This window comes from Crocodylus porosus, unplaced genomic scaffold (genome assembly GCF_001723895.1).
Source record: "Crocodylus porosus isolate Cpor-Errol unplaced genomic scaffold, CroPor_comp1, whole genome shotgun sequence".
NCBI classification, from domain to species: domain Eukaryota; kingdom Metazoa; phylum Chordata; order Crocodylia; family Crocodylidae; genus Crocodylus; species Crocodylus porosus.
The window spans coordinates 55,603,999-55,676,087 of NW_017728907.1; the positions used below are offsets into that span (position 1 = coordinate 55,603,999).

At 46.0% G+C, this 72,089-nt stretch overlaps 2 long non-coding RNA genes across 2 annotated transcripts in view; both read left to right on the forward strand.

Moving 5' to 3' along the window:
- Positions 1-28,039: 28,039 nt before the first annotated feature.
- On the forward strand, positions 28,040-51,595 carry LOC109307640. Its single transcript, XR_002100329.1, has 3 exons — positions 28,040-28,549; positions 40,911-41,010; positions 51,076-51,595. It is a non-coding gene; the product is annotated as an uncharacterized LOC109307640 (long non-coding RNA).
- An 18,472-nt stretch (positions 51,596-70,067) lies between these two features.
- LOC109307641 overlaps positions 70,068-72,089 on the forward strand; it is a 4,629-nt gene continuing 2,607 nt past the window's right edge. Inside the window, exon 1 of the long non-coding RNA XR_002100330.1 lies at positions 70,068-70,239. This is a non-coding gene — a long non-coding RNA (uncharacterized LOC109307641). The remainder of the gene's footprint in view (positions 70,240-72,089) is intronic.

A 72,089-nucleotide genomic window follows, 5' to 3' on the forward strand; every position in this document is an offset into this window, starting at 1 on the left:
ACCCCCAGGCCATTTCTACCACTTTTACAAGACAGTTTTTTGGTACTCTTCAACAGCAGGCAGTGCACACAAGCACAGGGTGGTGGTGAATGTTACATAATGGGGATGGCAACTATACAAACACATATCGCAGACAACGAGCAAGGAACACAGATCCACACAGGAGACTATATTTTGATGCATGTCACCCCACCATGCACCACACAAAGCAGTGGACTGCAGGCTTCCACCACACCGATTGTGTAAGAGTGAATTGACCTTGCATAGAATAAATTTTTGGTATAAAAAGGGTTATCGCATAAGAGTGAATTTGCACATACAGAGCCCGCATAAAGTGAAAGAAACTTGTAAGACATGCAAGAGAAGGGGTTTCCCAACAATGTATGCAGCACTGGTTGACTCCTTCCAAACATCCTTAAAAAAAGGGAGCCTATTGCCCTGCATGGAAACGAGGCAGTTTCAAAATGAATAAAGAAAGCCACAAGTTGAGCTAGATGAACTTCACAGTTTCCCATTCTACCTTTTACTACACATAGTATTCTAATAAAAGGCCAGAGTGGCTTTAAATGAAACAGGAGCAGAAGGGACACAAAGTCCTTGAATTAGAGAAGTGGTTCTCAACCTTTTTTTTTTTTTTTGGCGGACCACTGGAAAATTGTTGAGGGTCTCGGCGGCCCACTTAATAAACTTTTTTTTGGTTCTACAAATCAAAGCACACAGCTTGTATTTTAATATAGGTAGTCTTACCTTACAAGTGGAGATGTTCTGCAACCTTTCTGTGGATCACCTGAATGGAGCTGGTAGACCAGTGGTGGTCCATGGGCCACAGTTGCAGAACCTCTGCATTAGAAGATTGTGCGCTGCAATTTTTAGGGCGCAGTAGAGAAGGTGAAATCCAAGGCTGGAGGAAGTGCGAGGAGAGATGGTAAGGTGGTAAGAGCTACCTTTGTGTCTAGTCTATTCTAGTCACAATGGTGTTTGAGCGCCTTCCAGAATTAGGCTGCAAAATATAACCAGGTTTTGCAAAGGTGCTTTCTTCCTCTCTTCTGTACTTCCCTGGTAAATGCTGTCCCTGCATGTGTGTCCTTTGTTTGCTTGTTCTGAGTAACTTAACGTGCTTTGTATTTTTAGAGGAGGTGAAGGTGAAATGTACCCTGCTTTTAGAGAGGACCGTGGCAAGGGGTGGTGGCCATTGTTAGAGTACCTCAAGACACACTGGACCCGTCTGCTTTGCTGTGTTCATCACTGTGGCATTTGAGCTGATGGAAGAGAGCAGAAAGCAAGAGGGATGGTGTGAAGATTTGCTTCTGATTTTGAATGTATCCTGGTGGTGAAGTCTGTGGCAAAGGACACATGCAAAAAGCAAATTATACTAAGCCATAAATAACCCCCAAACCAAAATATAGGAACGTATCACACACGGCAATCAGGATTGCTTTGGTGAATCGACCACTGGCCTGTTGTGGAACAGCAGCAATAAAAGCAGGGAGACAACTGTTTTCAAAATAGGTTGGTTAAATGCCCTGTTATGTAAAGTCATCACGGGTCAGACTGTTGCAGTCAATTCGAGTCTGTGCACTGACTTCAGTGGGTTTTGGATCAGGTGCATAAAATGGGCAGGGATTGTCTTGTGCCGGTGTTTGTTGACTGCCTAACCCAAGAGGGGTCTGTCTAATAGTGGCTAGGTCTTCTGGACAGTATCATAGTGAGGGAAAAAAGGAGCCACTGAAGAATGAAGAGGAGGCAACCAGGCAGTGTCTGGTTACATTGCCTTTTCAACAAACAGTAGGCTGCAGTATGGGAAACCACAAAATCATACAGCCTGTTCACTCTATGGCACCCTTGCACCACTCTGGCAATGTAAAGAAGCCTTAAAACTGGCACAAAAGTAATTTAAGTGTCACTTTAATGGTCCTTTATACTGCCATGAAATGTTGTAAAGTGCAAATGAAAATCAGGCTGAAGTTGATCATGAGAAAAGGAAGAAACAGGACTACTAGCTCTGCTTCCTGGATAATACTGAAGCTGGTGCTTTTTCAGTACTTCTGTCTCTTCCAGTGCCTGCCCCAGAGTTAGACAGGCTCTTCGGCGCGCAGAGAATGGGAGTGGTGCAGGGTGGGAGGTATCACAAAAGGGCGATACCCAACACAACTGCTGGAATTAATGGGAAATCTCCCGCTACCGATGCCGGGTCTGCGACTTTCGTTCTGAAATACGTAATGCAACACTAACTTGCTTCAACAACTCTACTAATTGTGGAAAGCACATCTCTGCAGCTGCACAAACTTGCTTAAAAGCACTGCACAGGAACGGCATGTGGATGGAGGCTGACATAGCATGTGGTTTTCTTTTAGCCCAACTCATCATCTTTACAGCAGCAGCAGATCTTGGTTTCTGTGTCGGTCAGTCTATGCGAAACCTGTGTTTGATCAGGCAGTGCCTGTTCCAGGAAGGGATACTGCATGTCGCTCAGTTGCAATATGGTTTGGGGATTAATTGGTTCAGAGGGGCTCTTCTCATGTTACTTGTGCTTTGTTGTAAAAAAACAAAAACAACCCCCCCCCCCAACACACCCTGTCTACACTTTTTGTGAGCACCTGCTTCCCAGATGGGCCAAACATTTGCAGTGGCTGGAGATTCAACCTGCAACACTGCAGCCATTTAATTTCTTTAGTGAAAGCGGCTGAGGACAGTTTTTCAGTTTTGACTGCTCTGGGCTTGCCAAGATCTACGGCAGGTATCAACAAGAAATAGGCTGCTTTGGGCTTTCACAGCTTTATGAAAGAACATGCTATTATTGTCTATTTAACTGTAGGAGTGGCTTGGAAGAACGCTGGAGCATGGCTCATGCCCAGGTCCCTGGAACTTGTACATGATGGATCAGACAGTGGTGCTAAAATGCGGGCTATGCCAGGACATTGCGGTGCTTTGTTCTTTGTTGAAGAGTTCTTATCAGTGAATTTCTGCCTTGTAATCGCCGAGTGAAAAATCAGTTCTGGAATGAAAACCCCGTGGACGCTTTGTCCGCTCTATATCAAGGTTACAGCGGTCCTGACCGAATGCCTGGCTGTACCTTCTTTGGAAGTCCCCATCTATTGCATGATTTAAGGGCTTCTGGAACAACAAAATCTGTTCAGGGCTGTGCTGGACTGTACGAGAGGCAGGACATATAAGACTCTTTATTTCAGCCATTGGCATCATGTCAATTTAATCAACATTTTCTGCTCATAAAGTAGTCTCTGCCACAAAGGATGCTACGTGCTGATCTTTTTTTCGCTGGTGCAAACTGGCACAGCTCCACGCGGACTTCATAGTTTATTACAATATTACAGATATCTGGAGTCGGCGTCTGCACCTTTTGCTAAAGGACCCACGGGTAATGTCTCCTCTATCTGAGGTGATGGGCCTGATGCACCTCTCACATCTGCATAATTTGGAAAGACTTCCACTGATTTTATTGGAATGACAGCCTTTTAAAACAAGATGATGTGCCTGGATCAGTTGTCTCTTACCAGAATAGAATCAGAGAAAATGAGATTTGGAAAGGACCTCGGAAGGTCATGCAGTCCAAACCCCTGCTCAAAGCTATATCCCCAGTTATATCATCCCAGCCAGGGCTTTGTTTAGCCAGGTCTTAAAAACCTCCAAGGATGGAGAGTCCCCCATCTACCTCTCTGGGTAGCCAGTTCCAGTGCTTCACCATCCTTCTAGTGAGAGTTTTTCCTAATATCTAACCTAAACGTCCCTTGCTGCAACTTGTTAGGGCCTACACATGCTTGAATGGTGTTTTGCTATGTGTTGGGTCTTGTTGTCAGTGCCTAAGCATTGGGCTTGTTCCATAGTTTCATAGTTTCTAGGGTTGGAAGGGACCTGAGTAGATCATCTAGTCTGACCCCCTGCCATGGCAGGAAAGAGTACTGGGGTCAAACGACCCCAGCAAAGGTTCTTAACTGTCTGATTTCTGTGCAAACACACTGCAGTAGAGCAACATAATAAGATCAATTTTGGCACGTCAGTGAGTCAGGCCTCTTGCCATATCCAAATCTTTAGAAACCAACTGATTATTGGGCCTAAACATACCAGCATCCACTGTGGGAACAAGAGTCACATACAAGAAGTTCAGTTAAGGTAGTTTTTAATAGCCCATAAGCACTTGTTATACAAAATTGCTAGTATTCTGGTTTTAGATGGAAGAGGAAACCTAAGAAAGCAACGTTTTTGGGATTCTGTATTTTTTCTGTCTCACTGATACACTTGCAGATCAGATTTCCTCAACTTGCTACTCCAGTGGTTGGTTTCTTACAATTCCTGGTTCTGTACATCTCTTAAATACTCTTCAGAGATGGCATCCTAGATGTGAACCTGTAGCATAGATGGTGTCAAACATTTGGGGTTTGAGCCTCAATTCTGCCTGTAATATGCTCTGATTCGCAACCTGCTTAAGTTTTGGGTCTGGTCCTTTGACTCTGAGCCCATCTCTGACCACGACCTCTATTAGTGGAGAATCTGCAGGTAGCGCGTGGTGGGAGTGTTGTCTGGGGAGGGTTGATTTGGGGTCAGGTTGAGAATGTAGCTTGTTTTCTCCTGAGAGCTTGGTCAAATCCTATCTTCCTGACCCCTTTTCTGCCCATAACATCCATCTAATAAAATAATCACTCTGGATCGTTTGATTGGGAATGTAACTGGATTGAGGCTATTTGCAAATATTGTTTCGGTAAAACTCAAAATGACAAATTGCTGCAGTTAAAACACTGCATATGCGGAGTCCCCAGGTCTGTGGAAGTTTGGCCTCCAATCTTGATCTGAATTTTGTGCCTTACCCAAACTGAACTTCCTGGTCTCCGAATATTTTCAAGCTTTGCGCCTCCGGCCTTTCCTAACAAATGATGCATGCTATTGACCATCCTGTGGTTCGACGTTTTAATCTAACTTTTCCCAATGAAAGTAACTAGCACTGACTGAACAGGCTGCCAAAGGGATTAATAGGTGTTTATCAAATCAATCTCAGTCAGTGCTTGTGAAAGGATGTTTTTCTAACCTTCTGGTAGTTAGGACTGGATTTCCACAAGGGTCAATGACGGGGCATCTGCCAGCCACAGCGTTTATCATCAATGGTTTTTCAAAACAGTGAGAAAATCCCTATTCTCATGAAGTTACAATGAGAGTTTTGTTATTCCCATCTGGTGACAGTCTATGGCACTTGTAGGAGAGGACATTACATGTATGATTTGTTCTCTCCGCTTATTTTGCTGGCTTTCTCTTGTGTGGTCTTTGCTTATGTTTTCTTTATATATAGAGAGAGATATAGAGATCTTTCTATATCTCTCTCCCTCTATCTATCTCTATTTACCTCTATCTCTATCTATCTATCTATCTATATATCTACCTCTATCTATTTATCTCTATGTCTATATCTCTATATCCCTTTTGTGCTTTACTGAATAAAGTATCTGAATGTCAAGCAAACAGTCCTCTGAATACTTGCATAGGAGCCCATGGAAAAGAAAGGAAAGGAAAGGAAGTGAAGATACAGATACATTTGAATAAATAATAATAATAATTTTGCTCCTTGCTTGGAGACTGGACAGGCACCTGGTTGGGATCTTATGACCCCTGCCACCCCCAGTGCTCCTTCCTGCCCATGACAGGGGGTCGGACTCGATGATCTGTCTAGGTCTCTTCCGACTCATTGATTCTTTGATTCTTGACCGCGTCCCCACACTGTCGTCCCATATTCATCTTGGCATCAAAGGAAAGGAAATAACCATCAATTTCATCTTCCACCTCCCTGATTCCCCTCAGCCTGCTAACCTCCTCCTGGAGCTCCCTCACCTGCACCTCCAGGGCCCTAAGATTGAGGACAGGTGTGGGCGGCCCCCAATCTCGGCATCCCCCACAGGCCGAGGGTCAGAGGGACACCAGCTCCCCCATGGGCTCTGTCTGGGTGGAGGCCTCAGTCGAGCCCCAGGTAGGCAGCGCCTCCCAGGCAGAAACCCTAGCAGCACTCTGCGTCGACACCATTGTATGAGTTGCTGTTTGTTTATTGAGAGAGGCCATCTTATTGAAACTAACATATTCTAACTGGAGGACCATGATATTTTTTTAAATCCTGATTCCTAGACACATCACGATCTGAACTGAAACCAGTGAGAATACTGATAGGCTTCTGCAAAATTCAGATTGGGGCCTGAGCACTGCTTGAGGGGCCCATCTCATCATGACCTATCTATATGTAGCCTTTAAGTACAATTATGATCAGAAGAGCAATTGCTCTGTAGCAGCTTAGTATTAACCTCCCACAGCAACTGGTGAGTGCTTAAAGCATCTCGCTAGCCCTACAGAGGTGTGAGGGAGGTCCAGCCTTATCCAGGACTTCTTTTAGGGCTGCCGCCAGCTGACCCAGATGTAAATGGGACCCATACAGGTCATTCAGGCGGGTAAGCCAAAGGCAGCTGGGTATGGTGCTGGTTATGGAAAGTGGCGTGCATTAACTATGCTGGCCCAATGGCCATTATGGTTGGGAGAACCTTTGACTTGAGTTTCACTGCCTCCCAGGTGTGTTTTCCTGTCCTGACTGACATCTTTCTGCTAGAGACAGATGGACTGAAATGGGCACTTTGTGGTATTGCTTCTCTCTGCTGTGAAATGACTTCAAGGTGCTGCACCGTTACTCAGAATGCCCTTATGTCCTTGGGGTGTTACGCTGCCTGAGTCATAGTTCACAACAGGGATACGGCTTGGGAATATGTGGGGCTTGGGTAAAGAAGGAGGTTGAAATGGTACCCATGACTGTTTGTTCTGTCCTTGTGGCACTCTTGCTGGTAAGGGACTTGAGTGAAAAGGGGAGCCATACACCAGCAATTGGCTTTGATAATCTGTTATTTGAACTCCGTTGTTGAGTAGGGGAAAAAACTCAGTAAGATATTTATTTAGAAAGTGCATCTTGTTCCTATTTATGCCTGAGCAAATTATGAAGATTCAGCTTTGAGGGGGTAGTTGTAAATGGAAAAAAGGCCTGTAATCATGAAAGTCACTGAAATGAAATAAAAAAAAATAGTCAGCTAAACAAGTTTAAAGTACTAGCTGCAGTGCTCAGCAGTGATGGTCTTTTGGCTTCTGGCCCTTTAGGCTTCTTTTTCACCCATTCTAGCTGAACTTTCTTAATCAGTTTCCTTTCTCTATCTGTCTCCATCCTTCCTGCTTCCAATGAAAGAGCCGCCTTCTTTCCCTTCTAAACCTCTTCCGAATATTGTGCCATTGGGGGGATTTGGAGAATGAGACAACATCACGTTGTTTAGAAACTCAGCAAACTTCTAATGCCGACAGAGCCCCTCGCACAGCAGCACCCGCCCTCCCGCAACACTGACCCAGGCGGCACCATCCACCTTAAGACCACTTTGTTGCTCTCCTGTTCTCCCAGCCTCTTTCAGATCACACTCACCTTGAACCCTGCTGGTGCAGAAAGGGCAGGATAGTATATGATGATACTTGAGCACTGGGGTCAGCAACCTACAGCCCTTGGACCTATTGGATCCAGCCCATAGATCACTGGCATGGGTCTCATCTCCATTGTGGCCAAGAGGCAGGTAGAAGCAATGTCTATGATGATGGCAGAAGTGTCTGGGTCCTAAACTGGCTGACCACAGACCTGAGCTGGGCAAATCTAGTTGCTTACCAGATATTGTTGCTGACCACTGCCATAGTATGTTCCTACAGAGCCAGTTAAAGGGGCAGTAGAACTAAGAAGTCCCCTCATCGGGCAGCAGAAGTGCACGGTGTTTTCAGTGCCAATGGAAGGCAAGTAAGGGGAGCGATGTCCCGGGGAACAGCTCTATTAATATGATATCAAAGACCTTAAGGAGGCATTGTAAGAGAGATATATACTGTAGATGAAGCAAAGTATCTGCATGCTGTTGGACATACAGGACTTGGCTAGTTTGGCTATTGATAAAGGGTCTTTAAATCAAATTGAATATGCATGTGGAAGATATGTTCTAGCTCAGTAATTTTCAAACTTTTGGAGCCAAATGGGCTGTTGTAAATCTTAACTGTTTGTGGACTCCCAGGAACCTCCTCAATCTTTTAACTGAAAGTCCAATAATAATAAATCAGATGTTGGACCACTTTGCATGGCCTTGCAGACCTCTGTTGGACCACAGATCACATTTTGGAGCTACTGGCAAGGTCACACAGAAGTCTTAGACTTGAGGCAGAAACCTCTAGCTGAAATTTCCCAGCTTGTATTATAGAGGAAGTCAGACCAGATGGATAGAGTGGTTCCTCTGGCTTTTAAATATATGAAACACTTTACCTCCAGGGCAGTGGGTTTCAATTAGATTAAAAATGTGACCTCGGAGATTTTCAAAGAAGCCTGTGGGTATCAATTGCTCAGCTGCCTTTTTCCTTTGAAAAGCTCCCGTTAACCTCTGTTGTGATGTAGGTTGTTGGGCAACTTAAAGTTTTCTTTTCTGTGCGCTTCAGTTTTATGCTTCTAGAGTCAGTTTGGTTTACGCTATTCTAGAAGAAGTAACATGGTTCTTGTTCTTGGACACTTGACTCTTTCCTTCCTACCAATCCCGACAGACCCAGTTGCATCAGTTTCTAGACTTTTTGGCCAAATGATCCACTATCAGCCTGCAATTTTTTTTGCAGATCCAGGTACTCTCATAATCAAATTTGCAATGAAAACAGTACTAAAGGCACATAGAGGCCTGTGTGACCAGCTGGGGACCAACCACCAGTGGTCTGCAGGCCACCATTTGAGTACCGCTGACTTGAACTGAAAACGTCTGGATGCTCTGTGTCTCGGGAGATATGATACCTCTGAAATATTAAAGGAATCATAGGACTTCAAGGAGAAGTACGTGCCACAGGCTATTAACATTCAAACAGAGCTTTCTATCTGAAATCAGTAGAGAAAAATTGCTAGTGCATTAGCCTGATGGGAAAAAGTGGTCCCCTGATGGGACTCGAAAGAGAGAAGTACCAAGAGATAATGACACACATGAGAGAGGATGGACTTCCAAGAGAGGTGGGCCCTGCTCCCTCCCATCATGACTGTCTGGCTGCCTCCCAGTAAAGGGGCCTAGTTTCTCCTCTGGTATTCACACAAGCATGACTTCACGAGAGAGACTGGCAACGCACACCAAGTTCCTTGCAATGGGCCCAGAAATCCAGCCCAGATGTTTACAAAGTAACCACAAAAGACAAAGATAAAAACAAACACATGCATACTTTACATGCAGAGGTAATCGCAACAAATAGCTGAGAAATACAGAAATACTCCTCGGCCCCTCGTTCAGATGGAGCGCTCCAAGCCGACTGCATGGTATTTAAACAGAAAGAAACCAGCATGGGCAAAATTGCCTGCCTCGCCGGTCTGTGCAATAGGTTCAGAGCTGCTGTCACGTTTCTGTCCTGTGCTGAGGGTCAAGGACTTCACCCCTTACCACAGTGTGGACTTCCTCCTCCCCACAGGCACTAGGGCCTTAACCCTTTCCTGCTTTGTCCCATCTCTTTTCTATTGGGCAAGTATAAGTAGAACAGCAAGGCTGGAGGCTGAACAGGCTGCGGCTGAGACCTGCCTTTGGTTTTATTGTTGGCCTGACAGCTTTCTACATACCATTCCTCCCTTTTGTTTTACCTGGTGCAGGCTTTCTGTTCCTAATCCTGTCGGGGCTGTTTGAGGGAGTATACTGCACCTAGGGACACCTTGCATCATCTTCTCATTAACACAGAAGTTGTTAAGTTACCTCTGTTTAACATCTGGTTACACATCCCAGTGGATGTCCTAACCAATGATTGCAAAAAGGGTGGGTATAGCTAATTATTTAATCACAGCGACATCTTCCAACTATGGCCATGCTGAATCAAAGCCTTCAAACCACCATGCTATTTTAGTAATAGTAGAAACTCTAAAATGCTGCCAGCCTCCACTGTACTCTTTTACATCCTATTCAGGCCACCTAATCCTGGAGAGATCCTTTCTGTTCTCTCTTGAAGGGCAAGTTTGCTTCCTGCCCTCGTGAAGACTCGAGTTGGATCAAATGGGGGCTGGACTCGATGATCTTCTGAGGTCCCTTCCAGCCCTAATGTCTATGAAATCTATGAAAAAAAAGTGTGCCTGAAGGAATCTCTTCGTGGTCTCTATTGTTAGTGTCACTACTTGGTTGTACCAAGTAGCCCTTGACTTTCCTGTTTTGGTAGTTGATCTGACCAAGTTGCCATCCTCCCTTTCATATTCCAGAGTCTGGCTATCCCTTTGCAAATTCCCCAAATCATTTCCATAAATCATCACAGCCCACTGCACTTTTAATTTCTCTGTGGCTATATCATCCTTTGGTAGACTTCAAGGTGAAGATCTCTTGCTCCACATTGCTGCTGCTGCTACAAGTGGGCCTTAGAGTTTCTTTGGCTTTTTTGAATGTCTCTTCTCTCTTTCCTTGAACATGTCTGGACCATTTCCAGAAGTATTCTCACATCTCTATATTCCTCTGCTCCCATTAGGCTTTTCCATGAAGGATACGGTGTCAGGGCATCTTTACTACCTGCAGATTCTGACAGACAGACAAGAGCTTGAAGCTTGGGATTGTCCCGTTATGTTTGGCTTAACGTCCACATGGATTCTCAAGGGCAACCCAATCTGCTCCTTGTCTTGGACTCAAAAGGTAGCATCTGCTAAACAAAAACATTTACAAAGCCCGTAGTCAGTGAAAATGTTTCCATTTGCTGGTGGGATTTTCTTTTTATTTCAATTGCGAAGATTAATGGTACCCTACCATGCCTGCTGCCCAAACGTTGGACCTTCATCTACAATAAGAAATCCAGAAAATACAAATATATTTACTAATGGACTGCAAATAAAAGCTGGGCCTGGTGACATGAATGCACAGGTGCATGAAGCCAAGGCCAGGCATTGCCAGTGAATCCTATCCAATTCTTTAATTGGCTCAAGCTCTTGATCTGTAACATTTGTTGTCATCATTACATTGCGTAGGGTCCCTCTGGATTGACCTCTCCTCCTCTGCCTTGAGGTCGCCCAAAGGTAATGGAGGCATCCAAGTGCCTTGAAATATGGATCAGAAAATGATCGGAGCCCTCGGTGGAATAGCCTGTTTACTGGATACTCCTCTCTTACATACATTCAGTCATTTCAGGATATTTGGGGCTAACTCCTGTTTCACTTGGTGAGCCCGATTTCTTGCTCCCCAGCAAAGTGCTGTAACCACCAGACCACAGGATGGGCACTGTCCAGGCCTCTCTTCAGCCCCAACTTGAAGCTTACCTTCTGGATAGCTAAGAGAGAGACAGATTTGGGGTTAGGAGAAAGAGAACAAGTCAGAAGTTTTGTGACTTGGGGATACAGATACTGGCCTGCATGGGTGGAGGGGATCAAGGAGGGGGGATGTGAGAGATGTAGTCATGCCCCCTTCAGCTTGTATAAAATGGATGGCGAACACTAAGGAAGTGTCAGCTTCATCGGGAACAAGGGACCAGACTGGAATCCCCCAAGGGTGGATCGAAAGGGTGTAGTTGTATCCCGTTTTAGCCATGCTGTGCATGTGCGATGAGCTCTCTGAGTCTGTCTGTGCAACTTCTGATGGAGCTGCTGCTTCACCTTGGCTCTGGAACTTCAGGAGTGAATCATGCCCCCCCCGGCCCCTTGCCTGATGCCAGGTTTGGTGGCAGGGGAAAAAGACTGCGGGGGAAGGGGGGTCATACAGTGACAGCCTTCACCCCTGGAGGTTTGGAGCTATACCAAAGTGGCAGGAGCCACAGTGACAAGGTACAGGAAATCAACTTCAAGAGGATTACTGGAGAAGGGCCTAGGCAAAGCCTAAATGGTGGCCTAGTGGTTAGAGCTCTGTGCTGGGAAGCAAGAAATGCAGGTGCAAATTTCTTCTCAGTGAGGGTGGCCCAGAATCGGTCATAGAATCATAGAAGTCGGGTCGGAAGGGACCTCGTACATCTTCAAGTCTGACCCCCTGCCTGGGCAGGAGAAAAAACTGGGCTCAAATGACTCCAGCCAGGTAGGTATCAAGCCTCCTCTTAAAGACCCCCAGGGTAGGAGCCACTTCCTTTGGGAGTTGGTTCCAGATCCTAGCTGCTTAACCGTGAAGTAGTTCTTATCTAACCTAAACCTCCACTCCAACAATTTGTGGCTGTTATTCCTTGTTATGCCAGGGGGTGCTTGGGAAACAAGGTCTCTCCCAAACCCTTCTGGTTCCCCCTAGTGAGTTTATAGACGGTCACCAGGTCCCCCCTCAGCCTTCTCTTGTGAAGCCTGAACAGGTTCAGGTCCCACAGTCTCTCATTGAAGGGTCTGCCCTGTTGTCCCCAGATCATGCGAGTGGCCTCCTCTGGACCCTTTCCATGTTGTCCACATCCCTCCTGAAGTGCGGCGCCCAGACCTGGACACAGTACTTCAACTGTGGCCTGACCAGTGTTGCATAAAGAGGGAGGATCACCTCCTTGGACCTGCTTGAGATGCACCTGTGGATGCACAACAAGTTCCGGTTAGCCCTGCCAACTGTGACCTCGCATTTTCGGCCCATGTTCATCAATAATGACTCCAAGATCCCTTTCTGCCTCCGTGCTCTCAAGAAAGGAGTTTGCCATCTTATAAGTGTGCTTCTGGTTACTACTGCCCAAGTGCAGCACCCCTAACGCTACCTGCCCAGTCGTGGGATGAATCCCACCAAGTTTCTGTAAGCCCTATTATGTCTGGGTCTGAACTGGCTGTTCTGAGGGCGAGTTCCTCCTGTTTATTTCCCATACTACGAGCATTGGTATATAGGCATTTAAGGCCTTGCCTAGCTGTGTGTGCCAACCCCTGATTTGGGAGACTGTTTTGACCCCTGTTTCTTACCTGGGCACTCCTTGCATTTGTCTCCTGTCTTGCTCGGGTGGTGTCTCCTCATTTTCCTGTGGCCCCCTCCCCTGGCAATGCTAGTTTAAAGCTTGCTGTATGAGATCAGCCAACCTGGAAGAGAAGATACGCTTGCCTTTAGGAGAGAGGTGAAGCCCATCCCACCCCAGCAAGTCCTCCGCCTGAAAGCATGGTTCATTAGCAAGGAAACCAAGGCATGCCTGGTGGCACCAACTGCGTAAGCGCTGGTTGACCTCGCCAATGCGGGCCTCGTGTTGCCATCCCCGCCTACTCACTGGAAGAAGAGAGGAGAATACCACATGCGCCCCAGTCTCCTTAAGCTTGTCTCCCAGACCCTTGATAAGTCTCTCTCACTCCCTTGGTAAGTGCCTTTAAGCACTAGGCTACTGGGCTAAAACATGGTGGGAGGGTCTCCTCCTCCCTGCCCTCCACTTTGCTTGGTACATGAGCAGGGGTATGGGGCTATTTCATTTTGTCACAGGAAAAAACAGAATCCAGAGCTGTATGCTGTCAAGTACCTAAACCCGCAGCCATTTGGCTGCATGTGCAGAGTAGACCTAGTTTCATCCTCAGCGTCCTCCAAAGATGGACTGTGTCCACCATGATACCTGTGTCCAAGGATTTTATGACCTGGTTGTGGAAGGCAACCAGGTTGGTCTGTGCGCCTATTTCCTCTTGATGGTTTGCTCTTGCACCGCCTTTGCCCGAGAAACTGACCTTGCTCGCCAGGGAATCTTGTGTAGCCCCCAGAGGGTACCTTGATTACCTTCAGGGTGACCCCAAAAGTCTCCTGCCACAACTTTGGATGGTGCTTCAGTGGAGGGGGTCCCCTTTGAGGATGCCTCCAGAGTTGTTATGAGTCCCAGTGGATGTCCATGGGGCTCCAACCTCCCCTACACTCCAGCCATACGCCAACCTTCGAGATGAGCCTCAGGATCTTTTGCGGCTATCCCCTGCAGATGTTTTCCCTCATCCCCACGTCCTCTCTCACAGATGAGCGACTTGCCCTCTGGCTGGACCCAGAGGGTCAGGTGACACTCAGCCTTTGGGCTTGTCCCCTTTGACGCCCTGAGCCTTCTATGGCTGATGTCACTGGCACTCATGACGTTCTCACGTGGTTCCTTCCCTGTCTTTGGATGAAGTCCCTACTCCCCAGCCTGGTATGGAGGGCTCTGCTAACCTGCTCTAGACAGGGAACTAAAATAGACCAGCTTGAAAAAAGGGAAAACACAACTGGTACCCTCACCACCATAAAACCCCTTGCCCTGAAACGACCTGACATGAAACAAAAAAGAAACTAACAACACGACTACCGAAGAAGAATGAAAAAGGGAGAACAAAAAGAAGAGGGGCAACCATGGGGCATGTCCTCCGGGTTGGGGTCCACACCTTCACCCCAGCTGGGGTCTCTCTCCTCCCCTCCAGGGGCTGCCTCTGCCCTGGAGCCACAGCACCCATTGCCTTTGATGGGAGTTCCCATGCTGGCTTTCACTGTAGCCGTTGCCAGCCTCCCTGATGATTCCTTTGATCCCCCTGGTCGTCTCTGGCATGAGGATCCCTTGCAGCTCCTGCTGCTGCTGCCTCTGCCGGCTTCCCTGCTGGCTCCTTCGGTCCCTGCCAGGCTTCCCTGGCTCAGGGATCTCTTGCAGCTCCGGCTGCCGCTGCTGGCCTCCCTGTCATCTCCTTTGATCCTTGCTGGTCTTCTCTGGCTCGGGGATCTCTTGCAGCTCCTGCTGTTGCTGCCGCTGCTGCTGATCACAGCAGCTGGACACTCTCCACCCCGTGGTTCCCTGCTGGTCCTCTGGCCCTCGACATCCCTTCTCCTGTGCTTTCAGGGTTGATTTTTATCTTCACCGGGTGGCATCTCTTCATGATGTCACCCAGCCCCAGCTGGAGATGGGTGCAGCTGATAAACTGCCCTGGTGGTTTTCCATGGCGTGCTTCCTTGCTATCGGACCCCTGTAACAGGTATGCTTTTTTCTTCTTTTACTTTGGTCTGCGGTTTGCCTCTGAATGAGGCTTCCCCCTTTTCTGATACAGCACCCCTGGGACAGCCTGACAGGACCTGCCTCTAATGAACACATGTTGGTTGCCCCTGAGCATAATCTCCCCTGCTGGTCCCTTGCAGATGTGCTCCTGGATAATTTTCTCAAACAGCTTTCCCAGGACCGAGGTAAGACTAACGGGCCTATAGTTTCCTGGGTCCTCCTTCCTCCTTTTTTGAATGACCATGTTGGCCCCCTTCCAGTCCTCTGGCACCACACCAGAGCACCACGAGTGCTTGTAAAGCCATGCCAGGGGTCCCGCAATGACCTCTGCCAATTCCCTCAGCACTCGGGGGTGGAGATTGTCAAGACCTGCTGATTTGAACATGTCTAGTCTCACCAGAAGTTCCCTGATTAGGTCCTCACTGACTCTGGGCCTGCCTGCGCCTCCCCTGGGTCCATCCGGGATCCCTGTTCAGAAAAATGGAAGCAAAGAATCTGTGAAAGAGGTTAGCTTTGTCGTCTGGTGAGACCACCAGATTTCCAAGCGTGTCCTGCAGAGGCTCCACATTACTCGGTACCTTCTTTTTACCCCCTGTGCATTTAAAAAAGGGCTTCTTGTTGTCCTTGATCTGGGTTGCTAGTCCCAGTTCCATCACCACCTTAGCCTTCCTAACAGCCCCCCTATAATCTCAAGCAATGGAGGCATAGTCCTCCTTGCTGATGCCCCTCCCTTCTATTGGGTCTATGCCTCCTTTTTGGCATTGAGGTATTCCCGGATGCTTTTGGTGAGCCATGGGGGCTTTTGAGCACTCTTGCCCCCTTTGATCCACATTGGGATTGTCACCTTTTGGGCTTGGAGGATTTTCTCCTTAAGGAACTCTTGTCTTGGAGGATTGTCCTCTTCTTGGACTCCCAAGTACCCTCCCCTCCAGGACCTCAGTGCCTCCCTGACTAGTCTCCTTACCTCATTGAAATTGGCCCTCCTGAAGTCCAGGGCTGCTGCCTTGCTGCAGGCCTTTGACACCCTGCGCTGGATGGTGAATTCCAGTAGGCGATGATTGCTGTCGCCCAGGTGGTCGAGCACCCGCAGCCCCCTCACCAGGTCATCACCTGTGGCCAGGACCAGGTCCAATAATGAATTTCCCCTGGTGGGATGGTGCACCTCCTGGGTTAGGTGGAGGTCCTGTAACTTGGCTAGGAACCTACGTGAGCAGTTAGACCTGGCTGACTGCTCTTTCCAGCAGATGTCTGGATAGTTCAGGTCACCCATGATGACCACGTCCCTTGACCTAACTGCCTCCATGAGCTGACCTGGGAATTCCCGGTCCATCTCTTCTCCCTGGTTGGGTGGCCTGTAGTCAACCCCCACCATTAAGTCCCTTTCCCCCGACCCCCTTATAACACCTCAGTCTGCCCTACGTCAGACCCAGTGCTGTTTGCTGAGGATGTGTATTGCTCTTTGACGTAGAGTGCCACACCCCCATCTTTCCTCCCTGTTCTATCCTACCTATACAGTCTATAGCCCCTGATGTTTACCACCCAGTTGTGGTAATGACCACATCTATCCTACTCTTCAAATAGCATCCTTGCCTTCCCCCCGAAAACTGCTTTCATTGTTGGGATCAGCAGTGTTCTTCCTTTGTGTCAGACCATCCAGTACTTCAAGATTTTGATGAGAAGCCTTAGCTTCTTCCAAACAAACTTGACTTGTTGGCTGCTGCTCCTCGGAGTGCAGGGGAAGGCACCATTCATCACATTGATCCTTGCTAAAGGAAATGACAACAGCCAATTCCAACAGTCAAGGTTTTTGCATTATCTTCGTGTTGTGGTCAAGGAGACCCAGATGTTTTGGGAGACAAAATGGCTTGGTTTAAAAAAGTAGGAGAGCTTCCCACATGTTGTGGAGTTGACTTCTGAAGGGGGGAGCTGAGGCCATGGGAAAGCTGCTTGGAGCACAAGAGGAAAGTGGAAGAACGTGCTGTGCAATGAAGGAAGTGCCTGTGGAATGTAAACGGGTCTGAACACTGCAGCAAGATTATGTAGCCAAATATGCACAAAGTGCAACGTCCCGGTTCTTCAGGGTTAGAGCCAGTGGGGGACTCAAATGATAATGCATGCAAACATTGATATCTTTATGGAGCCCTCTCATCTCCTAAAGACCCTATAGCAAGAGGTGGCTAACCTTCAGCATAGGTGCCACAGTTGGCATGGGCAGCCTCTGTGTGGCGTGTGGCAGATGAGGGAGGAGACAGGCAGCACAGTGATAGATTGGGCAGAAAATGGAAAGCAGCAAATCAGTCAGGGAGCACAGGGCTGGGAGCAGAAAGCAGAGCAGTAGATGCACAGGGGAAGGAGACTGAAGTGGCTCTTGGTGGGGAGGTGGAGCTAATTTGTGGCCCTTCTGGCAACAACGTTGTCCCTCAATGCCCTACAGTTAATTACAATGGCACACTTTTAAATGAACTTCCTTTGATTTAATAATTCAAGATTTTTTTCTATTTTCTACAGTCTTTTGAAAGTTCATCTCTGACTTTGTGGTTAAGCTGATGGTCAAATTTCTAATGGTCTTAAGCTCCCACATAGAGGAAAGTTCATGTAGTGGAGTGCATTCATGATGATTTGTTTTACCACATATAAAACCTTTGGACTCTTTGGACATTACCAACCAATGCAGAGATGATCATCACATATTTGCTCTTGCTTCAACAGTGTTTCTACCAAATGTATATTAACAGGTCTGGGGTTGAGTCTTCTTTTCTGAAAATGGCTTGACCCATAAGAGACCAATCAGTCCAGACAACATGGACTGATATCCAGATACAACAGAGAAGAGCAGATATTCTTTTGTAATCATGGGACTGCAGGTTAGAGGTGAGATTCTGGGGAAGAGGATATTTGTCCTTGTTAATCCCTTTTCATGCATGGCAAGAATAGCATCAGGAAGTGCTGGATTTAGATGGACACTGAAATGTTAGGAGCGACTGCAAGATGATGGATTACATTCTGTGGGTGAACAATAAGTTTGAATACTTTGCATGTATTATAGGCCACATTTTGTCTCTGAAGTGCCTAAGTTTGATTCTGTCCTCCCACACCCACCAGCAAGTCCCCAGAAAACATTAATGCAAAATGTGGGTGGGTCCTTCTTGCAGCTTTGTGTGACTTAGTCTTAAGGCTCAGATGGAAGTGTGTTACTAAGGTTGACCCATTAATGTTTTTTCATGGACTTGAGTAGGGTGGAATAGTTTTGCTCTCAGACATGTAAGTACCAGTTTACAAACAATGCTTATATTTGAGATGGTCCCAGACCCCTCCAAATACTTCCCACTAAACTTGGGTGCAATTTGGATCCAGATTTGATTTTGTCACTTAAGCCCATTTTCAGTTTAACCCCAGTGCTACGCTACATCTACCCCAGGGCTATGCTCCATTTCCCAATGCCTGTTCTTGTTTGGGAATCTGGGCATCGTGTTCACCCTGTTCCAGGAAGTCCTTTCTCAAACTGCATTTAATTTTCAATTGTCCTAGATTTTCAGAATGAAGCCATGACTTCTATATTATTCTCCCTTTAAGGCAAAGGAGAATAAAATATTCTAATGCCTGAATGTTGCGGTTACAATTTAGCTTATTGGACTTGAAAGAGCCTATTAGTATTTTTCCATTCTGATTAGCCTGAAGAGCAATGGACTGGCAAAAGGATTTAAGGGCAAGTCTGAAATACAAATAGTGACTTGCCTGTGGAATGGCCCAGAAAAGGAAATATTGGAGAGGATATATGGCTCACATATTCCATGCTGCATGGTCAGAGTAATGAAACACTTTTTCTGGCAATTTGAGTCTGGAAAATAGACTACAGATTTTTTCAATAAGCCCCCAAAATACTACAGACCTTAGCTTTGTAGTCTATAGTATGGTTCTTTAAATAAGAAAGATGGGATGGGGCAGTTGTGAACAAGGGGAGAAATCAAAGCTGAAGCACAAATACAAACATTAAAAAAAATTAGTGCCAAAACATGAGGTTAGTGCAAGTATGAAGGAATCTGTGCTTTCCCAGCACTTGAGTTACCTGTTCTAGTTTTCTTTTTATACTTGAATATTGAGGACAAGTTCATAACATTATCATGCCAGGTAAGATTAAGTCGGGTGTCAATGAGTTCCTTATCAAGACAATAGATGTAAGAGAGAGATTATAAATAGGTCATCCTGAAACAGACCTGTCTTCCAAAATATGTATTTTTTTTTTTGTTATAAAGACCTAGTTCTTGGACAATGTTGTTCATATGTCATATCCACTTGCTGGGTTGTTGGGCCTATTTTTGATATTTGTTAAATATTTTTGGCCAGTAATTTTTAAAATAACTTGGATCTCATTTTTTTTTTCAAGTCAGCAGCATCTACAACTGGGCCAAGTGAGGGTGGAGTGGGGAGGAAACTATTGTATTTACACACTTGGTGGCAAGGACTTAGCACACAATTGGCTAGAGTTTTCAGAAGGGTTTATGTGCTTGTTGTGGATGCAGAAGGACTCAATAGCTGATATGCTGCACTTTGTTTAAAAATCCAGCCATGTATTTTTACAACCAAATGGGGAGCTGAACTCTCTTGGAAATGCAGTCTCAGTTGTGGGTCCAGAGCACTGCTGACAATATTGGCCAGCTTTTCCATAATTTGGATTGCTAAAAGCTTACGATCTGATTAGGCAATGTCATTTTTCTCCTAATTTACACCAGCTAAGTTTTGTTGGCCGTGTGGAAGACTCGAGAGTTAAGGAGCAGAATCGTTCCCTCCGCAATTGCGATCTTTGAGCGTTAATACATGGCCAGTAATTTAGTGCACGTGAAGTCTCGGTGGCACTGCATTCTTGAGCTGGGACTATACAAACCACCTTCATGCCCTGCCAAACTAGTGACGTGCAAATGCAACCCTACATGAGGTGCGCTCAACTGGAACGTTTTCTTGTGGGTTGAGAACCAAAGCGAGCACCTCGCGTGATGATGGATGCTGCTCGGTGGACAATAATTATGATTTACATGTATGTTCTTTATTCTTAAAGGGAAATCCCAGTTGCCAGGCATATTAACGATGTATGTAATGGTGTGTTAACGGACACCATTAGTATGCCGGACAAAACTGAAACCCTTGCCAAAACAAACATTTTCAGTGGTACGTTTTATGGATCAGCAGAGTCTGCAAATGCTTCAGAGTGGAACTGTATTGTGGGAAACCTACTTTAGGAATGGCTAGTCGTTTCCTAACCACAAGCAAAAGGTATTTGTTAGTAATTAAATGTAGTCGGGTACTTGGCTAATTTCAGCATCTCACAACTTCTTCTATGAGGTGTAATAATTGCAGCCAGGAGACATTTTATTTTAGGTCTTATAGCTAGATTAGCATGGAAATGAAACTCAGCTTGGCGAGGTTCATGTTAATATTCTTTATTGTGTTGAGCACAAACTACTAGTCCTCGCTGTCAAATGAGGGGAGTTGTGCCTTGAAGGGGTTTTCTCAAGAGCCAGTGGGAATGGCTTGTGTTGTGTAACATGTGACACACTCTTGACCAGTGAGAAGTGGAAACCAACACGCCTGTCCCACCTTGGCTCCGAGTGATTTCTGAATATCACAATTGCCATGTCTCATCAGTCCAGGACAGGACGCTGGTCCCGGCGTCTCTCAAGTACATGAAGCCAGCCCTGTTTGTCCATTTGCAAAAGCCAACTGATGGGTACCCTCATGCTTTCCCTTGAGCCTCTTATACATGAGTTGTTGTTCTCCTTCAAATCTCTTTAAGACACTTTCCTGCTGGATGCCTCCAAAAGTACAGCCGTAGCATGCTGTGTCCGCTGCTTGGCACGCTGACTGCTACTATCTTGCTGTTTTCCTGTGCTCGCCCATCTGTATTCATTCACTGCTCCAGAAGTGTAACGGGGCAGTTCTGCACCCCCAGGTATAGGGGCGCATGGAGCAGCAGTCACAGTCGAGCAGTTGGTGGTGTCATGGCAGGTGGGAGAGCGGTGGGGGCAGCTGGTATTTTGGGATCGCTGCAAGGCGGCTCCCTCGGTTATGCTACTTCCTTGTCTATGAAAATGCTTCAGAGCAAGGACTGACATGCTTACATGTAATCCAGTGCAGTGCGTCTCGGGGCACTATTGCAATACAACTAAATAACGTTGAGTCTTCGGGGTAGACTGAGACCCCCTTCTTCCCACCGGGGGATACTTTCAGGAGGAATTCCACCAGATTTTGCATGTGAAAGAGCAGCAGCATGAGTAAGGGGCTCACCGTCTGGACCTTGAGAACCAGATCTTGCAATGGATCTGATCTTATAAAGAAGTCCAGTTAGACTGATAGAAACCCAATCTGCCAAGGAAATGAGACCAAGTAGTAAACTCTTGCATTTACCTCCTGGCATGATCATGCCTCTTCTCTGCATTAGTTATGGTTCTGTTACCTAGTGCCCATGCCAGGATTGCCAACTCTTAGGCTGTTTTGATATGAACTTGAACCCTAGCTCCTGGAGTCATGTGATAATGTGAACATGTTGCACTGTTTTTTTTTTTTTAAAGTCTTTCTAGCCCCTCGAGTTGCAGAGGACATCCTGGAAAATGCAATACCTCTAGCCTCTAAAGCCAGAAGGTAAATAAAAATGGTCCAAAAAGTATTTTAAAAAAAATTGCAGTCTGATTTTGGGGATCTGACTCATTATTTGTGAACACTTGGTTTGGCCATACTGCCTCTGAATTTGCAGGCTGCAAACACCAAGGGGAAAGCACGTGGGTTCTGTGCTTCACATGTAGGAAAAACAAAGTTAGGGAAAATTTTCTGGGAGTCACTCGGGCACGCAAAAGCTGCCAAACTCACTTGGTGCTTTTGAAAATCTGATTGTTGAGCGCAGATATTTGAGTATCTCCATGTTTAGACTAGTCTGTGGAGTTGAAGTCTGCATTCGTAAATGCAAACACAAGCTTTCAGCTGAGCGCACATATGAGAGAAACATTTGGCCCTGAAATGGCATGCACAGTGGAAGAGTGACTATATACATTACATATACATAAACCAATTGGCTTTATCTCCTCGTACGGAGGGACTGAGCGGATATTTCTAGCACTGATTCTTTGCATGCTTCATGATCCAGGCAAATTCCTACAGATTGGGAACGTTCCTAATTGAACCTTTCTTAATTCAGAAATTGGGGAATCTCTAAAGACTTGACCTGATGGGTATTAGAGCAGAGGATAATGGTATCTGGGGGGGAAAAAAAGAGCTGTAATTCCTAACCTCACTGTTAGATCAATCGGCATAGATATAGCTGCCCCCACATCAAGCTCCTCAATGTTTTTGCAGGAGACACGACACACTGGGACCAGACTTTCAGGCGTTCCACATTATACTTAATACACGCCTTCAGAATATTGTTTTCAATAAAGCTTGTTGTTTCTTAGTTATTCAATTATGAATCTTCATGCATTAGTAGATACAAGACATTCTTGTGGCAAATGACAGGGAGATAAATGCTTGGCAATGCCCCATGTCTCCAGTAGAGCTGGTAGATTTTTTTTTTCCCTTATGGGATTTCACAATAGTCTGTTACTTGCCTGATGCAAGAATTACCTGGATCATTTCCAGTAATGTTAAGGGACTTGTGTGAATCTCATGCATTTCAGTGGAAGAAATGGCCCCTTTGTCACTGTGAGTGATTATTCTTTTAATGCCTTACACTTAGGAGCCGCCAGGCTTAATTGCTTTTTGTACCACTCTTCCCTCCTCTCCTTATGTATTTGTCTTCTCATGCCATAAAAGTGCTGCATTTTAAAATGAAATAAGGGAGACAGAAAACAGAAAAGACATGTTTTGTGTGAAACAGGAAACATATGTTAGGAGTGAGGATTCAAAATGGGTAAAGATATTGAAGACATGTTTTTTTTTCTCCCTTATGCCATAAAAGAAAAAGAAAAAAGAAGTAATGCAACTCTGGTATCGTCACCATCGGTTTTTACCACTCCCTGGGAGAGGAGCTGGTTGGGACTGCAAAATCAATCAAGAATTATTGCTAGGAAAGGTCAAACAAGTTTGGACCAAATGGGATGCTTGTTCAGGTTTGGTAGATTTGTGTGGAAATAGGTGCCTTTTGGTACAGTATCAGGACTCAGTTCTGCTATTGATGATAGCATAGGTTGACTTACCATGGACTTAGACTAGGGTTGGCTATGGTCTTTGGGACAACTTTAAAATGTACTGACTTATTTTCATTCTTGGTCCCCTAATCCCACTGAATGGGCCCTTTCAGTGAAATCATTCTCATCCTATGTGGATTCTGTTTCAGAAATGCAGGCATTGTCTCCAAATGTAGTCATAGCCATATAGTACAGACATCCTTGAGATTAGTCTTAAACTAGCTAGTTTGGATACCAATATCAATGTGACCACCTAACATGGAGCTCAGTGACATCTGGAAAATGTACCCAGTGAAGTGGGGTAAAATAACTCTTGCTGAGCTCCTGGGCACTATAGCTGGGAGTTCATGAGCTACTCAACTTCAAAGTAAGCTTAGTTGTGTCTATGTGATCTGTAGATATACCAAGAACTATAACACAGAAATACTCACAGAAAGATAGGTTTCAAGGATATCGCTATCAGCACCACACTTCCTCTCTGCAGTCTCCCTCAGTTTTTTTTAACATCGGAAAAAGATGGAACTACAGAAATATTGCTTAAAATACTCCCAAAGGGATCAAGAGTGTAATGCGTTTCTTTTTTCTATGGTAGTGTCCAGAAATTATGTGAGAGGCAAGGATTTCTAAGGATTTCTGAACTTTATTGAACCAACTACGTAGTTTGCATACAAATATGTGTAGTGAGTAAAAAGGAAGGATGATCAGAGATGAGCTGTTTTGGTTAAGACACTGGGCTGGGGCTCATAGATTCAGTTCCTGGCTGGCAATTCGTAATCTCAGTTGCATATCTGTTAAATGGGGCTATTGATTTTGGATTTTGTCTTTGCTGTTACATTATAAGCTCTTCATATGCATGATCTGTTCCAGCATGCAAAATTTTCAGACTGAATGGCTGCAGTTTGGCAAGCTTTTGATACCCTGCAAACATAGTTTTGGGCTGGAAAGCATTACTGCAAGGTGGTGATACTAGTTCTTCCGATTTTTAATTTGTACAGTGCAAGGCACTGTAAGGGCGCTAGTCTTGCATTGGTCCTCCCAGTGTTTCTATGCTACAACTAATAACCTGTGTTGTGTAAGTAGCTTCTCAAATTTCCTGTTGGGATCTGAACAAATCTGTATTTAAATAAGCAATATTTCCCTAATCCTGGGCTGCAAGTCTCTTAGTTGCAGTTGTTGGGGCAATTTGTACCAAAGGTGAACGCAGGGGTTAGGAGGAATGGAAAGGAAACTTGCATTCTGGAATTGTTTCCATCTGTGTTCATTATGCCCGGCTCTCAAAATAAACCAAACATTTTAGCTTTCAGCTACTTGCTTCTGCACTCTGTAAAGCTACCTGTTCTCAGAGGCACGATTTGGTCCCTTAAGTGCGTTAGCCTGCATGGCATTTTTATAGCATTGTTCAAACAGTCCCGAAAACTTATCTGTACATAAACATACAAATTAAAGTTGTTTGAAAAACAGAAAAGCAATTTTACCAAAATAGTTAAATTCCAAAATTGGGGCTATTTTGCATTGTGTAACATAGAACCTTCTTCTTTTTTTTTTTTTTAAAAATACAATATTTTATAGGTTTTGAACAGTTTTACATTTTTTAAAAACGTGCAGTGTTCCTGTCTTCACCTTTCCCTTCATTAAAACGTGAGCTTAAAAAAATGAATTTAAGGCATGACACCCCCCACATGAGAATGTGGCAGTGTTGGCATATTACCGAGCGATGCCGAAAGACTTAGTGACCTGTTCAAGGTCAACCTGAGCATTTGTGACCAGAATCTGAATGCAATTCTTTTCTCCCACAGCCCAGCCTTATAACCGCTGGGCCATCTGTTCTTCATTTTGCTCCACCAAGTATTGAAATCATGCTCCTAGTGCTCCAGTCCAGCTCCTTAAATCAATGGAAAAATCTCTCAGGATGTTTAAAAGGCATTGAATTAGGCCCTGCAGTCTTATGCCAATCCTCTCTTTCTCGTCTCTATAGATAGCTACCCACACATACAGCACCACTGTGATACTAGGGATTTTTACGACACCATTGCTTATCATAATAAGCAAGGTGGAGTAAAGTGCTCCACCTCGGGATGAGCAAACCCCAACACACCTACAGGCTCGGTGGCACCAAACCGACTAGCGCCACGACTGAAAGGGACCTGGGGGTAATAATAGACCACAGTATGAACAGCAGTGCGACACTGTACCCAGAAGGGCAAACAATACTCGGGCATGTATCAAGTGATGCATCTCCAGCCAAACCAAGGAGGTGATTCTTCAGGTGTACTTGGCACTGGTGAGACCACAGCTGGAGTATTGCATCCAATTCTGGGTGCCGCACTTTAACAAGGACAAGGGCAAGCTCGAGAAGAGCCGCCCGTATGATCGGAGTCTTACACGGCGAGCCATACGCGGAAAGGCCGAGGGATCTGGGACTCTTCAGCCTCAGGAAAGGAGGCTGAGAGGGGGCCTGGTAGCAGCTTATCGCTACACTAGGGGAGTACATCAAGGGCTCGGTGAGCAACTGTTCACCAGAGCACCCAAGGGGAAAACCAGGAGTAATGGCCACAAACTCCTGGAAGATGGGTTTAGGCTCAACATTAGGAAAAACTTCTTCACAGTCAGGGTGCCCAGACTGTGGAATAAGCGCCCTGCAGAGGTGGTGCAGTCACCTACCCTGGAAATCTTCAAGAGGAGACTGGACGGTCACCTCGCTGGGGTTGTTCGACCCGCAGTTATCTTTCCTGTCTGGTGCAGGGGGCTGGACTTGATGATCTTCTAAGGTCCCTTCTGGCCTTACAATCTGAATAATTTTTTGGTGATTTTTTTTTCAACTTCCTTTGGTATAAATTACTGGGATCCTGCAAGACAGATGCCAAGACGTACCTAGAAAACCCTTGATCTTTATTTTTCCTGGAAGAGAGTGATGACCATACTAGCCCAGTGTTCTTAAATAGTCATAGTTAATATAAATGGCTAGTGACCATAATGTTGGCTTTATAAATACAGAGCAAGTGGCACAGTAGGTTTTGCAGATTAATGAGGCCTAGACTGGTGAAATTCCCATTTATTCAGTTGTGTGGTGGTGCAGGTTACAGACAAAGCATGTGTACAGGCCTCCTGAAGGCTGCCTCAGCTGGTGAATTTGCATTTGTTCTGAAAGCTAATATTGGCTAATAATCAGACAGCACTTTTCCTCTCCATTGATACCTGAGATTATGGAAGGTGGTGAAAGGGCTGGATTAACAAGGCCATCAAGATTGCAGATAATCATGTGCGGTTCCTTAAAGGAGTTGATTTGTTCTGCAAAATTCAGTGTATACAAGAGCAATAGGGAATAGCCAGGGAAGCAGCAGAGTTTTGTGGGCAAGACGGTGAATTGTGCGGCAGATGACCTGTGTTCAAGTTCTAGCTTGAGCGACCATGGTTGACTCTACCTTTTTTCCACCACCCACTGCTTGTCTGCCTTTCACATATAGAGTATAAACCTCTTGGTGCGCAGAGTGAGAAACGATCCCTGTATCCAGGACAAGGGGTAGGAGCTGATTCTGAAAAGCTTGGAAGGAACTGGTACCTCCGAACAACCCCTCCGCTCTGAAGGGACTATCTTGTTCTCCCCTTGGCTTCTCTTAAAAAAAAGAAACAAAATAAAACCCCCATGAATTTTAAATATTAAAATGTTGCAGAAAATGTGTTCGCTTTCAGTGAAAGAATGACAGTAAAAACCCCAGATTTCTCCAAAATGTTCAGTGGTAAGATTAAAAAAGGCAGGAAGAACTGCAAAAATAAACCTGACAAAACTGATTTTTATTTTTTTCCCCCCACTTTTCCTGGTCTTTTTTCCCAGTGGCAAAACTGAGCACTTTGGGCCAGATCCTGTTCCACCTTTGGACATCTACATGGATTTGGTCCAGAAGCCTGAGTCTCTTCCACCTTGTTGCAGCCCCTGAATATCCCTTAGTGCATCTACTTGGATAACACGTGGTCATCTTTCGCTTCAGCCTGCATCACAGAAAGGAAGAGCGACCTGCCTCTCCCCTGCCCCGCAGCTTTTGCATTCACCTTTTTTCCCCCGGGAGCTTGAGCGAAGTAGAAGAGAATGGCACTGAGGCACGGCCGGCCAGTTACGTGCCTAATAGGTGAAACAGAATCTGGTTTTTTTCTTCCATTTTTTTTTTCTGTCAAAAGGGAAATCCCATGCATATTTTAGTTGCACAAAAAGGGCAAGTTTTTGTTAAGATTTTTGAATAAATACTGTTGACCTTAGCAACATCAATGGCAGCTCGACATTCGACGCTCTGCTGGAGGTGTTCAGCACCTTCCCGAGAACACGAGGACCCATTAGCCCAGATGTTTTCCCCCCAGAACCCTCTACCTGGTAATGGATTCCCCACCCCCCCACTCAAGTGAACATTTTCCTTTCTTTTAGTTAAGCTATTTACTTCTGTTTTTTACTAAAGAGCTGATTTTTATATGCAAGTTGTCCAGATGTATGTGTTACCTTAAAAAAACAAAAAACAAAAAAAAGTGGGGGTGGACGGCTGGGGGAAAATGTGTTGATTTTTAGCCAAAAGGAAAGAGGAAGGTTTAGGAATGTGAAACAGAGTTTCTCATAACTTTGGAGAAGTCAGATGTTTCTCTTCTGGTTCCAGCTTTCATTTTCTTTGCTTGAAGAATGAGTTCTTTAAAACTAAATAAATATTCCTTTGAGAAGAGCAGGCTCCCAATGTTGTTCTTTAAATTAACTATTTTGTGGCAATGCTGCAGAGGGTAAAATTGCCTACTCATTTGGAATTCCCACCCCCACCAAAAAAACATTGTTTGCAAGCTCTTTAAGTGGCTTCAGATCTTATTTTCAAGATTTGACCACAACAACAACAGCAACAAGCCTTTGACGTTTGACCCAGACTGCATATAAATTCTTATTATTCATTCTGGCTAATGTAAATAGGACTGCACATTAGTTTTTTTTCTTGTCATTAAGATTTCATTTAAACATTCATAATTGCAAACATAACAGCCCATATTTCAAGTCTGTAAAGATAACAGGGGGTGCCATTCTATCCACTAGCAATAACGGACTGTAGACTGCTACTCAGGGCATGCATAAAAGGAAGGCACTAAAGGTTGTTATAAATGGGAAAGCTTTAGGATTTCTGATGCTCGCCAGCTGTTGTGGAATGAAATGCAGCTCATCCATCTATGGTAGAATATTCCATGTTTTCCCTGGCGAGTCTTTTGTATCGGGAATAAAAAGGCCAATGAGCTTAGAAAGATGGCTGGTGCAGAAAATGTCCTTTTCAAGGTTAATGTTCTACTAAGCAGATGCCTGCCCTGGAGAAACCCCTACTGAGAGGGCTGTATCTAATTCCCAGTTCTCCCAGATGCAGAAGTTCACAGACCAGGAGACCTGGCAGAGGAAAGTGTATGTGTGTGCCTGGGAACGGACACTTTTCGAGATCTCTAGGAAGCTGGGGCCAGTGAAGCAAGGCCAGAAGCTTCGGGTCACTGATAAGGTAACCTGGGCCACAGTTTGGAGACTGTCGTTTGTCCTTGCAGCCTGACTGATGGGAGACATGAACAGACTTCCTCGGGAGGCTTCTGCTTACCATATGTGGCCTGCGCTGGGCTGCTGTGGAGGCTGTAGGAGGTCTTTGGCTCCTTCAGGCAGGGCAGTTTATAAATCCAAAGGATGCAACCCAGGGCCTTGTCACACGTTAATTTTAGGTGGCTTCTGGACCTCCTAACCCCTGGACTTGTCCACACATTAACACATGAAATGAGCTTTAAGCAACCTTTATGCAGCTTAAAGTTACGCCACTCCAGGCTAGGTTTATCTCTGCGCTATCACCCAGCTTGAGTTTTATATTACTGTGTAGCCAGTCTAGGCTACATGTTAGTATAAAAACCTGCACTCCCACTCCCCTGCTTGCCTGGATCGGGTCCACTGCTCCCCGCTCCCCTTCCTGATCAGGCTGCCCGCCCCCTGCCACTGGCCCGGCTTGAGGCCGCTGTTTCCCCTCCCCTGCTGGCTTGTGGTGGGCCTGCCACCCCTGCCCTTGTCCCCACCAGCCCAGATTGACTCACTGACCCTCACCTCCCTGGACTGGGCTCACTGTCCCTGCCCTTCGCCACCACCCCGGCACTCTAGACCATTTGGCTTACTTTCAGCTGCTGCTGCTGTCCTAGGAGAGCAAACAGGGAAAGGGAACCTGTCTGCCCAGCCATCACTGCCACTACCTGGACTGGGTTGCCACAAGTAAACTAGGGGGGAAGGGGATACCCTGGGGGCAGGGAGAACAGGTGGAGTCATGGGGGTGGGGGAGAGCCCAGAATGGGAGAGGAGAGGGTAGGATTCTTACCTTTCAGTTCCCCAGGGCCCTTCTGGCTTGAATGGGTGACTGCTCTCAGTGTCATAGCAAAGGGAGGGGGGAGGTGAGCAGGACAACTACCCCAGGCACCCAAGAAAAGAGGCACCAACAGGCACTGCCCAGCCAGGACAGGGTGTGGATGGAGCCACAAGCAGCATATTTGGGAGGGCATGGGGACAGGGGAAGGGTGACTCCTGCCACTGCATGCACTCCCGGGCAAGTTTCGGGGGGCATGTGCCCCTTGGATTTGTGCACAGGGCGAGGGCAGGGTGCCACTGCGGGCTTTGCACTGGGCATCAAACTTCATTGCTACAGCACTGACTGCTCCAAACTCGAGCTAGCACTAACACCGATCAACATCTGAGCAGCTCAGGGTGCAGTGTGTAACAAGGCCCCTACCCAGAGGGTGGGAAAAGATTTATGGATAAAAATGATCAGTGTCCAGAGTTTGTCCTTCTGCCTGGAGTAGCTGAAGGATGCATTTAGCTTCACCTCACGGAGGTCCCAAAGGGAACACATTTCTGGAAGCATCACTGTGAAGCCTCGGGAAGGCATAGACCTGTGAGGCATAAAGATAGTTCACAAGTTAGAAACCCCAGGAGTGAAAGAGGACTGTAGGTGCAGGATAGCAGTATGTCAGTCTGGAGGGAGAAGGGAAGCAGAGAACAGAGGATGCCTAGTTTTGTGGGCATGTTAGTCTAATGGCTGAAGAGCATGGACTGGTGTGAAGGGAGCTGTTGCTTGCATTGGGCAAAGGTGGGGGCACACTGCCCAGTGGACAAAGCTTGTCTGGGATGTCATTAGAAGAAGGTCAAGCACTGGTAACAAAGTAGTTTTGCAAAACTGTTGAGCACTCAGCAGAGGGTTGAACCCTGTGGGTCATCATCAGTCTCTCTAGCTGCATAGAGGGGTTAAAGTGTGGTGGGGAACACAGGGATCTTTTTGAGGGAAATAAAGGACTGTTTCATGCCCTGAACTAAGAGGTGGCTTAGAAGGGCTCTGAGTTATTGTTTCCTCATTAGACATGGTGGGGGGAGATCACAACCCACTCACATATGACCTTTCTTTCCTACAGCAAACAGACCAATACAGAACACACAAACAAGTCCTAAGGGATAGTGCTTATGGGTCCTTTCCCTACATATCCTCCCTGTACCTTTTCAGACTAACATGTGGTTCATGGAAAACAGCCAGGTGATGCCTTGGGTGTTTTTGTGTCCTAATGCTTTCAAGGAACTGGTTGGGGGAACAATAAGAGAAGGTATCTGCAGTATCCTTTGCTTTTTTCCAAAAGGGACTATCATGGCAAAAGTGGGCTCTGGAGAATAATGGAAATCTTACAAGCGTTCAGTTACTATTGCAATCTCCCAGCAGCCTTGCATAACCACAGTCATCTCTCAGCAGGGTGACCACCTTTTCAAAATGGAAAAGCAGGACAGATGCCTGCCTTCCCTGCCCCCTCTTTGCCCTCCACCATGGCATGGCCAGAGAGGAGCCTATGGGGGGCAGGGAACAATATGGACTCAGGGCTTCCTGCCCTGCTGCCCTCTCCCCAGGTACTCCATGCTGGCCACATTGCCATAGTGAGGCACCCTTTGCCCACCTGGCAGCAATGGGGGGCACAACTCTGCACCACCACAGGGCTGATGCTGGTCGGGTGGGGGGTGCTTTGTCATGGTGGTGCAGCCAGCACAGGGCTCCCAGAGGCAGCTGCAGCAGCGCTGAGAGTCTCTGCTCTCCTGTGCAGAGTTTTGCCCACTGGGCTGCAATGACCCCAGGGGGAAGGCAGCAGGGTGGGGAGCCCTGAGCTTGCAGCAAGCGGTCCACATCTGCTCCTCCCTACAAATCTGGGGAGGCATGTGCCCCACACCATGGCTTCCCACCCAGTAGCATGCACAGGGGAGCTGGCCCCCCTGCCATCCCCTAGATGAGCAGCCCATGGCTCCATCCTTCTCCCCAGCTGGGCCTTGTGGCCACACATTTCCACCCCTACCCTGGCCCTGGTCCCTATGTACCATCTGCTCCTGCCCCACTCCCTCCCTCCCTCAGTGTGGGGGACTAAATCTGCCCCCTCCATGTTGCCTGTGCTCCCCCACCCCCCATACACATATCTTCACGGAGCTGCTCTCCACTGCTGCCTGGCTGTATTTCCGGCCATGTGCATGTGTGCACATGCAGATATGCACATGGCACCCTCCACATCCTGCTCCCCCCAGCCCCAAGCAGGCCCTTGTAGGCTGGAACTCTGCCAGCCTGCAAGGAAAAACCCACCCTTTCCCATGGCGAATGGAAAACCTGGATCTCTGCACAAATACTGGGATTCCAGGACAAATACCATCCTGCAGTCTTTCAGCCTGGGACCAGGACTTGATATTCACATTTTGGGACTGTCCCACCCAATTAGGGACGGGTGGTCACCCTATCCCTCAGTGCATGTTTCTTAATGAGTCCCTGACATGCAGATCCAAATCTTGTTCATACCAGCTGATCTGGACAAGTGGACCGTTGTATCCAAATGGGGCTTTGTGGAGCTCCACCTGACCACATATAATCGCAGCAATGCTGTGGAAGCCAGGCATGCTCTTAGACCCCTGGCTGATTGGTGCTGAGTCAATAGGAGGAGCTAGCTGGGCCCTTCCTTGCAGAGCTGTGATTGGCTAGTGAGAAAACCCATCCTTTATCCTATGCAGCAGGATAAAGGAGGAGGGGAATGCTGCTTGAAGAGAAGGCTGGAGAACCCAGCAGACCATGTGTGGTCCTTGCTGGGGTATATAAAAGCTAACCATTACTGATAGGGAAGAGCAATTCCTTTAATCATGGGCTTAGATAGGTGAGGAGTGAGAACTGCTATTGGTAGACTTTGCTTCTTTTGAGACAGTTGCTCCTTTAATTCAGTTCTCTGCAGTGATGGTAGATTTCTACTTGGGCCCTATCAAGATACCTGGAGGCATCTATGTGTTGCAGTGGTTCCTGAGTAAATTCCCACCTTTCTGCAAATTGTAGCAGTTTGAAGCAATGAATAGCAATAGCAAGGGGGAAAACCAAATGTAGAAAACTGCTGTGCATGACATGTCTGACTTGAAACCCAAGTGCCCCGTTTAGCTCAGAGGGTGGCTCAGAGCTCAGCTTTCTTTATTGGGCACAAATGAAATGACATTCGCATCACAGCCTCTCAGTATCAGCCCAATGGATGGAGGAGTTTGGTTGAGGCAGGAACAGTTAGGCGCTTGTGGTACAATTGCCCAATTCTGTGGGGTATTGAAATTTAGGACTTGTGACTGACTTGTTAGTAGCTGCTACTCTGGCTTGCCCTGGGACATGGCAGGATAGCTCGGTGCCCCAGACAGCCACTGTGCACGGGGCAGCACCAGCTGTCACTGTGCCAATGGCAGCGACACTGCCAGCCACCTCTGCAGTAGTGGCTACTTTTGTACCCCCTCCTCCCCAAAAGTGGTGCCCTGGGCCACTCCCCTAGTCACGCCCCTGTCACCCTTGCCATTACACTACTGCTCGCTCTGAATGCATACAAAGAGAATTCGTTGCTGGTGCCGTCAGATGATATTTCTCTTTAAGCCACTTAAGTTTCAGGAATTAATTTCTGGGAAGTATTTGGCAGCTGTGTTGGTCTGAGACAACCCCCCCCCCCCCAAAAAAAAGCCAAACCAAAACAAAATATCCCAAAAAAACGAACAAAAAAAAGGGCAAAAATCTAGACCTCTTGGTTCAGAGATGATACCTTTTATTAGACCAACTGAAAAATTGCAAACCCTGCCCCCCAAAACCAAAAAAACCCCCTTTTTCTGCAAGCTTTTGGGCTCACATGCCCTTCATTAGGCTCAGGGAACATTAAAGGTGGTAAAAAGTCCCCGTATGTAGGACATAAACTTCATTTTTGCACAGAGGAAGCAGAGCTGCAAATCTATTCGTCTCGGTCCGTGAGAGTGTCTTTGTGGGGTTGCCCTTTGTTGTGCAGATCAAGCCTCTTTTTAAACTTTGGAGAGTTCTCGTTAGACCCAGGCTTCTTGATGGCTCAAGCTGGAAGATTGCGTGGGGTCCGGAAAGGAGACCTGGAATGTGTGCATCTCCAGGTGCTCTGATGGTTTCTAAATGAGGGCCTAGAAAACTCCATTTGGAGTCCACATTTTTTATACTTTGCAGACTTCATCCATGCATTAAGCAAGTGACAAGTAATGATTCAGACCTGAACTTCCCAGAGGTCTGAGACTGTGGTCAGCATCCAAAATTGCACTGGTTTCACTAAAGCTGTGATGGAGTTAAATGTACCCAAATGTTGGGGGTGGATGGGTGGGAGGGTTAGAATAGTTAAAGCCTGGTTTAGATCACATTTGCTTGAGTCAATATTTTCCAGACAGAAGCTAACCTGATGTAACCAGTTTGACGTGGATGTTTGTGTCTAGCAAGGGGTTTGCGCTGGTTTAAATGAATCCATCCAGGTCCAAATGGCAAACTAACTATTCCTGGCACTGGCTCCTTGAAACACGCCACATGAATCTGGGTGGGCTGCCTTCAAAACTGGAAGCAGCATTGCCGCCCCTACATGGCAGTGTTGGGCAGGCTACATAGCACGGCTGAGCGACAGCTCAAATTAGCCTGCCTCCAGCTCCATGTGGCCATGGATGTATTGCTTCCAGTGCCGTATGCCTGAGGGAGCTGCTGTCAGGCTTGGTAGGTTTCTTCCGTAGACACAGACGTAGTTTTTCAAGCTGATTTTTAAATTAAGCCAGTTTACATTTTGCCTGTACATTGCCATAACTGTGTTCTGTGCTGGAGTCCTATTACAGTCCAAGCCTTTCCAGATACAAACTCTTAAGGACTAGCTGTTATGTCTTGAAATCTGAGCCAAGGCCTTTTTTTTGTAAGAGGGGAAGTGATCTGGCTTCTCCAAGCCTCACGTGGACTAGCACTTCATGTGACTGATAATCACTCATCTTCTATAACTTTGTAGGATACTTATTTATTATTATCCCTGCAAGCTGGTGGCATCCCTTTTCCTTCAAGTGCAGAAGAAGAAGTCAAGTCTGAGGGAACCAGCTTAAAAATTTGTATTATCCTGGTCTCAACTTTTATAGGGAAATTTTAAAATATTTTCTAGGAAGGTGCAAGAAGCAGGAATTCTTCTGGGTGATATCTTTTATTGGACTGACTGCCTGGTTGAATATACGTTGACAAGGGTTTGGGCATCACAGTGCCCTTCCTCGGGTCTCTTCAAGAGAAGCGATACACCAGTGCTAAGTAGCAGATGGAGCAAAACTTGTTTAAAAATCCATGCACAAATAAAAACAGGATATAAGAGAAATTATCAAGTAGCCAACAGATAAGAGATGCATTAAATACCTGATAATGGAAGGACAAGATAGTTCAGGAGGGTCATCCTTACCTGTAAAGTGCAGAAATTATTGAGTATCAGGTAGATACTCTCTTGGGTTTTCATTCTCTTGGGTTTTTAAATATTTTGGAATACAGTTCCGCTGATTAAAATTCAGTGGATTTGTCCATAGCCAGAATTGATGAATTCTGGCTATGGACAAATATTATGGCTGTGGACACAGTATTATGTGTAATACTGTTGAGACATCAATATTTACTGGACCATATGTGCATTCAAGTATTTTATCTGTATTTGAGGAAGCTGTCCTCCGTTTGAATAGATGGATGATTTGGGGGTGCTGAGGAAGCTTTCTACATTTTAAAAATCCTGCTCAAGTTGAGTACGCATCTCTTGGCATACAAAAAGTCCATTCCCAGTGATTTGAAACAGCATTCTGTTATAGAGGGAAGGATATTATATTCAATAAATCATATGGAACTATTTATCAGCAATCACTTCTTTAACTTTTCCACAGTCTTCAGTTTCAAAGCAGATTTGGAGAAGACTGAAGTTGGTATGGAGCAGTTTATTTAAAAAAAATGCTTTAGGAAAACTACCCCAGGGTTGATTGTATATGAAGGTCTTTTTTTTTAATACTAATGTAATGTAGGAAAATAGATTTATTAAGAACAGTAGAAAAATGAGTAAAGAACCAGAAAGGGTTTTATGGCAGATGATTTGCAATGGGGAACAGTCGGGCTTTTTGTATAACTGCAAGAGCTGAAGTCACTGTAATGACTCATCCCATCTCATTAGGAGGGTGGTAAAATGCTGGAACAGGCTACCCAGAGGTGGTGAAATCTCCATCCTTGAAGGTTTTTAAGACCTAGCTAGACAAAACCTTGGCTGGGACGATCTAGTTGGGGCTGGTCCTGCTTTGAACAGGGGGTTGGACTAGATGTGACCTCCTGAGGTCTCTTCCAACCCTCGTTTTCTATGAGTCTGTTGACTTCAATGTGCTTAGTCCTTAGAAGTAGTTGTAAACATCCTGTTAGTTGGGTTTGTCTTTCCTTTACCCATGGAAGATTTTACACAACAAACAGCTAGTCTTCACCCATCTAAATCCTCCTTGCCCTCCTGAATGGATGAGTGGTCACCGGTAGAGTAACAATGGCAGGGAGGATGTGCAGGGGGTGCACATATACCCCCCCAGTGTGGTGGTGCATCCCACTGCCAACACTGCCGGTGGTGTCTGTGGGTGGTCCAAGATCACTGCTGGCCACTGCTGATGCTGCTGGCAGCTTCTGTGGGTGGTTGCCAGCCTCTGGTTGGTGCTCCCCCCCACCCCACCGCCAACAGTGCTGGCGGCATCTGCAGGAGCTCCCCAAGTTGCTGGGGGCACACGTCATTCATGAACAATGGTGGAGTCAGCAGGGCACGGGCCCTATGCACTTCTTGAGATGGGGATGGGTGCTGAATGGAGCTAGTGAGGTGCCTCCCTCTCCCATCCACCCTGTTTCCCCACACCTTGCACGTTCTCTGCAGTGGTTCTGGCTCAAATATCAGAGACGGCAGAGAACTGATGATGCATGGGTGGTGGTTTGGTGCTGCAGGGGGGAGATGCCACACCTTTTATTTGCCAGTGAAAACCAGTGGTTTTTTTGGACACTAAACATGAATGCTGGGATGTGGCCATGCCTGGGGCCAACTGGGGATCAAGGTTACTGGATTAGGGTACAAAACAGAGTTGGAGAGTGCAAGCAGAGTCCAAGAACAAGCCAGGTCATGAAACTGGGAGCTCAAGAGGTTAGCATAGTCTATGAGTGAACCACTTTAGGAAATTGGGAGGTCAAGAAGCAGGCAGAGCACAGTTTTAGGTCAGGAAGAGCCCTGTTCCTTTCCCTGGGCATAGGATCATGGGAAAGTAGGGCCAGAAGGGACCTTATGAGGTCATTTAGTTCAGCCTTCTCCTCAAGGCAGGAGCATCCTATGCCCAGGTGAAGCTCTGTTCACCAGAGCGCCCCAAGGGATGACAAGGCCGAATGGTCACAAACTCCTCCAGGACCATTTTAGGTTGGACATAAGGAAGAACTTCTTTACTGTCTGAGCCCCCAAGGTCTGGAATAGACTGCCGCTGGAGGCAGTTCAAGCACCTACTTTGAATGCCTTCAAGAGAAATTTGGATGCTTATCTGGCTGGGATCCTATGACCCCTGCTGACTTCCTGCCCCTGGGGCGGGGGGCCGGACTCAAAGATCTTCTTGGGTCCCTTCCAGCCCTAATGTCTATGAAATCTCTACCTAGAGCATCCCAGCCAAGTGTCTGCCCAAGCTGCTCTTGAAAACTTCCAAGGATGGAGAGTCTATAATTTCTCTAGTAGCCTGTTCCATTACTTAACCACCCACATAGTTAGACAGCTCCTCCTAATCTCCAACCTCAATTTCCCCTGCTGAAGCTTGAAGCCATTGATGCAAGTCCTGTTCCTATGGTCATGGAGAAAAGCCATCGCCATCCTCTCTGTCATTGCCCTTCAGGCATATGAAGAATATAAGGGAAGGGGAGGTCAGGTGATAGTATCAGGTATCAGGGAGCAGGTGGAGATTCACTCTCTTTAGGTGGACCTCATCTAGCTGCTGCAAACCACAGTAGGGCAGTGGGCAGCCATGCTAGTCCAGCTAGGTTCAAGGCTGCAAGCCTGACAACTGGGGGGGGTGGGGAGGAGAGGACATTCCCCAGCAGCAGCTGCAAAACTGGCCACTGCAGTGTGTGGTACCCCAACCCACCATGTAGTACTGACCAGCTATGCCTCTGATGGTCACTTTCTGTTCTTCCCCTTCAATATAGTTGTGAAAACCCCCATTACTCCGGCTTGCTTCTAAGTCCTTGCTTGTCTGTTGTCTTATTCTTTATCTGAATCTGTCCCTGTTTTTCAGTGTACAGTGCAGGATTTTTTATTACCCTTCAATGATCTTTGCATAAACCCTTGCAAATCCACATTGACCGCTTTTTGTTCCTGACATATTTTTCTTTTTCAGAGCAATTGTGGTCTGCTGTACTTTAATTAGGGTGTTTTTTAGTATACAACATGGCCTAGTACTTGCAGCAATGACTCAATGATTACATTGTCTAAAGCCATTACATGTGTTTGATTGTGAGTGTACATTATGTGGTCTATAATCAACTGGATTGTGATTCTTTCCAATGCAAAGTAAATCTTTTTACAGTGAGCTTGCAGGTTACAATAAATCAGGGTTTATTTATTTGATTTTATTTTTTTTGGTGCTGATCATCATTGCATTTTGTAGAATTTCCTTTCATAGGGTTCTCATTTTCAGGTATGTGGCAGCAATTTGGAGTCTCTCCATATAAGAGAAACTATATTTATAAGCAGAGAGATTCAGCTGTTTATTTGATGTGTTTTTATGAAGCACACATGCAATTTGGCCCATTTATCATATGGGCAGAGAGAAATTGCAGAGTTTGTCTTACAATAGAATGTGTGTTGACTAATGTTTATTGCCCCATGACTGTTTGTAAAGATTTTGTGGTTGTTCATGTAGACATCACTCATTGTTCAACTGCAGACATCCATCATGGGGCACAGAACCGCGGGTCTCCAGCCCCAAGTGTACAGGCAGCTGCTACTCCAGTGTAAAAAAATTTCTTTTGTTACAAGTAACAGGACAATTAACAGGCAATGGAAGCGAGTAATGGAAGCATGCATTGTCATAGCAGGCTAGCATTAGTCTGTGTCTTGTTCACGAACTCCTACATACAGAGCAGTACATGGGAGTATACGGCATTCAGCTGGTGGAAAACAACACTTGAGTCCAGGGGAATACTTGCTAGAGGTTGACATCCTTTTTCTGTTGAGAAGGCTATATGCCACATCCTGGGTCTCGGGCACCTGTTGTATTATAAGCCGGTCCAAGGCACTTTACAAATTGCGGAGCTATGACTGCATCCTAGAGATGCTTTCATCCTCTGAAATCCTGCCTGCTCTATGGCACTGCGAGCACGTACTGGCCTCAAGCTTCAGAGTCAGGGATGGATCCAGGGAGGGTGCAGTGGTGCAATTGCACCTCCCTTTGACTTCTGCTCCATTCACACTTTAAAACCAATTGCCTCGGAGGGGCAGCAGCGTTTCTATTCAGACCATGCTGAGAGAGTCGATTGACTTCATGGCTCATTATTATCTCTCTGATTTCTGTTAATCCCTCTCTGCTCCACAGGTGTTAATCACCCTCCATTTTTTTTCAATGTTCTTGATATTTTGCTGTTTAAACGATCATTTCTTCCGCAATTTGGCTGTCTGGTAGCCATTCCTGGTAATGTCTCTCCTGTTTCACAGCCCTGCATACTGTTTTTAGCTCTAGCTGAAAATCTTAACCCAGGTATGGTAATATGAACTTAGGTGTAGGGATGACTGACAGTGAAATACTGGGGGCACTGTCAAGATACTCAAGAAGGCTAGATTTTGTTTTATGAATCTGAATGAGAGATGTACAGTTAAGTATAATGATTACACGACTAATGATACAATGCCTTTTGACTATCTTTTTGCCCAGTTTGTTGCATTGTTTTTCAAACTTCATATCCGCTATAGCAAACTAATGCACGGTCCAATAGTTGCATTTGTTTTCGCTTTGATCTTAAAATGAGTGTTACAGTACTAGCCCCCTACCACACTGGTAAAGCCGCTAGTTTCTATTTAACTAGAGAAAAGTGTGTTGTTAAATGTGATGATGTGTCATACCATCTGCACCCCCTTTTCAAAATCCTGGATTGGCCCATGTTTAAAACTCTCTCACAAATAATAAAGGATATGTGACCTAAGTACCCTAGTCATGGACCCCTCTAATCATAGTCTCCACTCTAAGTGCTGTACAAACACAGCTCGAAGAGACCAGCTCTGCGCTGAGCATCTTACTCATTGAATGCTGAAGATGGTGAATTCTTGGCAGCCACTGTGATTAGATGAAGCAGCTGAGATCTGCTTGTTTGGATAAAGTAGCAGCCGTATATACAGCTATTATATATACAGTAAACAGGGTTTTATTTACAGTAGAGCCTTGCTCTTTAACATCAGATAAAATGTTTTGGATCTCTGACTTCTGGTAAGATACAGGCAAAAGTGCCTTTGCTTATTCACACACGTTATGGGCTTTATCACCAATTAAAGCATCTTGATCCCAGGCTCTGGCTCATGCTATTGGCCTTCTCTTTGTCTGTTTGAACGAGAAAGATGGCAATAGCAGTTAAACTTTCATCAGGGGTGATTAAAGGCTGCATGCAAGGGATTCACAGTTCACTAGCTTCACAGTTGCCCAGAACTCAGTGCAGGAAAAAAGCACTTGGTCTTGATGCTGACAAAAGGGAGCTTGTAGCTGATTTTAGTTTTCAAATTCCTTGAGTTGGCTGTTTTGGATGGTCAGTGGTCCTGAAAAGGACTTTTCCACGTCTCCCAAGATAGGAGCTCATCTGAGACCAAGGTCTTGATCTAACTACACCTGAGCAAAGTTGGTGAAGCTCCAATGAAGTCTCCCACTGAATACTACCAGGGCAATGAGATCAGATTGTAACCTCCTGTTATTTCATTGGAAACTCAGGGGGGATGTTGCACACTGGATCAGCTGGGCTTAGGCAGAAAGTTACCCTGCAGAGCTGGGAAACGGGCTATTGATTTTTCCTTTTTTTTTTTTTTTAATTTTAAACTTTGAATGGTACTAAAATTGTGTGAAGGAGACAACAGTTGTTGATCTTGTGAGCTATAAACCATTCCTGGGGATCAAGGAGGCTGTTGTTAGGTCACTGCTGAGTTTGAATAAACAGCTTTCCAGTCTGCTTAAAGCACTGCTTTGAATTTTGGGGCCATGGGTAGCTAAGCAAAAAAACAAGCATTAAAGCTGCCTCTGGGCTCAGAGTACCTTGGGACAGGCTCTCAGCGTGGCAGTCCCTGCCTTCAGTGGAGTAACAAGGAGTGACCCCAGAGAAAGACCTGCTTCAGGCGTGATTTTTTCCCCATTGGATCCATCTCATACTTTCATTTCCATCATGTAAGTGACAGGAGATTTTTTTTGCTTAGCAGAAGCTGTTGGTTCCTGAATAGAAGTCCAGGGCACTGTCTGTCTGTCTGTCTGTCTGTCTCCCTTCCCATGATGCGTCTTCTCAATTACAGACTCAGCAATGCCAGAGCTGCACTGCCAAGGGGAAGAGCCCACTTGGGGAACAGTTGTTATCCACTTTGTGATCAACATCTGGCAAAAGTCTGCGTGTGGGTGAGAGTCATATCCTTGCTTCCTTAGTGCATCCTGGAGGAGGTGGAGGGGAAGAAAGAGGACCTATCTCTGGGCAAGAAAAATACCTTTGGCCTCGCATGGGGAAGGCAAGTTGTGTTGGGAATGAAAGTCCTATAATGGCTCTTTTTCTGGCTGTGCACTGGTGGAAGGGTCAGACAGGATGGGGCCTAAAGGAGGAAGAAAGATAAGACTTGGAAGGCCGTCAGGAGGTCACATCTAGTCCAACTGCTGTGCCAGGCAGGATCATCCCTGCCTAGGCTTTCCCAGACCATTGTTGGTCCAACCTGCTCGTCAAAGTTTTCAAGGATGGTGAAGCCTACCCGGTTTTTCATGAAGGCTGCGGTGGGTGAATTGTGCTTTAGTAATCTCCACTAGACGAATTTAATAGGTGGGTTTTTGTCAGAAGTTTCCACTGGGCAGGCAGCATACCATAGTGTGGCGGAAAGCCTGGAAGCAGACCACTTCTTTGGGACCCAGCTGCTCAGGTGCCCTTTGGGGCATGGGCCACATTGAATATGTACAGTGCCTGGCACAGCTGTGTCCTCGTCTGTGATGCATGGGTACTGTTTAGAAGAATAAAACTACTAAAGTGCTATGATAAATTCAGTGTAGCAGTCAACAGGTACCCAGAGTGTTTCTAAACAAGAAATAAAGAAACAGTTAGGACCCTGGACACATGCTGGTAGCTTCCGCACTTTTTCTTGCTTGAAGCCCTAAATTGATCTGATGACTCAAAATGATTGGTATACCAAGGACTGTCTCCCTAAAGGAAAGGGTTTGCTATATCCTGGACAGTTAAAGAGCTCGTCTTCATGAGGCAAAGACTGCTAAATGATGTGTCAGCCATGTCCTAAGTGATTTTTGTTTAACGGTCTCTGCTGCTGTTTATATTTTCTAATGAGCTGCGGCTGGCGTTTTGTTGCCATTAAAACTTCATTTGTTTGGATGGTCTTTTCAACAAACTGAAAACCAATAAATCACAAGTAAAATATTTATTATTTCAACTGCATAAGAAGAGGGAAAACTGGACAAACTTGTATTCCTTCAACAGCGCATTAACAACAGATTGCCACGTGACTGCCTCTGCCACGGGCCTCTCTCTCCCACCGTGGCTAATGGTCTCGCAGAACCATTGTAGCAACAACCTGCAAAACTGGAAGGAGGGGCGGATTAGATCAGTGTTCAGCACATCACAACGGCCCCTCGTTCCTTCTTTCCATTAACGGTTTGTTAAAGCTGCTGGTGGCCTGTATGAAATTGAGGCTTGGCAGTGGCCCACTGGTCTCATGTTAACACTGACCAGTCACCGTCACCCAAAATGCCATGGTTCTGGGACTATTACCAATTCGGCTATTGGTGCGTGAATTGTTTCTAGTGAAGAGTAAGTTCGCTGAGAAATGCATCCTGTAGAGAACTGAAGCCACTTGTGAATTTGGAGCGAATTCAGCAATTTATTTATTTATTTTTGGGGGCTGAAAAAACTGAGCAAAAATCCCTTCGGTTCCATACAAAGTCCTCTAAAACTATCTGCTCCATCCTTTTTTCCATTGTCCTCATTGCCAGGCGAAGCTATTGGCTTGCTGCATCTGACTGCACATTCGGGGGCTATAGCCATTCCTATCTTTGCACAAAAGCACTGCATATATTTCTAGGTGGTGGAGCATTGCTTTCTTTACCTGTTCGTAATCCTGGGCTAGCTCTCAGGATGGAGGCCAGGAAACTGCCTGGACTTCTTCTAAAAGTAATGTTTCCAGCTCTTGTGTCCGGGCTAATGCCAGCCTCAGCCACACTGGGCAGCCCCTGTGATCCAGTTCATGGCAGTCCTCCTGGGAGCTCCTTCCTCCCCCTCCTCCTCCTCCTCCTCCTCCTCTTCTTCCAGACTTCCTTCTGAACCAGGCTGCCAGGTCAGCCCAGGACCTGGGATTATATGGCTCCTCTGCTCTACTCTCTCTGGCCACGATGCAAAACAGCCTGTTTTCAGGTTTGACTATTGAACTAAAATGCAATTATATACACAGCTCTGCTGAAGACACCTTGTGTACAAGCAGATATGGAGTAGTTTGGTACATAACCTAACACACATCTGTGCAGAATCGAGTGTTTATATGTACTACAATTCTGGAGCCTGTTTCTTCAGAAGGACCCAGAACTCTCCCCTCCAATCCTCTGTAGATCAGACCCAGATGTATAAATGGCTATAAAACAGTCCATGAAAACTGATCGTAGTTTCATGCCACATTAACATTAGACAATGCTTTTTAGCATAACTTTCTTACTCCACATGTAGTCCATCTTCCTTCAATCTTTGCTCGGGGCCTTTGGATGCTACTGTGACACAAATCATAAGATGGGATTGTAGGTACAAGAGCTCTCATTAACGTCTGATCCATCAAAACAGGGCATGTAGCGACCCTCCTAGTGAGTCGTCTGTTCAGAGCTTTAAAATCTTTCAAACATCTATGTTCACCAGGGAGCTTTGACATTTGCCAAAGTTATCTTATTTATGTTGCGGCACCTTCTCCTTTCCTTTGGGACATGATGGATCGTGCTGGGCAAGAGCACATGGAATTGGCTTGCAGGCTTCATTGTTCATTTCTTTTAAAGGTTACTAGGCATGAATGTGACACTTGGACAGAGCTATTGCTTTCGTAGCCTCACTGGGAAAAGAAAAGGCATGGAGTTGTCAATCTGACATGCGTTTTTATGATTAAGGCCAATTTGTTGGCAGCTAAGAGTAGCCCTTGTTAGTATTATCTTTTGGGATGACTGAACCCTCAGAGAGGCAATCAGGAACTAGAAAACATTACCATTTTTCCTTTTACAACTCATTTAATATACTGCAGGGTCAAAATCCCTGCCCTCTTAAAGTAACAAATGCCCATTGAATGCAATGGAGCCAAATCTCACTTCTGAAATCTAAAGCAGTGTATTGTGAGACAGCTGCGAGTGAGCATTGATTAGAAAGGTTATATTCTGATTAAAATTGTGAATAATAATCTGTTCACCTGGTTTCACTGGAAAGATAAAAAGGGAGACTCGGTGGAAAGGAAAGTGGTGTGATTCAAAGCGGACAATAGGAAATACTTCTTCACCCAATAATACCTGACTCTTAAATTGTTCAGATCTTGAAACCATTTACAAAGGAGGCCAGTATCACTATTCCCATTTTAGAAACACAAAAAAAAGGCATAGATAAGTGGCAAGGCCAGCAAATTACAAGATAGATTCTGCAATATTGAAGACCAGTGCTCTAACCTAAAGGCCATGCTGTCCCTGGAAGCAGGGTTTTTTTCCCCCTGTGGAATTCATTGCTGAGACCAAGAACTTTTACATGAATAACAAGGGTATATGGAGCTGGTATTGGAAGGATCATATGATGGCTCCTTTTTTATGAACAGGCATGAAAACCTGCTGTTCTTGTAATACGCTGTTTAAAAAGAAAACAAGTGAAAGCGTTAACAAAACAACATAGACACGTGGGGCATTTATAGGCATGCGGTGGGAAGCGCTAATTAAGAGCCGTGCTAATTAAAGCACCTGGAGTGTCGTGTATCAGCATCCCTGCACTGAAAAATGGCAGTGGGGTGCTTTGAGCTAACGCTTGTTGAATGATGCACATGACACTGGAGTCTGCTGGAGTGCGATAATTACCACGCTCCAGCAGACTCAATTAATCGATTCTGCTCTGACGCACTGTAATTACAGTGCATTGGAGCAGCCTCCCTGCATGTGTATAAGGAGCCCATGCTTTCCACGCTCCATACATTGCCTGACATTACAAATAAAGATCAAGGCCTACTTAAAAGAAGCACGACCCCACCACCTCCCTTACCAATAAGATTCAAACAAATGTGGACCTGTCTTGCCATCACACAAACCATGATAAACTGAAAAAGGAAAACCAACAAAAATGTAATAGTCAATATGTCCCGTTATTTCATTTGTGTTCCCTTCCCACACCCTCCCACCACAGATTTCCTCTCTCCCACTCTTCAGGACCTAAACTCTTCATAAATTATCCATATTTAGTAACATCTTCCACCTCGGCATCCTTGAAAAATTATACATTTGTCCTGTTGACTGTTTCTAACCAGGATTACACACCTACAAAATTTGAACATAAATATGCAAAACAAACAGACAAAGAACTGTCTTTCAGAGGCAATATGAAATGTTTAACCAAGATGACCACATCCAGACCAGTGCGGATGTTTGGTTCCCTAGGGACAGGTAGCAGCGGTACACCTTGTCCCCGGGGAACGCCTGTGTGCACGACACGTTACCCCAGGTGGGGTAGAGGAGGCTGGAGCCAGCAGCTGTGCTGGCCCCAGCAGCCTTACCTGGGGTCCTGGGAAACTTCAGCCACGGCGCTCTTGCAGCTGGGAGCTTGGCTGGAGCCAGAGCATGGCTCTGGCTGGCCAGGCTCCCGTTTTGGGCGGTGCTTGCTGCCACCACATGCACTGCCCTGCTTTTTTTCCCCATGTGGGTTTCTTTGACCCCAGGATCTCCCAGGGTCAACCCGCCCCCCCAGTACAAGGTAGCAGTGTGGGGAATGCCTGAATGTGCAGCATGTGGCACTGCAGACAGGTCCATGGCACAGCCATACTCGTCTGGACGCAGCCATGGAGTCTCCTTAGCTTTTCATTAAGCATCTTTCAGATTCACTGCCAGTCTCTGACCTTTTCTTACTGTTGTGCTTGAGCTTTGTAGAAACTCACCCCACAGTACTGCTTCTATGTCCACAGCTGTGTGGAGGTGCGTCACCCTAGTTTGTGCTACGTTTGCAAAGCGGGTACTCCCAAAAGTACTCCAGATATTATCAATCACCCTCTCCCATTTCTTAGCATTTGTGACCAGGATATTAGTGGTTGGAGCTTACCATTTGGGGGTCCCAGCCCAGGAGCTGGGAATAGGTAGGGGGTGGCAGATCAGAACTACAGCTAGGAGCTACATAGACTAAGAGCTAGGAAATAGGAGCCAACAGGGCAAGGCCTGGGGACTGTGAATGTAAACCAGGAGTTAAGGCATGGGGGAGGGCAACATTTTGGCAGGCTTACCACAAATTATCCCTGCACCCCCCCACCCCCACAAATGCCTCTCTGATTTCCCTTCTCTTGTCTGGTCTGGGTCTGCTGCTCTTCTTTCTGCTCTCTGCCCAACCTGCTGCTTTTCCTGTGTCCTCCGTCTGATTTGCTGCATTGGTTTTTGCTTCGTCCCCATCTGCTGCTGTGCTGCCTATCCCTTCCCTCACCTGTCATGTACCACAAAGAGGCTGCCTGTGCCACTTGTGGCACCTGTGCTGTACATGGGCCATTTTTGAGCTAAGGGACTCTGGCACTAAGGGACTCTGCAGGCGACAGGAATTGGAGTAGGTAGAAAGAACCAGGAACCAAGGAAACTGGATAACAACCATTTGAGATAAGATAAGGAGGTATCTTGTGCTGTTGTGTAGCTCACTGAACAATGAAAGAGCTACATTATATAATGCAGTTAACTGGGACGAGCTGAGACTCCTTCGGCAGCTAGCCGATAGACCCAGTTAGGCACTCGAGGACCAGCTGGAGCCTGGTCTTTCTGCCTGCTGCCCTGACTCCTAACAAATTCTCACCATTTCTGGAGGTTTGTTTGTTAGTCTTTGCTTTTAACTCGGATTTTATGAATGTTTCCCTTCTCCATATGTGGGTGCGTCTATACATGCAATTAATGCAAAGCAATATACTCCAGAGTTTATTGCTCTGGGTGCACCTTTTGAATCTGCTCCCAGGACCACAGCATGTTAAGCCATGCCAGAGTAGCCCCAGCTGGCAGGGGGTGCTGGGGGTCAGTTTACCAGCCAAGGGCTGCTCCCCCTAGCTTAATGTGCTGCCAAGTAGCTGGCTGGGGTATGGGCGTGCTCCAGTGTGAGGCTAGCTGGCAGGTAGCTTCGTGTCTTCATGTCCCAGCCAGCCAGGTCAGCATCTACACGTGTGCTGCTGTGGAGTAAAACTGCAGCAGGATAGTACTTTAAATATGCGGCAGAGTTAATTAGCTAACTCCAGCCTAATAGGGGTGCACATGTAGATGCACAACATTTACTGCAGAGTTAATTAGTCTACTGCGCAGTAAATGTCTCATGTACATGTGCCCTGTTTGTCTTAATTTGGCCAATAAAATGATTCAATCAAGAGGAGCATGGATGCCTAGATACTGGGACAGTTTTACTAGATAGGTAAAAGTAACTTTCTCATCATTACAATGAACTTCATTTTTGAGACGAGTGTATTAACGGGGTCTGGTTCTACCCTGAACCACATGACCAACAGGGAAAGCCTCTCACTTTCGACCCACGATGGCAGGTGATATGGTGGGAGTGGGAGTTCTAGCTGCTAGTAGCTCCAATTGCTGGATTTTGATAAACTACAGTGATGCTCTTGGCTGACTTTTCAAAAGTTGCTAAGACAGTATGGTATGATGAGCATTACTTGCTCTCTACAGGACATTCTACCTATAATACACTCGCGTGAAGTGAGCAACCGTATACATCATTATGAGTAAGGATTACAGCAGGTTCTGAGCAGAAATCATTGGACAAATTAATTTCCATGAGGGTCTCCAAAGCCCTTTTTAATAAAATATATATTCTGGGCAGATCAGTTCCTGGACTTTTTAGAATAACTACTAATAAAAATCAGCAGTACACTGCATATGGAGAAGTCTTTTTTAACTGAGTGAGGTTGTCACCCCCTCACTAGAGCAAATGGAGGAAACTTTCCTTGTGGGCATGCTGTTCTATCACTAATGGGTTGTTTGTTGAGGTGGTCTCTCAAATTCAGGGGTGGTTGGTCATCATCTCTGCTCTTCATCACATGCTAGTCTATGCCATCATGGTGTCCGCATAGCTTATTATCTTCTTTCCTCTAGACTGTTTCACATCTACTTTACCTTATAGTGTGGGTGAGAATCAGGAGTCCTTACAAGACTGTTTGATCATTGCCTGCTGTGAAGATTTTCTGCACTTTTCTCTGAAGGATCTAGTATCGGCTGCTCTTGGAGATGAGATACTGAAGGACGATGGTGAAGGAACTGCCAGAGAGGTAGCAGGAAAACTGGGAATGGACAGGATACTTAAAACCGAGTAAAGATGTCAAGAAAGAGAAGAGGACTGTTGGTGCTAAGCATGCTCCAGTCCATTAGAATCTGGGTAAATCAATTCACTTCCTGGAAATTTTCTCTTCCTTTGAGCATCCTCTCTGATGGTCCAGCAGGACAGCCTAAAGTGTAGTGGGTTTTGTCTACAGTACTAGCAGTGACTTGCTCTCAGATCTATGTTAACCTCTAGACTACTCTTTCTGCAGATGTAAAGTGTGGCTTGCTCTGATCCAGTAAATTCAAATGCACTTCTAGAATTACTTTCAGTGAGTTACTTTTTGATTTTCGTTCTGAAACAAATTAACCAGGACTAAGAGTCCAGTTAGCAGTAGGAGAGTGCTTTGTTACAAAATGTAAATGCAGATGGTGGGATGGAAGAAACGTGACCCACTAACTGTGCATGTGCATATATCTGATATTGCAAATTCTGCCCTGAACCCCATTCCAACTAAATTCAGATCTCCCTGCCCCAGTATGTCATCTTCCTCCCTCGTCCCCACCCCCCAGATTTCACTGAGGAAGCCCCTTCTCCTGAGTTGTCTTTAACTGAGTCAGCAAGTATACTGAGAGTTGGCAATGTAACTCGGCACAGTAAGAGATCATGTGCTAGATATTTCATCCTCCGCAGGTTTTTGGGACATACTGTCATAGAGCACAGGAGATAAAACAGCTACTTTTTTTTTTCTTAAGGATAATAAAACATTATTATGTTTTATAATGACCTGCTACATATGTTCTGGCAAAGTTTCTGAAGCCAGTACTTTTATGGTTTTCTTCAGCTGCTGGAGCATCTAACACTGCCCTTTTGGCAGCTAAGGAGGGAGAACCTTTATTAACCCATTTGGGGCTAATACATCACGAGTAGAAAGTCTGATCCTACTCCCAGTGAAGATAAGGAGCTGAGCTTCAGCTAGTGGACATTGATTAATGCCAGCTGAGCCTTGGGCCTTATGAAATAATTCGATTAACTTCAGTAGGATTGGGCTCTCTCGGGACAAGTGACCAAGACATTCCTTAGAGCAAGCTGAGAAAATGTCACCTTTTGGCTGGAACCCCAGGTCTAAAAAAGTTTTGTCAGGCACATTTCTTTCTGGGAGTAACTGGCACCTTCTTTTGGGCACCTGTTCCTCGATAACTGTTTGTGCATGGATCTTGGACCCCTAGCCTAGATTTCTGTAATTTTTTTGACCCATAACTAGATTTTACTACATGCTGGGTGCATCTGCATGAGACGCTTACTGCAGTTGCCTAATTAGCTCCGCAGTACAGCGTCACTGTCTACATACGTGGAGCTATTAGACCAGAGTAAATGAATTAATTCTGCCATAGGATAGCACTGCCCAACACAAGTACTATTTTATGGTGGAGTTATTTACTCCACCACAATTACATGTAGATGGTGACCAGGCCTGGCTGGGGCATGAAGGTGCTCCAGTTTGGGGCAGTCCCACACCATACCACCCTCGTGCCCCAGCCAGTCCTGGTCACCGTCTACATGTAATTGTGGTGGAGTAAATAACTCCACCATAAAATAGTACTTGTGGTACTATTTTACCACCCTGAGGGTGGTATGGTGTGGGACTGCCCCACACTGGAGCACCCTCAAGCCCCAGTCAGCCCTTCCACAGCATGATAAGCTGGGCAGGAGCAACCCTGGGCTGGCACCTTGATCCCCCGGATACCCTACAAGCCGGGGCTGTGCTGCCCTGCGTCCCAGGCCCACATGTCAATGCTGAGCCTGGGAGCAATAAACTCCAGCATGAACTGTGCCAGAGTTTATTTCATTGCATTTAAGATTTGCATGTAGACGTGCCCACTGAGGACTAATCTGATGCAAATCTTGACGCTCAGAGTTCCTCCTTTACCTTGAAAGACCTTCCATTACGGAGTTACTCTTTTGGGAAAGCATGGGGTCATAAGTCAGGCCTGGCAGGGGCCGCAAGAGGTCATCTGTTCCAACCTCAGCTCAAGCCAGGACCATCCCAAGAAGCGTGTAGCACATGAGTCAGCATTACTAATGCACTATTTGCCAAACTTAAACAAAATCCTCTAGTGAGGAAAGCAGCCAGGGAAAAATTCTGTTACTCACTGTGGGACCTTTAGGCAAGTTGTTTGAGGGCTGCCCAGAGCCTGCTGAATTCAATCGACAGACTGCCCTTTGGATTAAGCCCATTAAAACCCAGGGAAGCAGTCACCCTGATGCACGCTGGAATCCAGCCGGCCTATATGACGAATTAGTTGCTTCTCAAAAGGGGAGAGGTCAGGTTGGCAGGTAAGACCTTCACCTTTGAGGAAGGCAGGCCTAGTCACACATAAGACTTAACTGATGTTTGCAATGATCCAACGTTAAAAATGTGAGGTTTTAAAATAAGTCAGCGTGCGTGGACGAGACTGATGCTCAGCACCTTTGAAATTCAGGCCAATGTATTTTGAGGTCGGTGGAGAAAAGGTGCCGTGTAAATGATCCTTCTATACAGTCGAGATGTCAATAGTGTAGTCCAGGATTCAAATGGTCATGCTGTCTGTCCTCCCCATATATTAGCTTTGCTTTGGCTTTAGTTTTTATGACGTATTTATCCGCAACAGCTGTCAGAAGGTTTAAATGCCAGTATTACTCTTTTAATAAATATGTCCAGTCAAAACCCTTGTGACGGTTGTGTCCATCGTGTGTTTATGTAACACTGAATGGCAAAAAAAAAAAAAGAAAAAGAAGAGTAAATGTGTATAAAGAAAATTTGCTTCCTGTAGACTTGAGCTTTGTATGACAGCTCAGCTATGACTCATCATTAGTATACGGGTTTATTTCTTTAGATCCATTTTATTGTCCAGCAGCATGTGTCCCCGCCTAAAAATGCATCCAACTGCAAAGGCTTCTTTAATTAGATGTGAAACCATTTTTTTTGTCTTCCTGAACAGCTTTCCCATGGCAATGGAAATGCCCCAAGATTCAGCACGAGGCCAGCTCTGCTCAGAGTTGCGTGCCAGCTGTGGGAACGAGGAGTCACTAGCCTTCCTGTGACGGCTGTTTTGGGAAATGGGGAAGACCCTGTGATGTCTGCACAAGGTCGTATTACAACAGAGATTGGGAAACATTAATTTCTTTCTAGTATTCTAATTTTATCTGGTTGGGTCCCTTATGTAACTTCCAGGGTTACTGCTGGACATTTGTCCAGGGAATGTCTTGATTTGTCCTCTAGGTGGGGATACCGGCCCCTTTATGCTTCTTGGGTGGTGCAAAGGGGGTTTAAAGGGACAAAGATGCCTCTCGGAGCATGGCTAGTTCAGGGGGGCTTCCCCAGCCACTTTATACAAGGCCTGCTTTCAGTGAAGGGAAGGGTGTGCAGTAAAAAGGGGTGCTGGATTATGAGTATTTTCTGCTCTTCAGAGCAGAGTTTGACTAACATCCATGCTTCTATGAATTCCTGGGTTGCTTCAGAGTGTGGGAAGAGCAAAGGTGACTCCAGGCCAGCTTTTGTTTCCCTTACTTCACCCTTTCTGCTCTTTCTGCAACAGTAAGTATAAAATAATTAAGAACCACAGGCATGATGTCTTGTACATCTTGTCCATCCATCTACATGGGGAATACACACTGCAGTGGTCTGGTAAAGGCAGATCTTGTGACTGGCAAAATGTTAGAAGAGGATGAGATGGAAGTTTGAGGAAAATTAAATTCAAGTTTTAAACAAGCAAATGAACAGAATGGCCCAACCTCCCTACCCCTGGGTATTATGGGCATGCTGGTGCTTTTATTGTATGAACCAGAGCAAAAGTTGTCCTTGGGTAATTAAAAGGACGCGTGATATTCATCAAATTCTGGCTGTATTTTCTTGGGTGATGCTAACTGCACCCACAGGATGCCTGTCTATTTGTATCTTCCATATTAACGTGGGCCTTAAGGCCCGCCCAGCTAACTAATAGCCCCTTTGTGGGGCCAAAGGGTGAAAGATGCAACTAATTTCAACAAAAGCAAAAACAGGATAGGAGTGATGTGGGGGTCAAAGGATCAAAATGTGAAAATAAGTTCTCTGGAGGGGGACACTGAGCAGAGCCCCCCGGGCCGCATCCACTGGTCCTCAAAGGCATCCAAGGAGCCGCCGGACCCTACATAATGCCTGAGTGCTCTGGATCTACAGCTGGGCTGCTGAAATGTGACTTCAAACACAACCCTTCTTCCTTCCCACCCCAGCACTCCCCCTCCAAACACACACATCCCATGCAGGGATAGGTGCAGGGCCGTAGCCCATGCAGCTCATTGCAGCCATGACCAACACACGTGGCGCATCGAGTACTGTCAGCAGAGGTGGTGCCATCGCCTACCCTGGAAATCTTCAAGAGGAGACTGGACGGTCACCTTGCTGGGGTCACCTGACCCCCAGTTATCTTTCTTGCACAGGACACCCCTTGCTTGGCTGTACAGCTAGTTGTTCCATTACTGGCTGTATTAGTGTGAGGATTAAGTGGCACGGCACCCTTAGAGAGTAAGCTTTTTGGGTTTGCTTCTGTTGGTCAGGCAACCAGCATAATGATGCTTTAGTTCAGTACAAGTCTCCTAGGGCAGCGTTTCACAACCTGTGGGTCGCGACCCAAAAGTGGATCGCCAGTACATATGAAAGAGTTGTGAACAAACTTAAAAAATGGATCAACAGACTTTTTAAATGGATTCGCTTTTAAAGGATAAAAATGTGGGAACCTGTGGCTTTTCCCTTGCAGGTTGGTGGAGTTGCAGCCTGCAAGGGGCTGCTTGACACCCACCTCCCCACCCCACATGCTGGGGGGATCAGGGCAGCAGCTCGGGAGTGAGGGGCACTGGGTGGGGGCTGGCCAATATTTACAAATGGGTCCTGGTAGAAATAAGGTTGAGAACCACTGCCCTAGGGGACCCTGTGATACTAAGAATAAGCAAGCACAATAGGGTTTTTATACCAGCCTTGTACATCAGGGTGAATTGTCTGCATGCAGTCTCCCATGTTGGGGTGAACAATAATGATCTTGCTTTATAAGGTGTCTGTTTATCATGAATGTTTTTGCTTCAATTATAAAATGTGCATTAAATACCCATAAAAACTTCCCACAAAATAAAACCAAGGTCTAAAAATATCAGTTGGTTAGATTTTTTTTTTAACCAATTCCCTATTTAAAGCTGGAAAAGATATTTTTAAAGCATAACATTCAGCTGAGGTTTTCCCTGGAGCTTGTTTTTACTTCCCATAAGAAGGGCTGCAGGGGGTTAAAGGTGATTTTAGCTGGTTCAGGGATTCTGCTTGGAAGCATGCACTTCTAACAGCTTAAACTTGGCTGACATACACTAAAAACTCGGGGCCTCATCCCCAAACCCAGTGCAGTCAGTGGGACACTTTCCTTTGAATTCAGCAGACTCTGAATCAGACCAACTTGCACAGGTACAGAATAGGAGTGCCTATTTTGCACACAAAGGAGTACAATATTTTTCCCCCTATCCCTGGAACAATATCGCCCCAACCAGGCTGTCATCACATTCTTGTTACTGCCTTTCCTTTCTAGGGTGTCAGACATAAAGCCTGTATCATAGCAAACACAATGATCGAGACAGTCTTGAACTGAGAAGGACTGATTGAATGACGGCAGAATTCTGCACATTATTTTTACTTATGAGAGGGGAAGATCTTTATCCAGGCTAATGTCCATACTTGGGTGGGTATTAAGTGGGTTGATAACATCATGTTCCTGATTAGCTGTGAAGATTTCAGATCCACTTGCTGAAATAAGAGATTTTATGGTGACTGATTTCTCTGGATGGTTTGAACTGTTTCCAATGCACATAAGCTCTGTATTCAGCAGTGAAATATAACACTGCAGATGCATGGATTCTTCTCTCCCATTAATTCTCTTTTATACTCTGCATGTTGATACTATTCAGAGTTTGCAGGCAGTTTACTATTTGCTGCTCTCCATGAAGGATAGGACACTGTCCTCATTTTCGTGGAGGCCCTCACGATCACCTGGTTTGACCTCTTACAGAACATCTCACCATTTCATGCCATACGTTGCCAATGGCGGTTCTGAATTTTGCCCGTTGTGTCTGAACATAGCTCCAGTAATATCACTGGTTTTGAGGTAGGCTCATGAAATGTATCCTTTGTCTAATCAAGTTAGCACAGTTGCTTTTTTGTTGTGCTGACATCCTTTCAGTGGATCAAAAAGAGATTTTTGTGGCTCTCATGATGTTTTTTCCTTGCAGTATATCTCTTTCTAAATGTCAAAAACAACTTTCTTAGAGATGGATGCAACAAAAGCCTATGTGTGCTGCATGAATAGTCCAAAATCAGAGCCTGGACATTTGTATTAAATCTTGCCCTGAGAATCTAATTACAGAATGTGTGTGTATACATATGTATAGATATGTATATACTCATTCCCTGGTGGGTTTTTGTATCTAGAGTATTTTGTGCATGCACTAATAAACTAGCCACTGTAGGATTTTGCCTAAATGAAGCTTGGCTGGCACATGCCCAAGAGTGGTATGGGCCACAGCTAATTAGCATTAAATGGAGTAGATTACAGCCACTTACATCTTCAATGTGGATGAACGGCCCTATCTTCAGGTATTTTATGCACCTTGACACTTGGGCCATTTGGATCAAGGTGTAACATTTGATGCAGGTAGGGACCTGGATTATATGTGGGCCTTTCACTGAACCTCCTGGTTGAGACCCAGGGCTATCACAGCACCTCACCAATGTCTCTGTGGCTTGGGGTTTTCCCTCCGCAAATAATCTTCTCTCCACAGGAGACCTTGAACTACAGCTGTTTTACCTACTGCTTACATTGCCTTCCTTGGGGGTAGGGTTCAGTGCCTCCTTCATGGCATCTGATCTTTGAGTGTTTCCACTGATTCTTATGAGAATCATTTCCAGTTGTCTTCAATAAATGCATATTATTGCAATTTTACAGAGACAGGGAAAACACCACTTATAACCCCCCCAACCAAGTGACTGCTACAGAACACTTTGTTGAATTCGCCATAAACCTGGTTACATGATATAAACTTACTTAACTGGGTCTACAGCATGGGAATACTTTGTCTTTCCCATTGATTTTTGTCATTGATTACGACAGCGTCTAACCTCCATTGTAGAGCGGCACTATGGTGCATTTGGTACTGGTTTTGGAGCTGATCTGTGCCCTGAGGTCAGATGAAAGAGCTGGTGCTAGATATTGATATGTGTCTGGGGACCCTACATGAGAGCATGCTGCAAGGGTTAAATCTCATTGTTTCCATGTGTGTTTAAAATGTTGAAAGTGTGTTGTACCCTGGTTTTCTCCCAACTATTGCATTCATTTAGGCTGTAGGCTGGAGATAAATGATCAGAGCTCTATGGCAGCAGGAAATGAGAAGCAAACAGCTGTAGTTGACCCAGTGTATGCTTTCCCCTCTGTAAAGTGCTTATAATGACTTGAATTAGGCGGAAAGTGGCTGGATAGTGTAACTTAGCCTGACATAGCCAAAATACAACTTGGTTTCAAGTTGTTTTTCCAGGGTTCTCTTAAAATACTGGATGCAGTCTATAGTGTAAGCAGCCTCTTGCAGCTGAATGTGATCTGCCACTTTCTAAGGTGTGTATGTTCAATGAAACAAGGACTTGACTTGGACCGTGACTGCTTCTTTCCCAGACCTGATGAAGAGCACTTGTGGCCCCAGAACTGAGGCAGAAGGAGCTCTTTCAGTACTTGGGGAAGAGGGAGGGTTAAACCAGGCTATTTTTTGACCACTAGGGAGCCGGGGTGGAGTCTTACCTGCCATGGCCAGGCTCTCTGCTTGCAGATGGTGGCTGCTATTGCTATTGGTAGCCTGGCTTTGCAAGGTGTGCCACAGCTGTGGGATGGGCTCTCAACACGCTGGCTGAAGCAGCTTTGTGGCATGGGCTCTTCAAGAGCCACCAGTCTGGTGCCCCTCCTAAATGGGCACCTGGGCTGATATTGTGCTCTCCCGCCCCTGTATGTGCTACTGCCAAAATGCGTGGCCTATCTCTCCCAACTCAGCAAGCTGGCTTAATAAAAGATACAACTTGACCCGTAAAAAGGATGCGTCTCAGAAGAGGAGCCAACTTGTCTCTGTTTTGGCCTTTTGGGAGACCAAGTGGAAAACAACAAGGGAGCGGAGACGTGTTTGGTTGTGTTTCTCACAAGAGACTCTTTTAGGCAGGAAGCGTTGTGGAAACAATCTGCCGCAGCCACAAAAGGGGAGTTGGATTTTTTTTTTTTTTTTTCTGCCTTACTTTAGATTAACATGGCTAACTACCTCTATGATGTTGTGTGGTATGACATGATTTTGGAATCTGCTCAAGTTTCCAGGATTTTAGTTTTTTTTTTTTTTTTTTTAGCTTTTATTGGACTTTATGGAAGCAATGTGGTGAAGCATGTGTATGCCTTCAGCACCTTGTATCCTAGAGGAAGAACCATGATATGGCCAACAGCTTCCCCGACTCCTTTTATGAATTCTGAATGTAAACAAGAATAAGAAACAGAAAAGTCACAGATTCAGGGTTTGAATTTGAGACACCCAAGTGGGATTAGCTGACAGTCATCAGCTAAACCTGAGGCTTACTGAAAAGCAACCTCCTCACTGGTTCCTCTGAGCTGTGTGATTTGTTGTTTTAAAAGAGCCTTGCACAAGAACAATGCGTCTTCATGAATGGGGGATTGTTCTGCTTAATTGATATGGGAAGGCCCTCAAATTATAGCCTTTCTGGCTTAGATTATTACATTCTCAGGATTTATCTTTCTGTAGTTAGACCCTTAGTTTCAAAAGAGCCTGTAGTTGGTAAACAGAGCAGTTCACATAGCGCAGATGGACTCTGTAAAGTCACGTTGCAGCAGCAATCTGCTTGCCTGAAGGTGTAGACAGAGGTAACAATTGTGTTGAACTGGAAGAAGAGTGATGTGAGATGTTAAGGTGTGACTGTTATGTTGGCAGTGATAGGTTATAAAGAGACACTGTCCTTAGAGCAGGATCAGCTGTGATCTGATGCATCCCGGCACAGCTGCTCTGCTTTGCTGGGTGACAGATATTTCCCATTGTCTTGCAGGTTCAGGCCCCTGCTGGTCCTGGGGCTTCAGGTGCCCAGTACTATGGGAGAGCTGTAAACAGGAGAATCATGGGTTTCTCCGTGTTCACCGGTGCACCCTGAAAAATCCTCCAGCAGGTGATTCTCCAGGTGCTTGTATCACGCTGCCGCACCCCAACGCAGGGTGTGCCTCTGCATGGGAGGGAGCCCCGTGGCAGGACATGGCAGCACAGTACACAAGACCAGAGAGTCTCCCCGTGGGAGGCATGCCTCTACAAATGGGTGAACCTGGGCAGGTGTAGCACATCGGGGTACCAGGGGTGGCCGTGACAACACAGGCAGGGGCTGCTGGAGGGCCCCGCTCCTGGGGTCTTCGTGGAAGCTGGCTGTAGTGACAGGGGCAGGGGCGGCTGGGAAATGCAGCCCAGCTGCCGGCCAGAATTGCCATTTTGCCCATCCCTGCCCTACAGCACTAAACAAGACCTCCAAATACATCTCCGTACAGTCCCAACCCAAACCACCAGTTCTGGACCAAACAATAAACCCAAACCACCAGTTCTGGACCAAACAATAAGCCCCGGGCTATAACATAAGCTCTCCCTTCTTGGTCCCGAGCCATCAACAAAATGGGGAAGCAGCCTTCTGCCTTTTGAAAAGGGAAAACCTTCCCTCACCTCTTGTGCCAGGATAACCTCCCAACTCTGGGATTGTACCCCCGGGAGCTCCCAGAGCTGCGCTGGGGATCCAAGCCAGCACAGGAGCCAGCTTGCCTTAGTAGCTCTCCTGACCAGGAGCTCCTACCCTTGCAGCTTGCAAGGCTAGATGCCTTGCTAGCTCAGGCCCTGGGCTATTTGCCTCCCAGGGCTCTTCCCCTTTCCCGTCAGGAGACTACTCTGGGTTGCCTTCAAATGCCGGCTAATTGGTCTCATTGCCAGTTACTCCGCTAACCTGTAGCAGCACTGCCTGGCCTGCAGTGCTGTCTCTCTGGGCTGCTTCTCTCTCAAAGTAACAGTAGACACATCCATGTGTTCATGAACCTTAGATAGTGAACATTTAGTTTAGTACTTGCTTAATGAAGTACTAACTAAATACGCAGTAACTTGACTTACTGCACAGGAATGCTGGCTACAGTCTTTTAGTGACACTTACTGCGCATTAGCTTAATAACACTGTGCAGTAGCTGGCAGTTAAAAACTGTGCTAGTAGCCTACCGCGCAGTGTTATTAGGCTGATGTGCAGTAAGTGTCACTAAAAGGCTGTAGCCAGCATTCCTGTGCAGTAAGTCCAGTTACTGCGTATTTAGTTAGTACTTTATTAAGCAAGTACTAAACTACTACACTTACTGCACATCAGCCTAATAACACTGTGCGGTAGGCTGTTAGCACGGTTTTTAACTGCCAGCTACTGCACAGTGTTATTAAGCTAATGTGCGGTAAGTGTCTCATGTAGATGCACTCAGAGAGTCCCAGGCTCTCTGTCACAGCAGGCACTCCCAGAAATTTAGGGGCCCTGTGTCAGGTGGCTGGAGTTGTTCGTGCTCTCCCACCAGAAAGCAAAGAGACATCCATTGCAAGAAAGCAGCACAAATTTTTACCACCTATCGTTGCAGCCTCAATTTTGGGCACTTGTCGGATGACGAGGAGCATGGACATTTGTTTGCTCCGGATTTTGTGCCTCCATAAAAATGTTTTATGGTGCCACAAAGGCAACATCTGTTTGCAGCCATACTATAGCAATAGAAGGGTAAGAAAACTGTTGCAGCTTTCACCCTGTTTCATTCAAGGTCAGTTGGGACAATTTAACTCTTTTGTATCGATACAGGATGGCCTAGATGTAATGATTACATCATGACAACCGATGCTTGCTTCCAAACTGCAGCTGCTCCTCCCCTAAAATCATTTAAAAGGTAGGTTGGTCTGTATACTCAATGCCTGATCCTTTTTGTCAGCTTGATAATAAATTCCTGGAAATAGTAGCTCATGGGTGATGCTTCAAAAAAGTGCGCGAGAACTGGCTGCGTTTGATTATGAAAAGGGTAAGAGTGATGTGGAAAAGAAGCAGAATCCTCTGTGTACTTACAGAATAGGTACAGATTGGGCATTACCCTTTATAGCAAGGAAGTAGGATTGATTAAAAAAAATTAGGCCTGTATTATTTGTATAAAATAGGGGTTCTGACTTTTTTTTTTTGCCCAGCCCAGTCCTGCCCGTGCGTCTGTTCTGAAGTTTGACTTTAGTACCTCTTGGAAGTTGTAGTCCAACAACTTTCTGCTCCCGTCTTCTTTTAGGGGTCAGGTTCCAAAACCGGGTTGCAGCTCCCACGAAGCACCGCAGCAATACAACTTTCCTGATATACCATATATCTTCACCAAGAGAGGAGACTAAGGTACATCATGGGAGATGTCATCCAAGCAAAAGTCATGTCATCAGAGAATCAGCATTAGAGAAGAAGCACACAAACTGCAGCTCCTATCAAGGACAGCAGTAACATTTCATAATTGAAATGAATGCTTTCGTTTCCATTTTTCTTCAAAAGCTTGAAATCTTCTGTGGAAAATAATGTTTTCTGTTTAGTTTCACTTAAAATCTAGAAATTGCAAGACCCATGTCACACAGGACACAACAAATGTCTGGGGGTGGGTGTGTAGACGAAGTGGGGGCTCTAACTTGAAGCACTGGGTTTTTAAAAACACTGCTTCAATTCAAGGCCCTTTAAACCCTTGTGTCTTGCACACCTGAATTTACCTGCCTCTCCAGTGGCAGGGAGGGAAGGGTGAGCTGCCGGCAGGTGGGGCAGTCTCTGGGCTGCGGGGGGCTGGTGCTTCCCTCTGCAGCAGTGGCAGCTCCCCCCAGGCGGCACCCGCCGCAGGCACCCAGCTTGTGCAGACCCGGGAGGCACTGCAGCTGTGGAGGGAGGCACTGGACCCCCGTGCAGCTCAGGCAGATAGGCAGGGGGATAAAAACCCAAACATCTTTGGCGGAGCCTGCCTTCCCGGGCTGCTGCCAGGCTGCCTGCACAGGCTTCCTGCAGAGCCGTGCAGCTGAATGGAGCCCGGTGCATCACTCCATGGCTGTAGGTACTAACACTGCAAGGAGTTTTAGTTTGCTGTGCCCCAAGTCATTTAAGGCACATTATGCCACCGAATTTGTTCCAGCAGCTGGAATTACTGTACAATACACCACCGACGCATGCGAGCACAAGCACCATTAAAGTGGTGCAAAAGCATTTAATCCGCTTTAAAGTGTCATGCACACGTGCCCCTCCTTTCATCTACACACGGCCTGGGACAAAGGGTGAAAGGATGAATTGAGAATTGAGCAGGCAACAGATGTCTCACTTCCCCAGCTATACATCTAACAGCAAATGAAAATCATTCATATATCTCCACAACAGAGAGGTTTGGAGAAAGTAGTTGGAGGAGGATAAAGTGGTCACTTTTAAGATTTGTCTCCCAGACATGAGAAATAGGGAGAAAATAGGGACATCTTTGCCAGAGAAGCAGGTGTTGATCTCTCTGATGGAGATTGCTTTCCTCACTGTCTGAGTTTGACCAGTTCAGCCCGACTGTCTGTGCTCGTTATGCAGGGCTCTTTCACCTATGGCAACCTGGCACAAGTTGTTTTGCTGCGCTACACATAACAATTTAAAATTTTTTTTTGGTAGAGATTTGAGAACAATAAGCCAGAGTCAAAATCTGTAAAGCATCCAACTCAACTCAAGTGCCAATGTCGTATGCCAGCCCTGGAGTAAATCTGACGCTGTGTTCCTCTGGATGGCATGCCCCTTAGCTTTGGGTTAACTTGGGCATTTGGGAGAGGGGTAGTTTCCCTGCTGGTCTGACATATTGAAGTTTTTTTAGGCAAGACTCTGGACAGGCCCTGCTATATTTAGTTAATCAGATTTTTATTTCAGAGGGAGTAAAAGCAAACTCAGTTGTAACTTCCTAAGAACTGTTCTGTAGGTTCGAGTTTTTTTTTTTTTTGTGTGTTTTTTTTAAAGGAAACTTTGCCATCCTAGGAAATAATCCTTTGTTTTTAAAGAGCTCCACTATCCTCTGGCTGAACCAATAGGAAGAGGTCCCACTTGTATGTTTTGAATATGTCCAAATGTGTCCCGGTATAAACACCTGTTTATTTTTATTTCTTTGTTGACTTGCGCCATTGTCAGCAAACAAGGTACAAGTATCGAGTTCAAACAAGGCAACTGTAAAATCTAGGCTGAACATCCTGTCATAAATATAGCACTAGTCTCATGACAATACCCCATTCAGAAACAATAGGGACAGAACTGGGAAATAATTGTTTAACTGCGTGGTAGGCCGTAGTAATTCACAAATTTAACAGCTGAGGGAAAACGAAGATCAGTGAAACAAGGTTATCTGCTTTTTGAGTGTTTCCTGCTTCTGAGATAGCATTCAACCCATTACAAGAAAGCTGGCTTATCATGGACATCCTGTATGGGTCATAGAGCTTGTCAGAATATTTTAGGGAGAGAAAATATTTCACGAAAAGGTAAGATAGAGACTATCCAGCTTTGGGCACCGCTCTTCAAGAAGGACGTTGATAGACTTGACGGGGTCTAGAGGAGGCCACTCATATGGTTAGGGGCGTACAGGACAAGCCCTACGAGGAGAGACGGGGACCTGGACCGCTTCAGCCTCCGCAAGAGAAGGCCGAGAGGTGATCTTATGGTTGCCTACAAACTCATTGTGGGGATGCAGCAAGATATCAGAGATGCCCTGTTCACTCAGGCGCCTCTTGGGGTAACAAGGAACAATGGTCACAAACTGACAGAGAGCAGATTTATGCTGGATATCAGGAAAAACTTCTTCATGGTACGGGTGGCCAAAATTTGGAATGGGCTCCCAAGGGAGGTGGTGCTCTTCCCTACCTTGAGGGTCTTTAAGTGAAGGCTGGAGAGGCATCTGGCTGGGGTCATCAGACCCCAGCACTCTTTCTTGCCATGGCAGGGGTCGGACTCGATGGTCCGTTGAGGTCCCTTCCGCCCCTAACATCTATGAAGCTCTCTAGCTTCGTGGTTAGGGCACTGGCCTGGAACATAAAGACCCTCCTGTGCCTGATTTAGAGCAGAGCTCTCCATCCTAGGTAACACTGAATGGAGTAAAGCAAGGACTTGAACCTGTGTTTCCTCTGTCTTCGGCTACTGCTCTACCTGCCAGGATACAGACACCTAGCTGTCTTTCTGCACTGAAAATCTCAAATGCTGTTCTTATAAAAAATGTTTGAGAGGTTTAGGTTTTGTTCCAATACAGAATAAGAACCAATTTGAGAACCTTGCAAGGTGCTGCAAAGGAGAATTGATATCCTACAGATGGCTTTTTCTACATCGAGCTTGCAGTAGCTCTGCTGCATAAAGGTATTTTCCACTGAGTGCGGAAGTTGTCTGTGATATTTCACTAGAAAGGCCTAAGAGACATCTGCATTTGTTAGAACTTCTTCCAAAACCAATATACGGGCATGTCCAAGAGATAAATGATAGGTTCCTATGCAGTTGTTGAGTCATTCACATCAGTCACTCATTAATCCCTAGGGACTGCACCATGTCAAGGACATTATGGCTTATTTAAAGAAGTGGAAAAACCCATATGCATGTAGACTCATTTTATGGATGATGCACCAGTTGGTACATCAATTCCCTAGAAACTTAACACTCCATTTATTGGCCAGATGGATGGCTTTGCATGTCTCCAAATGTCCCTGTAAGTTGGAGTGATAGAGCCTCGGGCCACCTACTATTCTCTAAAGATTCCCTTTTGCAGTATGGATTTCATCTGTGGGTTAAAATAGTAGGGGTGGGTCATATCCAGAACCACTTAGCTGAATTCCCCTGCGCCTCCTTGGCTTCTCAAATGTATTGAGATTTTGTGTAAAATACAACATGACTCTGATCCATCCCATGGTTTTAGTTTTAGTTTCCCTGAACAACAACCTGATGGAAGTGTGGGGGTATTTCACCTAGGTCTGAAAAAATGGTAGAGCACCTTCATTTCTATTTTACTGACCACAGGAAAATTGCAAGGAAAAAAAGCCATCAGCAGAATTGTGTTTCACCCCATTGATCCAGGCAGTTCAGCACCAGCTATTTTTAGTGAGGGTGGGGAAGGTCACACAAGGTCTTGTACTATTCAGCTATTCCTTCTTATAAGGCTATAGCACTCTGGACTTTTTAGGATTGATGTTGGTGCAATTTAGGATTTCTGAGAAATAAGGTTAATACTTGTAGGAGCTGGATTGTGGTTTTCAAGGCACAGGGCTGGATAAAAAAGGAGGATGGAAAGTCACCCTAACAGGGATCATGAATAGGGAGCAGTTTATGCCCCTTTATATCCACCTCCCCACATTCTTAATGGATTTTTATATTTTCAACGTGCCTGTGAGGTGGGGAAACCGAGGCACAGATGCACTGACTTTCTCATGATTGTACTGGGCACTTGAGGCTGATCGGGGATTTCCCTGTATGTTTTCTGGGTGATTGCTATGGTGAATGTGCTGCTTGATTTTATGTTCAAAGGGTGAAAGTGCGTGTGCTTCTTGCCCCCTCCCTCAATAACTTTGCCCAAGGTTGGTGAGGCTCCAAGGCATGGCTGCCCACACCCGCATGTGAAGGAATGAGCTTGTCACTCATACAAAATGCATCAGCAGTTTTAAGTTTTAAATAATTTCCAGAGAGAGGAGTGTGGCTTAGAGTTGTGTCTTTTTTCCACTCATTAGGGCTTTTTTGTGAGTCTCCTGTGGAAGACTTATACTGGGCGGAGATCACAACATTCACTTTGCTTGTGCTGTAGGCTGGCTGCTATCTGATGGGATCACTGCACGCCTGTGCCACTGCGGTCCCCCGTGACCCCATCTATCTTATCTAACACATCAAGGCAGTGGCATCCCAGCTCATAGGTTTTTTTTTGTACAGCCCGGGGTGTGCCCCATCTGACCTAAATATTTGTGAAGTTACATCCTTGGGACGGGCTGACAAAAGGTTATAAGCTCATTTTGTTTTCAGCTTTTTCTAAAACTGTATGGGCGGTGCTGAAGCATGACATTGGCCTGGGGTGGGGGGGGTTGCACCTTCCTCTGAGGCATCTGCCTCTGGCCACAGTCTGAGACAGGATATTGGACTTTCCATAGAGGTTGGGGGTGTCTGGCAACGACCCCGCTCTTACAGAGAGCAGTAACTCCTGCTGCTGTCGCCAGCGAGCTCATGTTACTGTATAGGACATGGGTTGCCGAGGTAAGACAGTGATTACAAAAAGAAATAACATGGCAGTATATCAGATGTAAGTTTTATTTTACAAAGGCTGTGCACACTGAGGGGAGATCATGTCTCTGTTGCAGTCAATCACCCTACCTCTGCTGGTGTCAAGGCTTCTTTTGCTGAAGTCAGTGGAGTTAGGCTGATTTACATCTGCTTAAGGGCTGGACTGGACCCTTTGTCCTACTTGGCCGCCTTAGGAAAAATGGGGCTTTAAAATCAATGGCAGGAAACTATACAGCTTAATCTCAGGGTTGTGTTGTGTGTGTATAACACCGATACACCATGTACAAAGCACATTTTGAGCTCTGTCTGGGCTTTATTAGAGCTGATTAACTGTAGTTCCTCTCTGCCGAGGAACAGAAGGTAGAAAAGCAAGGTGTGGTCTCCACGTCTGAACTCAGAGATGGAGAGCAGGGGTTTCCATGTCTTGGCTCTGAGACTTCCTTGGTCTCAGAGTTACCAAGCTGCCAGGACTCAGATGTCAAGCATCCCATAATTTTGGGTGCCAGAGCGTAGATCTCTGTGGTGTTAGGCACTGTTTTGTGGAAATGCTGTTCTAGCCATGTTAGCGTGGCAGAACATTTTGCTAACATAGATAAGCTGCTTCTGGTCCTGGAGCCACCACGTGCACAGGTAGCTTACAGAGTCTCTGCGTGGCACTGCTGTGCGTAGTACAAATGTATTCTTAGGGCGAGTCTACACGAGCTACACCTGGATCATCCCTTACCCATGCCGGTCCACACTCTTCTGGAGAACCTCCAGTGATGGATATTCAACAACTGGTCTAGGCAGTCTCTATTCCACTGTCTCATTGCTATAACAGTGAAAAGATACCAAACCTACTTTGCTGCAACTTCAGACCATTTGCCCATGCCCTACTTTTGACAAACAACATAATCTTCATATGTACTTGGAGTTTTTTGAAGACCTGACTGGTCATGGCAGACTTATACAAGTCTGTAAGTTGGGGGTGAGGGGGAAGAGAGAGAGAATTTAGAAGATGCTACAGGAGACATCGCTGTGAATGTTCAAACTAAGATGAGTTACTGCCATCCATGAATCACTCCATGATTCATTGGTCCACGAACCATTGATTTGCAAAGTGTAACCTGCCGTGCTGTTCGCTTAATCCCACTGAGCTCTGCTGTTTGTATATGTTGTGCTAGCAGAGCCACTCGAATGCTATCCATCAGCTATTGCTTAACCCTTTGCACAGATAGGCTGACTCCAGACTGGAGTCCAGAGCCTTTCTTTGCTCACAGAAGTGCGGGATGTTTTCCATGCTCTTGTTCTCTGGAGGTTTATCACAGTGATGTATGTTTGTGTTACCTCTTTAAGATGAGTAAAAATGATTTAAGAAAAACTCCTAGAAGAATGCTGTAGGTTCTCATTAGTACCAGGATGCACGTGAAACCAAGCAGGTCCAGCAAACCTTTAACACGAACTGGGGTGGCTAAACTCAGATGTGGCTGTAGAAGCAAAGGTAACGTTATCCGGTATACCTAAACGATTTAGTTGCCTAAATGATGTAGTGTTAGCTAAATGATTTAGTAGCCTCACTTCCATTTCAGGAGCTTAGACTGAGATTTGGCAAAGTTTTTCAGGTGCCTACATTTATCAAAAGATTTGAGGCACCGTAGCTGTCTTAAAATCACTCTGAGCCGATGCCCTAGCCCCACCCCGATGTATTCTGTCCCAGTTATGTTTATTGGCATTTGCTCACTTTTAAGGCAGCTACACTGCCTCATTTGGTGGACGCGTGGCGGGAACAAGGGGGTGGGATGAGCATGTGAGCCGAACTCCTGGGCTTGGCACAAAGGCGGCATAGACGTACCCGTTGACCCACCAGGCAGCCAAAGGGGCAGACAGGAGCAGAGACTTCCTTTCGCTTGAACTTGGGACGGGTTAGCGCAAGACCTTCCACTTCTGCTCTTTATATTTGTGCCTCCTAGGCCTGTGCCAGTTTTGAGCATAGCCGGTGCTATTTGGACCCAGCCTATTTTATAATATCAACTGCTTTGTACCGCATGTTTGGACTCCCTGTCTATTTTAACACTTCAGAGCCAGTTGCTATTTGTGCCCTTGAGTTACCATTGCCACCAATGATTGGTTGATCTGCCGGAAGGCCAAAGTCATCTGTGGCTCTAAACCCAATTGTTGAACCTTTGCAGCAGACAGGGGGAAGACCCAGGATCTGGGAATTACGGGAAGCCTGAGAATGTGAGCGTGCTTTAATCCAGACTAGGTGTGCCAGCGACAAAGGGATACTCACTCTCCCCTACAGCCAGCATCTGAAACTTCCTTGTATTGTTTGTCCAAGATTGTGAGCCCCTCCTCCCCGCTTTCCACCAACCAAAAATAGCTTTTTGTTTGCAAGTTCACTTCACATACAGGCTTCCTCTCTGCGTTTTCTCAAGAGGTTCCTTAATGTCTTTAAATTTAGTTTATCCACAGGGGCAAAAGAGAAAAAAAAGGCCACAAAACTTGCTGCATGGAGGTGGGAATGTTTCTCTCTCTTTTTTTTAATTATAGTTTTATATTTAGTTCAGGTTTAACTGAGGCTAGGAAACAACTTGCTCAACCTTTGTCCCATTTACCCCATAACAACTATGAGGGAATGCACTGTCCTCCTTGGATCTCAGGGAGCTATTGGCAAGGTATTGTGCAAGCATAATACATTGTTCTTAAAAAATAATCTAATGGCCCTCAAGCCACAGCAGTAATTGCACCTCTTAGCAGCTGTTATCTGTACCAGATGTGGTTTTAAGAGAAAGGAGATACTATACGTTAGGGTTAGAAGGGTAATTTTTCTGATTTATGACTTGATCTGTGTTGTTTAGAACAGTGATAAATAGCTGTTTGTTTTGACAGAAATATCCTGGGGCGGCTAATTTGTGACTGTTTGTACTATGGACACTTCAGGCACATGGGGACAGACGTTCAGATGGCTCCATGGAAATATGCTTTGTGCTAGCTGTGCGTACTGAGCTCTGTGAACGTACATTATACATCATGTACACATGTGGCTGCTAATAAGAATGCATCTAGGTAACTGCTTGTTCTGTATTAACAGTTAAAGGCTGGAGGAACTAGCAGGCAGGAGATAGTATTTATCCCGTGAGCAATAATGGCAGTATTTAAAATGGTATATTTTAGATATACTTTAAAAATAGTTTCACAGTTGGTCGGGTCGGAAAGGACCTGCGCAGATCATCAGTTCTGACCCCCTGCCATGGCAGGAAAGAGTACTGGGGTCAAGCGACCCCAGCAGGGTGTTCATCCAGCCTCCTCTTAAAGACCCCCAGAGCAGAAGCCTGCACCACTTCTCTTGGAAGTTGGTTCCAGATCCTAGCCGCCCTGACCGTGAAGTTGCGGCTCCTGATGTCTTGTCTGAATCTGCCCTCTGCCAGCTTGTGACCGTTATTCCTGGTCACTCCTGCCAGTGCTCGGGGGAACAGGGACTCCCCCAATGCCCGCTGGTCCCCCCTAGTAAATTTATAAACAGCCGCCAGGTTCCCTCTAAGCCTTCTCTTGTGAAGGCTGAACAGGTTCAGGTCTCGTCGCCTCTCCTCGTAGGGCCTGCCCTGCTGTCCCCTGATCATGCGAGTGGCCTCCTCTGGACCCTCTCCATGCTGTCCACATCCCTCCTGAAGTGTGGCGCCCAGAACTGGACGCAGTACTCCAGCTGCGGCCTGACCAGTGCCGCATAGAGGGGGAGGATCACCTCCCTGGACCTGCTCGAGATGCATCTGTGGATGCAGGACAAGGTGCGGTTGGCCTTCCTGACCGCGTCCCCACACTGCCGGCCCATGTTCATCCTGGTATCAATGATGACTCCAAGATCCTTTTCCACTTCTGTACTGACAAGAAGGGAGTTCCCCAGCCTGTAGGTATGGTGCTGGTTATTCCTCCTCAGGTGCAGCACCTTGCACTTGTCAGTGTTGAAACCCATCCTGTTCTCATCCGCCCACCCCTGTAACCTGTCCAGGTCCGATTGCAGTCAATCACCCTACCTCTGCTGGTGTCAAGGCTTCTTTTGCTGAAGTCAGTGGAGTTAGGCTGATTTACATCTGCTTAAGGGCTGGACTGGACCCTTTGTCCTACTTGGCCGCCTTAGGAAAAATGGGGCTTTAAAATCAGTGGCGGGAAACTATACAGCTTAATCTCAGGGTTGTGTTGTGTGTGTATAACACCTTCTGGTGTGCCCACATCCCCCCACATCTTAGTGTCATCCATGAATTTGAACAAGATGCTTTTCACCCCTTTGTCCAAGTTGCTGATGAAGATGTTGAACAGTGCAGGCCTGAGGACTGAGCCCTTGGCACTGCCCACATCCCTCCAGGTCAAAAATGACCCATCCACTACCACTCCCTCCAGCCAGTTGGCGACCCATTTGACTGTGTGGGCGTTGATGCCACAGTCCCCTAGTTTTTTAATGAGAAGGGGGAGAGAGACAGTGTCGAAGGCCTTCCAAAAGTCCAGAAAGACGATGTCCACGCTACCCCTGTGTCTAAGGATTTGGTGACCTGGTCGTAGAAGGCCACCAGTTTGGTCTGACAGGACCTGCCTCTAATGAACCCGTGTTGGTTGCCCCTGAGCATAATCTTCCCCACTCGCCCCTCGTGGACGTGTGCCAGAATAATTCTCTCAAAAAGCTTACCCAGGATTGAGGTAAGACTAACTGACCTACAGGTTCCTGAGTCCTCCTTCCTCCCTCTTTTGAAAATGGGAACCACATTGGCCCTCTTCCAGTCCTCTGGCACCACACCAGAGCCCCACGAGTGCTCGTACAGCCGTGCCAGGGGTCCCGCAATGACTTCTTCTAATTCCCTCACCCTCACTCGGGGGTGGAGATCATCAGGACCTGCTGATTTAAATATGTTCAGTTCCTCTAGACATTCCCTGACTCAGTCCTCACTGACCCTAGCCCTAGCTGCACCTCCCCTGTGTCCTATGGGGGTGTTGGTTGGGGGGGTGACCCGGTTCCTGGTCAGAAAAATGGAGGCAAAGAAATTGTTAAATAGGCTAGTTTTGCTGTCTGGTGCGATGACCAGATTTCCTAGCGTGTCCTGCAGAGGTCCCAATTTACCTGGTACCTTCTTTTTACCCTCTGTGTATTTAAAAAAGGACTTCTTGTTGTCCTTGATCCGGGCAGATAGTCCCAGCTGCATCTCTGCCTTGGCCTTCCTGACAGCCCACCTGCAGCCCCGAGGAACCAAGGTATAGTCCTCCCTGGTGATGGCCCCTCCCTGCCATTGGGTGTGCACCTCCCTTTTAGCTAGGAGACGTTCCCGGATGCTTTTGGTGAGCCAGGGGGGCTTTTATATCTATTTCTTCCTGCATTGTATCTGAATATGTTCTCTCAGTGGGTTTTCAAGATTGAACTGTTTCACAGGGTGGTCGCACAGCAGTGACTGCGATGTAGCATGCAGCTTGCTGGGGAATAGCTAATACTGGAAATCAGCAGCACCGAACGCACCGTGAGCTGCAAAAGCCACGCGAGCAGAGTCGATTAGCTTGTGCTGAACTCTGTGATGGCAGCAGATACGTTCTGTGTCATCCTGATAACTTTTCTTTTCTTTTTTCCAGTTGGATGCCAAATCCTGGCCCTCCATTTGCTCGTCACTTTCAGGTGGTGAATGTCCTCAGGCATTAGGCCTTTTCAGACTACCACTAATGACTTAACACCAAATTACCTGCAGTCAGCCGAGCCCAGCTGGAACTGGACACCTAGTCCTTCCAGCTGTGGAGTCAAAGGCACCTGAATGTAATAGTGGCGAAGGCGTGCCGTGAGAAGCAGCTGTCACACGTGGACTGGCGAGGGGCCATGGAAAGTGGTGGCGGTGTGGGGAGTGGAGGCAGCAGTGGCAGGTGGGCATGCAGGAGGGAAAGCAGGGAAACAGTGGGGGAGTGGTGGCAGCAGGTGGGAGTGCAGAACCTATGCTGGTGCCTGGAGGCTGGTGGGAACCCACGGTGGGTCAGCAGGAGCGTGATGCTTGGGTGTTGGGTTTACCTGGCCGCATTGCGTGAGGCTCGCATGCAGTCCATGAAAGTGGTATGTGATGGAGCCGGTGGCTGGGCCCCTCTCCCCCCACCCCACCACCTACCATAACCCCACACACATCCACATACACACATGGCCACTTCCCAACAACACGCCCCCCACATACACCCTCTTACTGCCCACACACAATATACAGTAGGTTTTGTATTTGGAGCTATTATGCAGTCACCTCTACATACACATTGCAAACACATAAATCAGTGTACAAATATTTTTAAATAAAAGGAAAATAAGTTATAGTAGATGTTTTAGTTTTTTTTGCATAGGATTTGTTTGTTTTTTTTCTGGTTTCAAGATTGCAGCACCCTCCCTCCCAAGAGGTGTACTCCTTGGACAAGGGGAGGGACTTCTGGTGGCAAAGGTCAGGGATTGGGGGCAGGACTTTCGGTCCCAATATGGTGCCTAGGGGACAGGGCAACTGTTATGGGGCAAAGCTACCCATGCGGCCCTTGACAGCTCACCAAAACTCAGTAAGCGGCCCTCCACCCAAAATAATTGCCTAAATAATTTAGACTGAAGCAGACCTTGACCTAACATTGAAATGCAACCGCTTCTAGGATGCACCACAACATCTGTTCTACTGCGCTTAGCAGTATAAATGCATGCATTAAGGATGGGAAGTAAAGAGTACTTTTAACAAATTGAAACTTGGAGGGAAATTTCTTAAGTAGGTGAAAATTAGTTATCGAAAAAAAAAAAGTAAATTAGCCAGGTCAGTTAAGTTGATTCATTACTTTTGGAAAAATGCCATGGGATTTTTAAGAAAGATGTCTACATTAGCTTTTTGTTAAAAACACACATTCTCAACTCAATATGTTAGCTAATACTCCTAATTAAAAGGACTGTAAGTCTTATGGTCCACTCTGTTTCATCAATTTAAGAATATACTCTAGAGTCATTACTATTTTGCCATGCATTATAGTTCTAGGAAGGGTTGCATTTTGTTTCCTTAGCAGTATGTTATACATTGAAACAATACTTCCTCTGGAAAGGTCAGGGCACTGAGTCATGTAGCAAGCATAATCAACAAGTAGACACATTACATATGAAATGTTGAAGCCCATATGTGTGAGAAATGTTTTTTAAGACAGCCACTGAATTTATGTAGTGCTGGTAATAGGTGGATAGATTTTCTACCAGCAACAACTGTAATAAAATCAGATTACAACTGAAACTAAATGCTAAATTAAACCATAAGAAAAAATGAAGTGTCAGTGGACTTTGCATCTAAATCAGATTCAATTAAAGAAACCGTTGATGCCAAAATTATGCTGGAGACAGTTGTGAAGGACAGCTCCCTAATGTCATCTCTGAGTCACCTTTCCAATGACTTACTGGCCCCGCGAGGGAAGCAATTCATAGAGAAGGGAATGGATTCCCCTTGAATTCACACAAAAGGATCTGCTTCCTCCTCTTTTTAATTAGTCTCCCTTCCCATTATACACACAAACACCTCATTGTTTATAGGAACTATTTTGGTTTAGGTGGAATTATGAAAGCTGGGTCCTGGAAGGACTAGTCTGCATGCAGAAAGGGTGTGGTCTAGTGTTTAT